At 36.3% G+C, this 72,089-nt stretch overlaps 3 protein-coding genes across 5 annotated transcripts; 1 reads left to right on the forward strand and 2 right to left on the reverse strand.

The window, feature by feature from the left end:
- Window positions 1–8,740: 8,740 nt before the first annotated feature.
- LOC306874410 (receptor-type tyrosine-protein phosphatase delta-like) lies at window positions 8,741–48,183 on the forward strand (the record flags this gene model as incomplete). Its single annotated transcript, XM_079424442.1, has 34 exons — window positions 8,741–8,828; window positions 10,935–11,080; window positions 11,308–11,449; window positions 12,487–12,672; window positions 15,378–15,395; window positions 17,040–17,150; window positions 18,706–18,975; window positions 19,892–20,473; window positions 20,586–20,728; window positions 20,815–20,956; window positions 21,566–21,868; window positions 22,197–22,390; window positions 23,358–23,381; window positions 23,920–24,037; window positions 25,068–25,721; window positions 26,244–26,341; window positions 27,588–27,844; window positions 28,797–28,890; window positions 29,069–29,278; window positions 29,457–29,617; window positions 30,159–30,274; window positions 34,465–34,562; window positions 34,693–34,816; window positions 35,558–35,733; window positions 37,954–37,977; window positions 38,573–38,692; window positions 39,640–39,794; window positions 40,757–41,042; window positions 41,332–41,510; window positions 41,652–41,778; window positions 43,432–43,557; window positions 44,073–44,227; window positions 44,551–44,686; window positions 45,485–48,183. The coding sequence occupies 34 exons, from the start codon at window positions 8,741–8,743 to the stop codon at window positions 45,551–45,553; spliced, it is 5,832 nt and encodes a 1,943-aa protein (XP_079280568.1). The 3' UTR covers window positions 45,554–48,183.
- Window positions 48,184–52,399: 4,216 nt separating this feature from the next.
- On the reverse strand, window positions 52,400–66,664 carry LOC306873382 (tyrosine-protein phosphatase non-receptor type 9-like). Of its 2 annotated transcripts, none has more exons than XM_079422636.1 (13): window positions 66,612–66,664; window positions 64,085–64,228; window positions 63,913–64,002; window positions 62,374–62,498; window positions 62,180–62,285; window positions 58,147–58,257; window positions 57,179–58,032; window positions 56,986–57,082; window positions 54,930–54,999; window positions 54,742–54,820; window positions 53,727–53,877; window positions 53,314–53,521; window positions 52,400–53,229 (listed from the first exon to the last, which is right to left on the reverse strand). In XM_079422636.1, exons 1-13 carry the CDS (start codon window positions 66,642–66,644, stop codon window positions 53,006–53,008), a joined length of 2,292 nt encoding a protein of 763 aa, XP_079278762.1. In that variant the 5' UTR covers window positions 66,645–66,664; the 3' UTR covers window positions 52,400–53,005. The 2 variants fall into 2 exon arrangements, with proteins under 2 accessions (XP_079278762.1, XP_079278763.1); XM_079422637.1 differs by lacking the exon at window positions 66,612–66,664 and adding an exon at window positions 64,926–65,020.
- A 453-nt stretch (window positions 66,665–67,117) lies between these two features.
- On the reverse strand, window positions 67,118–71,534 carry LOC306873391 (exosome complex component RRP45-like). 2 transcript variants are annotated; one of them, XM_079422652.1, is made up of 12 exons: window positions 71,356–71,534; window positions 71,140–71,234; window positions 70,896–71,015; window positions 70,719–70,821; window positions 70,056–70,193; window positions 69,878–69,960; window positions 69,152–69,284; window positions 68,916–69,004; window positions 68,604–68,750; window positions 67,856–67,974; window positions 67,432–67,495; window positions 67,118–67,329 (listed from the first exon to the last, which is right to left on the reverse strand). In XM_079422652.1, the coding sequence occupies exons 1-12, from the start codon at window positions 71,419–71,421 to the stop codon at window positions 67,299–67,301; spliced, it is 1,188 nt and encodes a 395-aa protein (XP_079278778.1). In that variant the 5' UTR covers window positions 71,422–71,534; the 3' UTR covers window positions 67,118–67,298. The 2 variants fall into 2 exon arrangements, with proteins under 2 accessions (XP_079278778.1, XP_079278779.1); XM_079422653.1 differs by lacking the exon at window positions 70,719–70,821 and having other exon boundaries at window positions 67,195–67,329; window positions 70,056–70,095; window positions 71,356–71,517.
- Between the last annotated feature and the right edge of the window lie 555 nt (window positions 71,535–72,089).

Below are 72,089 nucleotides of genomic sequence, written 5' to 3' on the forward strand. Positions count from 1 at the left end.
TTAAAAAGTACAGCGTGGGAGCAGAATCTATTTATATATATATATATATAATACATATGGAAATCTAATGTACAGAAATCTTAATGTTTTATATAAAACATTTTGTTAAAAAAAGTAGCATTGTTTTTTCTTTCTCTCAGGGGCAGAAATATATTGCTTATTGAGAGAAAAATCGGTATTATTATGTACTGCTTTGGCTATCACTGTATGATTGTAGTATTTGCACATGCACAATCAGCTCACAGCAAGATGAGCATGTGACAAGATTGGTGTTGCTTACAGGCAAGTGGAAGTATAAAGCATTGCTCTCTGGAATCTCTATTCTGTATTTTGTTTAATGGCTGCTAAGCTGTACAACTGACAACCAATTTCCTACATAGCTGTGCTAGTTTCACAGCTCTTTCATCTTTTTTCTTTTTCCATAAAATAATTTAGGCTCAAATCAATATTTCATGTCCATTTATTTATTTCCAAGCAGCTGTGTAATAAGTGGGATAATGTACAGTTGGATAATGTATATAGATGGTCATTATTGCAAAGTGAACCTCAACAGGGTGATCAGACTATAAGGTTTATTTTGCAGTAATGACTGGCTGACCTGCCCCAGATTTATGCCATTGGCTGAGCCATTGTTGCTCTGTTGGGCTTGTGGGGAAGTAAACAGACCAATGTTTTAAAAGCACCACATTGTAAATGAATCTACAAATATCTCCTAGTTGTCTCTGTACATTAAGATGAGATAAGAGAAAGTACATTAACAGTGAAAAATTTACACCCTTTACCTTTAAAAAGTCAATAAAGTATGCAAGGTTCTGTGAACTTGTAGAGAACTTGTATGCAAGCATATTCTGCCTTAATTTAATAGGATGGGTCCTATAAGCTAACATCAAAGAGTTGTGATCAAGGAGATTTTCTAGTGATGTACAATTCATGAACTAGAGGTTCAGATCTCTTTTTAAAAGCATTTTTGCCTCTTTATTGTATAGCAGAGTCAAATGTGAGGAGAAGAGGGACCAGTGTGTTAACTAGTGTTACTCACAGTGTGGCTTATAATGTGATAGTCAATATAAGTTATTCTGAAGTTGTTTTAATAAAACAGTGCACCTGATTCAATCACAAATCACAATGGCTCAGTCTAAATCACTCATGTGTTAATGCTAAGTCAATTCAGCAGCTCTCAGTTCTTTCAAACCGGTTGTTTCATGAATCAGTTGGATATAGCGATTTGTTTACATCATCAAAAATGTTCCCTGAAGCTCCTGGGGGCATTTTAACAAGACATAAGTAAAAGCGTATGAGGTAATGAAATATCACTGCTGTATTTTGGATTACGTTAGATCATTACATATCATAATGACAGTAATTTCATGTGCTGCAGCTCAGTCTGTTCAGTTGCACCTAATTGTTACTGTCTTCATACCACATAAAGGAACACAGCATTGCTCCTGTTGAATTGAGATGTTTGATTCAGTACAGGCCCTCACTGTTTGGAACCTATTTAGAACTATTCGGGAGAGTATTGCTAGATTTACTGCCAGTTTTATGAAGATAGAAAGTACTGTTGTGATATGCCGTGCATACCATGTTCCAATTTTTAAATGCAGGGAAAAATACTGATGTATAATGAAAAAAAAGAATGGTCCCCAGTTGCTAGTGATCAGGCACTTTAAAAAGGCTTGTTATAATGATTATGGTTTGTTTTAGCTTGGTGCTGCAAATCCCATTTGTAGGATATAAAATATGAAATTATGGTAATCCATTTATACAAGCTGTTTTTATTTAAGAAGCACCTATTCTCAGAATATGTATTTAGGGGTTATTCAGATCCATTTTTAAAACTCTTGTTTGCTTTTTAAATAATTTATAGCAAGAATACATGGTTATACAATACCAAATAAAATAAGTGCAAACAAATATTTGAAGCCCAGCCACTAAGGAGTGGAACTGATGGGTGTTTTACTCATAAACACCTGAAAAAAAGAGCTACAGTATTATCACTGTATAATATTGCAAAAAAAAAAGTTTATTCCATAAAAACGGAAACTGAAGTTTTAGAATAAGCATGTTTTTTTTGTTTGGTGGAGTGCAACATCTAGAACGTCTTTAAATGCATAGAAGTACCACATTGAAACAGATTGAAGATTGAAATATGCCGAGGACCCATGTGATCGTGTCACGCAGGGCGTTCCATATGTAGAAGCTTCAGGTCACTTTTGGCCAGGATGAGACAGATGTGTGTACCTGTTAACTGTCACAGCTGCTCCATGTCAAAGTAGCTCTAATTGGAGTTCTGCGTTGTCAAGGCAATGAGTGCCTGCCAGCGAGACTGTCCCATATCTACATGTCATTTTGTCCTCATCTGTCTCTTGCCCTGACAGCTGCATCTTTTGTACAGAGACTTAATGAAGGGTTTTGTAGAGTTTGTGTTTGTAACTAGAACTAACATGTTCTTGTGTTGAGTTACAGCGGCCATATGGCCAAAGAATTGTCTTTCCTTGCTGTTATATGTTTGAGTGCACATGTGATGGGATGCATATTAGAGATGAGAAGCTGTTTGAAACTTGAACTCAGTTCCTAGTACCTGGTGGTGATCTCTCTTTTCAGTTAGTGATTATATCCGATTCAGTGTGCGTTTTTGTGTGTTTGTGAACAAACCCTGGGAAACACACACAGCATTTTTCCTCCCCAAAACTGCAAATCACCTTATGTAACCACTGTTATTCCCAAACAGATTTAGTTATAAGATCCGCAGGGGTCTTTAACCTTTTTCAGGCCAAGGACCCCCTGGTGGATAAGAGACCTCCGGTTACATTTGTAGCCTGTACTACAATAACATGTGTATAGTATCAAATTAATGCATTTATATACTTTTCTATGATGGTTACATTGCAAAGCCATTAAAATGACCATTAATGATGTACAGAGTCTTATATATGTTGCATTTTATTTTTAATGCATTTCAATGTGGGAGGAATAATGAAACATTTAGCTGAACTTCAGTTTCTTAACTTTAGCTTTGATTAAAGGGGTCATATGACATTGCTAAAAGAACATTATTTTGTGTATTTGGTGTAATGCAATGTGTTTATGCGGTTTAAGGTTCAAAAAACACATTATTTTCCACATACTGTATTGTTGCTCCTCTATGCTCCGCCTTTCTGAAACACGTCGATTTTTTCAAAGCCCATCATTCTGAGAAGCGAGGCGTGCTCTGATTGGCCAGCAATTCAGTGCGTTGTGATTGGCCAAATACCTCAAGCGTGAGACGGAAATGTTACGCCCCTTGCCGTATTGTGATGCCGTGTCCCGGCGCGACGACACAAAAACAATAAAACCCATTATAAACGAGGCATTTGTTGGATCCAGTGGGCATATAAATACTGATTATAATGAGTATAACTTTCACGTCTTTTAACGCAGCGTGATGCAACGCGACACGTAAAAACACAGAATAAGTCATTCTAATCAGTAATTATGTCCCCACTGGATGCAACAAAAAATGCAGACATGGTAAAAATTACCATGTCTGTATTTATGATCGGAGAAACGACAAACAACAAGAGCTACTCTACACTGCTCAAAACTCGTGTATGAATTGTCAGTGGCAAATTCTTTAAATAAGAAAACATACTTACAGGCTGTGAGTCAGAAGCACCAGACTGTCCTTGCAAAGTTGGAATTGCCCCACTTTATAGAAACAGCCTTTGTGCGTAGCTGGCAGGCTACTCCCAGGTTCAGGAAATAGTCCTCGGTAAAATGTGCTGCACACACACTAATATTTGGGTTGAATATTTGGAAGCCCAAACAAAGTACTACTACTTTCGCTTTCACAAAGAAACACAGCGTCTCCAGGACATGGCGCCGGCAGCAACAACAATACTACAGCGAGAATAATAGTTCCGCCTTCTTTCATTGCGTATACATTTGGGCAGTGTTATGCAAATCTTCCCACACTGTGACGTAGACATGTGGTGTTTGAATTAGCTGTTTTAGGGGGGCGTGGTCGAGTCTTAACTTTTATAAAGAATATCTCTTTGGTTTTGAGACTTTAGTCTTTGCAACTTCAGGGATCTACAAACAGCTTGTAACACTCCAAAGAGAAAGGAAAACTTGAAATCGCATCATATGACCCCTTTAATGTTAAAGTTGAAACCTCCTGTTGAAGACTCCTGCTGTACAGCATTAATAGTACAACAGTTGTATTTATGGCATTGCAGGTCCATCTATAGTTAATAAGCTGCATTATAAATTGCTGCTCATGTCCATGGACTCTTAGAGCACAAATTGATTTAATAGTTAAAAACTGACGTGGTTCAGCAAAATAAGAGTACATCGCTCAGTCAGGGTTTGAGAGGGAGTTTAGTGGCTTGGCTGTTGAGCTTTTATTGTAGTCATTTCAAAGCCTACGCAATTTTGGATCCTCTTTTCACTTGAAATACAGGGGATGTTGTTTAAAATAACTGTTGTGTAGATGTTAAAGGGATAGTTTATCCAAATTCTCACGTCATTCCAAACCTACTGCATATAACTTTCTTTCTTTTATGGAGAGCAGAGGGTGATTTTTTTTCAAGCATATCGTTGTCGCTCATTTCCATATAATAAAAGTTCTCCAAAATGACAAAAAGCACTGTATAAGCATAATTGAATTTGGCCGATTTGTCGGGTTGAAACAGCACATGAAACAGCTTTGCTTCTCACATATCTTGTGACCAAAGGACAGTGAGTGTGTTTACATACACACTTAAAATGCTCCAAAATGACAAAAAACACCATAAAAGCATCATCAAATATGGCAGATGGAGACATTGTGTTGTTTTTAACACATTTATGTGACATCATACCTGTGTGGTCATGTAAATGCGTTAAACTGTATTCTTTTTTTGACGTAAGGTCATAAATGACTTAAGAATAAACTGATCAACACAAATTTTGCCCATTAACCCAGTTTTTCATGTAAACACCTTAACCTGCATTCTTTCATTGTCTTATTGAAGTTTGCATGTGTGATATGTATCAGGAAAGCATTCTTCCTGCAGATTTAAGTGCATCCAACCAGAGTGAGTGCTTCTGGTTTGATATATTGTAAATATATTAACCCACAAAATTATAAAAAATGTGTTCTCTTCTTGTGCAGCTGAAGGATAAGTGCATGGTCATAGAATCTGTAAATATGAGAGGAGAATATGAGTATGTACTAGTTTGCTGCTGACATTTTGGGATAGACTGTGGTTTGTAATGCTTTATTTACCATCAGAACTTGCTGTCACTGACATGAACCTGATTTTTTTTTTAAAGTGTTGTAAAGTTTTTTGTTTTGTTTTTTTGTTGTTGTTTTTTTTTTTTGCTCTGGCAGGTTATTGGTTTGAATGTAAAAATGTATTATTTTAATAAACAGATTCATGGTAGTTATTAGCATATTGGTGTGAAGCCTGGTGTGAGACATCAGAGTGACATATTTGAGAATGGAAGACAATATTTTCAGTGACTAATTATTACATGGCTTCTGAAGACAATATATTGCATAAATCATATGTGGACCACTTTTATGGTGCGTTTGTTATTCTGGAGCTTCACACCAGTACCCATTCACTTTTAGTAAATGTAAAAGAACAGCCATGATATTCTACAAATTATCTCCTTTTATGTTCCATGGAGAAGAAAGTAGGCTACAAGTTTGGAGCGACATGAGGGTGAATGAATTCTAAAAGTGTAATTTTTGAGTGAACTATCCTTTTAACAATGGACTCCAAAAGGTCTAAAAGCTCATCACAGACACGCTGTGTTGTTTTCATTGTTGTATGACATGCTGTTAGCCCCCTCATCATGACTAAATATCACCTAACTGCAGGCTAATTGTGTCTGTGCATGTTAACGTGATTGGTGCCTTAGTAATAAATATCAATTATTTGACTCGTTGCATCTTTGAATAAGTAATTTTGATGCAGATTTGTTTAGTCAGCAGCTATGTCTCGCTGTTCCACAAATACACACTTGCTGTCTGTTTTCTTTCATAGTCTCTTATGTTCCTCTCTCTCTCACTCTGTCTCTCTCATATGCACACTATGCAGACTTAGCCACAAAGCTTAGCTATCGACTTTTGGCACAAATGGAGTTGAAGCAGGAAATATCAGGTTATCATTATGATCTCTGTTCTTTCCAGATTAGGCACGGTAGCGTATGGCTCTAACACAGGGGAGAGGAAAATAATCACACACACACACACACACACACACACACACACAATCCACATTGTCACATTGTCAGTCCAAAACGACAATCAAAGATTCAGATTCTAATTTAAACCTGTAAACAAACAAATAATTGTAGCTTTAAACAAAAAAAATTTATGATGTAAAATTAAGAAGATTTTTTAAAGATTCTGCATTGTTGTGTTGTGCTAAAGGTCAAATTTTCTTGCTTTCACTCAAGCCCTTTCGCTCTTTCAAATCATGCTGGACAGCATGGATCGTAAGACTTGTTAAGTTTATTCCAGCTTGAGTGCATGCCTTCAAAAAATTCAAAATAAATAAAACATAAATAACATAAAATATTCAGATTTTAAGTCAAATGGGCTTTTTTGGTGCTTTATGTATCTATTTGTAATTCTTTTTATTTTATATTTTATTTTATGTGTAATTCATGTAACTTTTTCAAATATAGTTTTACTGAGTTTTAAATTAGAAAATTACAAAATAGGAGCATTTTCCCTATATGTCTTCTTAGACTTTTTAGATGTGATGTATCTTTGGTGGATATACTCAGCATATTTGTGTTGTCTGCGTATGCCTTGCGCACATCTACGTATTTTCCTGATAATAATGTGTATTAGGGATTGTGTTAAGCTGCTGTGGAGTGTTTTCCATGAGGCAGATGGTGTGTGTGTGTGTGTGTGTGTGTGTAGGTTTAGGGGTTTGAAGGGCTTCAGTTTTACATGAGTCAGAGATCAGATTGACCCATTTCCTCCACAGCAGAATCCTGACATACGGAAACACACATGCATTTGGGGTTTGTATGTGTCACCGTTCCACTTCTTCGCTCCCCGTTTCCTACATCGTCATGATTCCTTGCAGGAAGTGACACGTGTGGTCTTTTCTCTCTCAGCTCTGTAAAAGTGAAGGAAGCCTCAGAGTGCAGCGGAGGAATTAAATATGGATAGGAGACTGGGGAACGGGGGAGGCAGCACGGATGAGGGGGTCTGCAACCACTCTCTCTCTTAATGATGTGATGTGATGTGACAAGTGTGGTGCTCATGGGGGCAGAGTTACCATAGCGATTCCCAACACGCCCCCCATCTGTGGCAATCTCCCATGCACAGCATCCATATTTAATGAAACTTTTACTTAGTGCAGTTCAACTGCCCACCCAACTCTTTCTCCCTCTCTCTCTCTCTCTCTCTCCCTCTCTCATTCTTCTCGTTGTATTTTCAGAAGTAAGATACATTATACATTTATGGGCTGAATGTTATAATTATTAAGTTTACAGTAAAGTTTTCTGGCCTGCTGGAGAGAGAGGCCTTTAGGAGCTGTTATGTATTATCATATATTCAATGCTGTTTTTAATTAAAGTTTTAATAAAGTTATAATCTGAACTCTGTATACTGTAACTTTCGAGTTATTTTTCTTCCCACATTTGTTAGAGTCTAGACAGCTGTTATCAGTTTTTGTTCGTGCTACTATCAGCTTTTCCTTTTTTTAACTATGCCAAAAAACTTTTTTGCAAACTCAGCTTACAGCTTTAAAGTTTGTGTGATGGCAGATTGTTGTAATGTTTATCGTTTTGAAATGTTAAGTACTAATCTGAAGGACAATAACCGACAAAATTTTTATAATATATTTATTCACCCTCACGCAATTCCAAACACCATTGATTGTTTGGGGTCGGCAACTTTTTTTAATGTTTGTAAAAGTAGTCTCATGCTCACTAAGGCTGCATTTATTATTTCTTTATTATTAGTAGTAATAAGTAGTAGCAGTTGTAGTAGTAGTAGTGATATTACAATATATTATTTGATATTGTAATACATTTTAAAATGTAATTTATTCATCACATGATCCTTTAGAAATCACTTTTATATGCTGATTTGTGTCTTTAAGAAACCTTTTTTAAATCAGGATTCTGAAGAAAGTTCCAAATAACAGCTTTATTTGAAATGTAGGTTTTCTTTTCTTTCTTTTTTTTAATTGGAACACGAGGAGATGTTTTACATTTCCTGGTGACTGTTTTCTGTTACATGGAAATGAATGGGTAGTCAAGCTTCAAAAAATGACCGAACAATCACTATAAAATGAATCCCTACATAGTTTTGCATTGTATTTAAATGTTCTGTAGCCATATTTTTTAATGCTGGTTTATTGATGTGTTTATTTATTTGTGTTTATTTACAATTTTTTCGTAGCTCAAAAATCCCCTATTCAATTTGGAATATCATTAGAGTTTGTAAATGATGACAGGATTTTCATTTTTGGTGAACTGTTCCTTTAACGCAAGCTAGACTACTCTCTTTCTGTGAAGGCTCTATGTTAAATGATATGTTCACGGATTGATTGACCACTCAGTAATTTGTTATCTGATCCTCAGAGAAAGTCTTACACACAGAGTACTAATTGATTAATGCAATCGACTCGTGTTGTGCTGCGGCCTGCACATGTGACTGACAGATATGTTTGCTTGTTCACATGTTTACTTTAGGTTATGAGTGCACTTACAGCTTGGTGATCCACATAGACAAGCCAATGAGAGGATGGCCAGAGGTCACATGATCTACAGAAGCGCCTACCAGCCGGTACTACTGATTCTACTGAGCGTGCTCCAGCTGGCGCATACACAAAGTGAGTACACAGACATCAAATACATAGAAAACAGAGGCAGAATGATTGCTGGCTGTTTTTGTGAAATATTCTTCTTCCCCACCTTTGCAAAGGATAAAGGCACACTTTAATGCAGCTTACAAAGTAGTATGTAATTAAAAAATAAGGTTTTTGAACATGCTAAGCAATTTCATCATGCTAAACCAGTTGGATGGATTATAATACTATCCTCCATTTGTTTCTTTCACTGCACCAAATGTCCGGATCAGTGTTTACAAGACAACTGTGGCCTTCGCTTACTACGTGAAGAAATGACGTCAACGTTTAATACATGGATTTTTAGTTTTTCATTTGATGACCACGATACAACATTAAAGCAGATAATCAGGCTGGCGTTATATTATTCTCTATTAGAAGAGGAAAGAAAAAACATTTTGGTTTTAGTTGTTAAGAATTTACATGCTGGAAAAAAAAAACTTTAATTATATTTGTATTTAATTTATTATGATTAATTTTTTGAATAAAATTATTTTATATTAATTATTATAAACATTGTTCTCTCTTTGGTCTTTGTAATTGTGTTTTATAAAAATGTAAGAGTAGTTGCACTCAAGGGCTTTCTTTTGTAAACATTATCTGAGCCTTTGCAGATTAAAGCATGTAAAGTGAAGATGAAGAGATTTCATCTCACATCTTCTGGGGTAATGACACAAACTTTCACCCACGCACTCACTTCATTGTTCTGGTTGAACCTAAGCTGAGCCTTTGATTAGTTACACATGTCATTAGTTTAGAGCTGCTGGTCAGTGGGTTACAGAGCAGATTAATGTGACATCATCCTTAGATCGAGTGGATTAGCAAGCACTGCACTGCAGACTGCATCAATCACACAGCTTATCTGCACTTTCCTCAGTTAATTCACTCCGTAATGCACTTTTAATGCACACATGAAGTCACAGCCTGATTTTCAAATAGGTTTTATGGATTTAAAGTAAAAATGTATTGTCATTTTCAACAAGGGATAACAATGTGGTAATTATTTTAAGCCTTGGTTTTACTTTTAAACTTTTCCCACATGATTCGTTCTCTTGCGTGCAGCTGGACAGAGTGGAATGTAATGAAGCGGCATAGAATACAAGGGTTTTTAACTTTACATTGCGGTCAGGGGACGAGATGGTGATGCTAATGTTTTTTGGGGGAATGGCATTTTTGCCTTTATTGTGATAGTACAGTGTAGAGGAGACAGGAAGTGAAGTGGGAAAGAGAAAGGGGGCAGGGCAGGAAAGGTCCTCGAGCTGGGATTTGAACTCGGGACGCCCATAGAGTAACAGCCCTTTATATCAGCACACTCCCCACAAAGCTATCAGTGCTGACCTGATGCTAACATGTTAAGTTACAGACAATAACTTTTTCCATTCCTACCTGTGATTGGTTTATGGAGAAAAATAATCATAAATATCTTTTACCATTTTACTGGTATCATAAAAAATGCAATAAAATGTAGTATTTATTACTGCATTTACTATAGCAGATCCTAAAACATCATGGTTGATTGTCATGAAATTTTTATTAGATTAAATTATTGTGAAAATGTTCTTTTTTTTTTTTTACTTATTTCAAAAGTGAAACTTTTATTTATTCTAGATTCATTACATGTAAAGTAAAACACTTCAAAAGTTTTTGCTTCAAACATTTCAAAAGCTCATGAAAGTCAAAAATCCAGTATCTCAAAATATTAGAATATTTCTTAAGATCAATCAAAAAAAGGATCTGCAAAACAGAAAAGTTCAAGTTCTTTAACGTATGTTCATTCTACAATATAGGAAAGTTTCACTTTTTGAAATCATTTACAGAAACACTTTTTCACAATATTATAATTTTTTGAGATTTTTTTGCACCTGCGTGTATGTATGTATGCTTTATGAGTACATTTTATTATATTATTATATTTAGTGCATCTGGTGCTTGTTAATTTTAAATTCTGCTTGTAAACTACTCTATGTGAGAAGTACAACTTCATGATGCATAGATGCATTTATCAATGTCCTTTCTGGAGATTTTAAATAGTAAAGGTTTCCCTATCCTCAAGACAATTCTGAGTTGACCAATCTCTGTCTTTCTCTGCAGGTCCTCCTCGGTTCACCCGGACACCCGTTGATCAGATAGGGGTTCAGGGGGGTGTGGCCTCCTTCGTATGTCAAGCCACAGGAGATCCACAGCCTAAAATCACATGGAGCAGAAAAGGCAAAAAAGTCACCAACCAGAGATTTGAGGTAAACACGCCTCAACTGAACAAACACAAACCATACAGACAGCTTGCTTACACATTTGCTGCAAGCAGCGATACAAGGTTGTAACACTACTAAAGTGAGATTCCCACAGTACACTTTCCGTAACTTCACACATTTGCCCTGGCTCAAAGGATGCCATACACATGGTCTATAAAGACACACAAGCTATTCAGGGAGTTACTAACGCATTTGCCTCTGTGTCTGTGTAGGTGATAGAGTTTGAGGATGGTTCAGGGTCTGTGTTGCGAGTGCAGCCGCTGCGGACCCCCCGTGATGAGGCTGTGTATGAATGTGTGGCATCTAACGAAGCAGGAGAGATCAGCGCCTCCACTCGTCTTAGTGTACTCCGCGGTAGGCACAGATCTGACTAGAAGCTTCTTCAAGAGTTAGCTCTTACATGGACATCTGAAGTGCATTTCTGTCAAGCTTGCTTAAAACATGGCATCTCTGAGTATTACTGTTATTTTTAGAGATGCACTGACATAGAATGTCTGGGAAATACTAATTAGAAGATAATTGTTTTCATTCAGTGAATAATAACCAATATAATGGAGAATATACAGGTTTAGGCCCATGCTGAATCTCTGAATCAACTGTATGCACCGTGGAGTAAATTTTGTTGAGATTGTATATTAAACCATGTTTTATTTTTTATTTTTGAATGCCAAGGACCCCATAAAGTAATAATTCCCTTACAACTTCCTGAAATATAATGGTAGCTGTATAATTTAAGCATGTTGTAAAAGCACGTTATTTTCTAAATTCGACAACTCTGAGGCTTTTAGGTCATCACTGTAAGCCAAAGCAAATTTTTAAAATATTATATGAAGAATATTTACTTTGTAATATGTTGATAACATATTATAATTTTTTTTCTTATTGTTTAAAACAAAATCTTTCTATAGAACAAAATACTTTAATTGCAATATATTTCATAATTTCTAAAATGATTTTAGAAAGCAAACTGAAACAGTAATAATATTTGTTTAATAACATAATAAAATTGCTGTGTTAATAATTGATTTTATATATTTTAATTAATGTCTTAAATTGAAATAATACATTTAACAAAAATAAAAATATATATTTGCTAATTTTTGGTAAAATTAAAATTGATCTCAGATGCAACGTCACTGTTTGTCATCTTAATACATTTTTATTAATATCTTAAATTGAAATAACAACTTGGACAAAGCTAAACATATATACATGTTTTTTTTTGTGTAAAATTAAAAATGCATCCCTAAGGAATAAGTTCTTAATGAAAAAAAAACAAAATGTGTGCTACTTTGCATAACATCTGCATAAGATCACCTTCACCTTGTGAAGATCGAAGTCCTTCATTGAAGGGTGTGATTGTAATGCTTGTTTGTTTTTGTTTATTTCAGAGGACCAGCTTCCCACTGGTTTCCCCTCTATAGACATGGGCCCTCAGTTGAAGGTGGTGGAGCGTTCTCGCACCGCTACCATGCTGTGTGCAGCTAGCGGAACACCTGACCCTGAGATTACCTGGTTTAAAGATTTCCTCCCCATAGATACACACACTCATGGGCGGATCAAACAGCTACGCTCAGGTTTGTGTGCTCTGAAGGATTCACACAGTCTCTGTGCTCCTATTCTATATGTTTAAAGATGCACTTTGCAAATGTGTCTCGTTAAAATGTTTTACACATAAAAAAGAAATAGTATATTTTATATATATGTTTTAAATGATGTACACCCAAATGAGATGGAGTCATATCTGTATATTTTATATTTTATTCTACATGAAATTACATGACCAGCATTTTTGCTTGTAAAAACAAGTTACAAATATTAATGATATTATTATTAATAATAAGATAATATGTTTACTTCATATACATAATTCATTAATGATGCCCAATATTTATTTATATTTATTCATTAGTGATCCACCAAAATTTATACCGCTATGGTAATAATAATTAATACATAATTAATAAAGTTTGGCCAGTTATCAAATAATAATATAGTCAGTTATCAAATAATACTTTTTTCAGCATTGAATTGATCAAAAGTGACAGTAAAAACTTGTTTTAATGTTTCAAATGTTTTCCTTTTCAAATAAATGAATTTGTAAAAAATGGCTGTTTCTACAAAAATATTACGATTAATTCAACATTTATTATTATATGAAATATTTCTTGAGCATCAAATCAGCATATTAGAATGATTTCTGAAGGATCATGTGGCACTGAAGACTGGAGTAATGACTGCTGAAAATTCAGCTTTGCATCACAGAAATAAATTATATTGTAATATATATAAAAATAGAAAAAATATATATTTTAAATTGTAAAAATATATATTTTAAATTGTAATTATATTTCACAATATTACTGTTTTTACAGTTTTAGTAAGCATGAGAGACATTACAATACATTTTAAAAAACATACCAAAACTTTTAAATGTGTATATAGTTTATATGATGCATTGCTATACACTTTAGAAACTATAATAATAAAAGTACTTCTAAACAGAACAAGTAAACCAGAGAATACAATACACATACACAAGACTAATCATAACAGTAGGAAAAAACAAGTGTCATGTAGTCACTGCCAGACCGATGTAACAATCCATAACAGCCATCAATTCCCATGCTACAAACTTACACACAAAACCTCTTTGAGTGCACCTTTAAAGAAATCATGTAGCCTAATATGCTTCCTCTCTCTCACACACACACACACACAGTCTCAAACACACTGTTTTTGCTGTGTGAGGACCTTAAGTGATAAATGTGCTGTCTCTCTTTCTGTGTTTTAATCTACAGAGTCCTTTGGTAAGTGTGCTATTCTGAGGCACAACACACACTCACATGTTCAAGCACAAATCAAACAAACATATAGTTATTGGTAAAGCGCATGATATATCTATATTTTGTATCCCCCCTAACAGTATAGTCACCCTCTCTCCACGCACATAGTCTCACAGCAGTCACGTACAGTAGATACAGCCCCCCTTACCCGAGCGCTGCCCCTCTAACGTGTGATACCGAGACTCTGGCTTCCACTCTCACTTACTTTTTCTGGCTCCCTCCTTCACTGGCTCACTCGTTCACTTCTCCAAACGCTCACTGCCCTCGGCATTGGATTTCCTGCATCACTACCCCCTCACTCTTTAAGATCTCTCTCTTTCTCTCTCTCTTTTTTTCACTTTGTTGCCTAGATAGGTTTGAATGTCCTAATGCTGAATGTTACAGTGGCTTTTCACCCAAAACCGTGGCCTTTTTTGGCTTTCTCCTCTCTCTGGGCTCGAGTCTGCCTGTCTTAAGTCTCTGTGTTCTTTTCGATTATTATTCCTAAGGATATGTTCTCTATTGCACTGGTTTTATGATCTGCTTTCTTAGAAAACGGAGGTGTCATTCAGAGGTTGTGCTACAAATAATCGTTGTACTGACGGACTTGGTTGTAAATTTTCCGTCATGTTCTGTCAAGTTTTTTTTTTTCTCTTAGTAAACATGTAACACTTGGTATTTATAGTGTGACATTGATATCATAACAGTAGCATCACAACAAAGTAGCGGATTCTTGGCTTTTTATTACACTCTTTGGTCTTGTAATCTGGGCATCTAATTTAATACAAACAATATTTCATGAATTATTAAACTGGACTGCATTTGTAATGGGTTGTTTTCCTTTCAAAACATTAATTACATTTCACAGGGGTGCTTTAAAACTTTTACTTTGTTTCTAATCCTTCTTTCCCTCTTTTGGTATGAGAATGCTTTAAAAGGGTTTCTGAAACAGGGATACATAATAGACTAGATGCCTTATGTTTGTGAAAAATGAAATTAATTTAAAGCATTTTTTCATTTTTTTTTTATTATTTTTTATTTTAAATATATATATATAAAAAATGCTTTAAATTAATTTCATTTATATATATATTTGTAAAGATTCATATCCAAATCTGAATATTTATAATCGTAGCTATTTTAAAAACGTGCCAAATGACGGAAAATTTTCTTTTCTGTTCAGTTAAGACAACCTCTTTTGTCATCTCATAAAAACCCAACATACACTTTGCACTTAAGACATGAAGAGTCTCCCTCCTCCCCCTTTTCTCTTTTTCTTGCACAATTTTTTTTGCTGTTTCTACTATATCCCTCTATCTTTCTGTTTTCTTTCTCTGTATCTTTTTTGATCTCTCTCTCTCTCTCTCTCTGTCACTCTGTCTTTTTCTCATTCTCCCTCGCTGCACTAACTCCTCTTCTCTTTAATCTCCCATCTGCTTTCATTCTCACACATCCAGGGGGTACACCTATCCGAGGTAAGAGACTAAAGCAACCCACCAGATCTACCCTCGCCTTACCGCTCTCTTTCTTTCTTCCCCTTCCCTTCCTCTCTTTTCATCTCTCTCTCTCTCTTTCTCTCTGTTTGACTAACCGTGTCATTTTCAGAGACTGTGTTTATCATGATTAATGTTCTGTCGCCATTATAAAACTTCCTCCCCTTTACACAGATCTTATCTCAATGTGTTATTTTCATGGTGAATTAAAATCAAATAGACATTAATTTTGTGAGCTGATAAAAAAAATATTTAAAGAGGATTTACTTTAGTGGTTTTCTTTCTTGTGGTGGTATTACTTTTTGAAACAAGAAGCTTGGGCAGGACTTATTGAAAGGCTCATCCCTAAAACCTACATAGGTTATATTAGGAGGAGGGACATTCGCATTCTAGAGCATATTATTGGATAAAAAAATTGATAGATGAGTCATCTATAGCTTTTGGTCTGTTGTCCCCATTAAGGCTATACATTTTAAATGTGTATATTACACAAAAGTGCACTATAGTGTTTAGTTGTCTTCAAAGCTAAGAGCTAGGACTAAAAGCCATGGAAATCAGCTTTTATTCCCCCTCCAGTCTAGAATGGTTGCACCATTGTGTGAAAGGAAAAAATATGATATATATGCTATAATTTGTTGTTGAGGAACAGAAATGAGAGATGGCTTGTGTTTTCCAGCTAAATAGAGATTGGCTAAATCATCTTATATTATCTCTTATTGTGAAATGAAGATCATTAAGCAATTTCAGTGACATGTTTTGCTGTCACTAACATTACAGAAAATACTGACGTTTTAGTGAAATACTGTTGCTTTGCACAAATTAAAGCATTTTTTTCCTACTTTCTCTGTTTTTATCACGCTCTTCTGATCCCTCTGTGGATTTGTTCACTTCTTTCTCCCTCTAATTAAATGCCATTTCATTTTTCAGCTAGAAATTTCTACTTGGATCATAAATCAGGCTATTTTTTATTTATATCTTGTCTTTTTAATGAAGCCTTTTTAGAATCTGCTCTACAGGCAGTGCAACAGTCTGTGTCTCTTGGAGTCATTTCTGTCTGTTTGCATCTCTATCTAACTATTAATATTTAAATAACATTGTTGAAAGAGGCTGACTGCTTCTTTTTCTCTTCGGCAAGGTCACTAGTTTGATTGTTTTGAGATATTAAGACAATATTTGGTTTATTTTATTCTTGAAAATTTGTTCTTGGAAAGTATTTAATACTGCAGTGATTGTTATACTCTTTAACTCTGTCATTTTGTGCTGATATTTACATGCAAACAAGTTTGTGTGGTGTTGGCATGTCTGAGTTACAGTTAGCAAAATGTTACAGGTTCAGTACAAATTAAGCTCTGTGTAAAGCATCTGTGACATGCTGTTCCACAGAAAAGAGGGAATGTATTGTGCCAGGATAAACTGTAAAATGCACACATACAGTAGAAACTGTTGTATACACTAGCATGATAGAATTGCTTACTAACTTTATAAAATTGTATATGAAAAAATATATGCTTGTCAATAGAGCATAACTTGTACACAACCTAGAACATTTCTTCCAAAGTACTGGGCTGGTGACAAAGTGTATCGTCATGTAAATGTAAATGCTTTTATATGTGCATATGTATACAGGTGCACTTCAGATTGATCAGAGTGAAGAAACCGATCAGGGTAAATACGAGTGTGTCGCGACCAACAGCGAAGGAACGCGCTACTCAACACCAGCTAACCTTTATGTCAGAGGTACAGCTTTGTGTTACTTATTTGAGTGCTGTAGAATTAGAAAATAAAACCTGTAAATAACACATTTTTATGAATAGTGTAGTCTGATCTGTCTGATTCTTCTTAGATCATCTCCTCTTACCTTAGATATGTTGTCATTATTTGTTTTTTTTTTCTATGCTCATTTCTCACTGCCGGACTCTTCTATAGAGTTAAGAGATGGTAAGTGTTCTTCCTCTCCAACCAACACTGTTTCTTACTCTAACCTAAGTCTCAGACCCTCACATCCACATAATCCTTCCCCTCCACTGGGATTCCCTCCCTCCGGACAGTCTAACTCACTTTCCAGATCCTAATACTGCATATGTCATTTGACACTAATCTGCCATATTTCACCTGATCTTACTTAACTGCGTTCCTAATAGCAAATGATATCATAGTAAAGCCGTGTACTCATTTGAACTTGTGTCCATCTGAACAAATAATTACAATTTAATTCATACATTCATCTTAGGTTATATGGGTCTTCATGTTATAGAATACTGTGACATTACAGCACCATCATTTTCTGTATTTTCACAATTTATAAGCAGGGGAGAGAATGGTTTGTTTGTTTGCAAGAAAACAATTAGATACAGTAGAAGGAAAATGATTAATATATAATATATTCCATGGTGTTCTAGACAAATTACAAGAAAGCATGCATAACATAAGACTATAAAAAAATTAATATTACTAAAGAAATATTACCCAAAAGGGTAACACTTTACAATAAGGTTCCATTTGTTAATATCAGTTAAATACATTAATTAACATGGACTAACAATGAAATATACTTCTAAAGCATTTATGTGTTAGTTAATATTATTTAATGGTCCTTGAACTAACAATGCATTTTTTTAATATGAATATGATTTAGGATACAATTTACTAATGCATAACAGTTTTATTTTGCTGCATATTATTAGCATTTTCATAAACCAGCCAGTAAAAGTCAGTGTTTTTTCATTTTATTTTCAATTCAGCTTTTTTCATTCTTTCTTTTTTTCTTTTTTTAATATTTAATTACATTTAAAGGACTTATTCAGCATCACTGTCTGGTACATTTAAGTCCACGACTACCATTTTGGGAAAATTCTTTTAATTCTTCATGGCTAATTTTTTAACAAATTTGACCTTGTTTTGCACTCTATCAATTCACCAACTTGTATGAAATATATTTTTAAGCCTGGATAAATTTGCTTTACAATGTCTAATGTACAATGTGTACTTTGACATGCCAAAATCAGTATTTAGCTTAAATAAAATGTGTAGGACTTTTCTCATGTGTTCACAGGCAGCTGCGTTTGATGTGTCCTTTCTAATTATATGGCCAGTCACAAAAATTATGCATAGTCTGGGACATTAAAGAGGAGGCACAGTCACATCTTATCCCACTCTTCACTACCTCACAGATTGATAACCTGCAGCGTACAAGATCTTGAGGGTGTATCATATTAGGCGCAGTGCTCTCTGTAGCATTAATAATGTCTTTAGCATGAGTTAATAAATGGCTCACTGTCTTTCACACCCTCAGTACGTCGCATCCCTCCTCGCTTCTCAGTGCCACCGATGGATTATGAGATCATGCCGGGAGGAAGTGTGAATATCTCCTGTCAGGCAGTGGGCGTTCCCATGCCATATGTCAAATGGATGCTGGGAGCAGAGGATTTGACTCCAGAAGATGACATGCCTATTGGGCGGAATGTTTTAGAGCTCACAGATGTACGCCAGTCTGCCAACTACACGTGTGTGGCCATGTCGACTCTCGGAGTTATTGAAACTGTTGCCCAGATCACAGTTAAAGGTACGCAGGAGTGACATTTAAAAGGCTCTTTGAAGATGTTTAATGTTATCAAAGAAAGAAAAAGCTTTTAGTTAAACAATATGTTCCATGGTCAGAGCCAGTATTTAGGAAGCAGGGTGGCTGATGGTTGTTCCAAAGCCTAGTGAGCTGGCTTGCTGTCTAATTCCTGGCCAACTGAAATATGACCTCATAAGTCAACGACTTGGAACATTCTTCATAGGCAGCAACTCACTCCGGGTGCACTTCCTTCTCCGTCTTAAAATTTGTTTGACTGAGCTGGTTTCAATGCATAGCCTTCCCTGTAAGAAAAAACGCATTTCTGCTTTTGAATTTGGCCAAAAATAGCTTTTTAGGAGGTGTAATTACTACATTCCGGAACAACCTTCACATTAGGTCTGTGAAGCCTTAAATGCTATACCATATGTAATGATGATACTCAATGAAAAAAAGTCTCATATGTTCACCATAACTGCTGATAAAGCTGAATTTTTATCAGCCATTACCCCAATCTTCTGTCACATGATCCTTTAGAAATCATTATATGTTGATTTGATGCTCAGCTAACATTCTTATTATATGATATTGTATTTTAAGTTAAAAACAGTTGTGCTTAATATTTTTGTGGAGACAGTGATACATTTTTTTATGATTCTTTGATGAATAGTAAGTTCAAAAGAACATCATTTACTGTCTTTGAAACTAAATATTTTTGTATGTAATGTACAAATGTAAATATTTAGTCTTACGTTTGATCAGTTAATGCATCCTTGCTTAATAAAAGTATAAATGTACTGAAAAGTGTAAAGTTAAACTTTTTAACAATTTTCACTTAAATATTACACAGCACACAATATTAAACATAGTTATTTATTATTTTAAATAAATGTCCCTAAGTTATCCATTTCCTCCTCCTTAGCCCTTCCCAATCCTTCAGGAGCTCCGGTTATCATGGAGCGATCTGCCACCAGCATTACTCTAATGTGGGACAGTGGAAATCCACTTCCTGTATCTTACTACATCATTCAGTATCGTCCCGCCTCCTCCACCGACTCCTTTAAAGAAATTGATGCCATAGCAACAACTCGTTACAGCGTGGGTGGACTCAGCCCCTACTCACATTACCATTTCCGGGTCTTGGCAGTGAATTCGATTGGCCGTGGCCCACCGAGTCAGACAGTGGAAGCTCGCACGGCCGAACAGGCACCTAGTTCCCCTCCTCGTCGTGTCAGAGGTCGTATGCTGAGTGGATCCACAGCGATGGTGCAGTGGGAGGAGCCAGAGGAAGCCAACGGTCAGGTGGTTGGTTACAGGGTGTATTACACCTCGGATTCATCACTGTCTGTGAGCCAATGGGAGAAGGAAATGGTTCGAGGGGCTAACTTTTTGAACATACGAGATCTGACACCGAACAAAACCTACTATATTAGAGTTCTCGCCTTCACTGCAGTGGGAGATGGACCTCTTTCCAGCGATCTACATATCATTGCCAAGACAGGAGGTGTGCAGAATGTGAAGTTGGGATTATTTTATAGATTCTAATATTGCAGACTATTTTTTTTTCAGTTGCATCATTCTCTAAGCATCGTCTTTCTGCCTCTTCTCATTTCTAGTCCCGTCCCAGCCCACAGAACTGAAGGCAGAAGTGAAATCGGAGACCAGCATTCTTCTGTCGTGGATCCCTCCTGCTCACAGTGGTACAGATGCCATCACTGGTTATGAGCTCATTTACAGGCTTGGAGACCAGCCAGAGCAGGTACACACACAGACACACACATACGAAACGTTTTCATTTTGTAGTGTCTGGTTTAATACTAATTACTTTAAACCTCTGTCTTTCAGAAAATATCATTCGATCCCAGCTCCAGTTATCTGTTGAAGAATCTGAAGCCGTTTTCCACCTACATATTTCAACTAGCAGCACGCAGCAAACACGGCCTGGGGGCATTCACCAGTGAAATCACCATTCAGACTCCACAAACACGTATGTACTGTGCAGAGCTTTTATAGAAAACAAACACAAACACACTTCTGCTTGCTGAAAAGACAAAGCTACATGTTTTGGATGCTGGCAGGCTTCTTAACTAATTTAATCAGCAAGATGTCCTTGCTCAGCTTGGTCTTTTCATTTAATTTCATAGTATATAATAATGTTTTCTAATTTGAGTGGTACGGGTATGTTTTCGCGGGAAAATCCTGTAGGTGGCGGATCGTTTAGCCTTTTTTCACAGCAGATTTTGGTAGTGTCATCATTCCTATTTAAGTGGGTTAAGTGTAAAGAGCAGGTAAGAGCTTGAGACACTCAATGAAAGGAACTGGAAAGAGGGAGTCAAACAAGTAAGTTTTATGTTAAACGTATTTGTTTTTCATTTCAGTTCACCATGTTGACAATTATTTGCAGTTTGATGTCTTATTTTATTTGACAACACAACAGCATTTTACGTGTCTATTTTGTCCTTTTATGTGTCTTTCTTTTTATTTTCTTCTGATTTCATTTCATTTCCACACATTTACATTCACAACAACACTAAAACTAACCATTGCTGCATCAACACACGATTAAACCCGCCCACTTCTCTAACCACCCAATCAGAGTCTATACCCCCTCCCCAGGAAGTCACATGCATAAGCCCCTCCTCCACAAGTCTATTGCTCAGCTGGGCTCCACCCCTGATAGATGAAAACGCAGGCATTACAGGATACTCCATCCGATATGTGGCGGTGGAACGGGAGAAAGACCCCGTACAGAGGATCTCGGACATCCCATCTAACTGTTTCCGGTATCGGATAGAGGGGCTGAAGAAAGGGACCCTGTACTCTGTGTCAGTTGCTGTCCACACTGACACAGGTCAAGGGCCTGAGAGCCTACCGATATTGATCCGTACAGAAGAAGACGGTATGTCTATATGACGGTGCCTTAATTTGACCCATGACCTGAAGCTAAGCTAGCCTCCCTTTCCTTCATCTACCAAAGACACACTTGTCCTCTCAACATTTGCCTTATCCTGAAACAAGTGCTTGCATTTTTCCTGACTTCCCCCAAGCTCCTCTTTCTTGAAGGATTTTTCCATCTGTGTCGACAATTGTATTTTTGTCACCCTGGTGAAAAGGCAAAAGTCAACAAATTGCCACACCTCTTTTCCTCACCTTTTCCATCCTCCTCCTGTGAGCAGGAAGGAATGTTCAGCTGTGATTACATGTCCTTTACTGAAATGCCCCTTTAGTGCCCAGCGCACCGCCACGGGGTGTGGATGTTGTGGTCTTAAACACCACCTCTGCCAGAGTGTCATGGAAACCTCCAGTTGCTGAGCGACAGCATGGAAAGATTCGTGGTTACCAGGTGACATACGCCAGACGAACAGCAGGGGAGAGAACAGTCTCTCCCAGAATTAGGGAACTCCTACTGAGAGACCCGCAGGTAGGAGACTTCACCTCACTGACACATACACACACACACACACACACACACACATAAATACACTTCTCAGTCAGTATGTGCTTCACCCCTTCTTTAGAAATGGGGTGTTTATTTTTGCTGAGTAGTTCTCACTTTGATAAACAGAATAATTGAATCTCAAATATCAAGGACTCTCAATATTCACTCAATATGTCTAATTTAGAGCTACAGGCAAAAGAAGTGAAAAATGTCAGTTTTGGTCGAATTTGAGGTTTTCACAAAAATTAGTTCTTTAAGCTGTCTTCTAGCGATACCATTGCTCCAAATAGTAATTAAACATCTAAAATTCTCTTTATTTGTATGTTTTCTGAGAGGAGTACCTTTTTTTCTGCTCACTTCTGGATGACTGCTGCTTCTTCTCACCAAAAGTTGTTGGTAAATGTTTTGCAAAGCGAAGAATTCCTGCTTTGTGAATATTCAATATTCAAAAAATGTCTCTACCGTCATATAACAAAATCCACACTATCACACTTATCAAAATTAACTTGATCAAGTGCATGTGATAATGTGATAGTTGAAACAGTTTGAAGATGTTTTGCTTTTTCAAGGTTTCAAGTAGTGCTGCTAATTGAAGAATCACATATATTAGAAATATGATGCAGATCCCAGCTATCACTTGATCTGATCGAGTTGTTTGTTTGTCAGTAATTAGGCTTCTTAGCTCAGCTAATGCTTTCTAAATGGACTTTAATTTAGCCTAAATCATCAGATAACATCAGTATCTGCTTATTATCTGCATGCTGAGACAGAACCTCTGATAACTATCTCAAAAACTAAGAGCCTTAAAACCACCATGTAATTGTCCCAGTGAACCTTTCACACTATTTATTCTCAATAGACCTTTATTCATTGTGTTGTTGCGAATAATCCTATTACATCTTGGCATTCACATCAATTTTAACTATTTATGTCTTGTTTTTGTAAACAGCCACAGAATGACTCGAAACAATATGTGAGTATATCTACTTTTAATATGACCCAGAATTTGAATGCATATATTTACATGAATCAAAGTCCCTTTGAGGCTAATCAGTTCACTTTGCGGCTATCTTGGTTATGCCTTCAGGCAGCTTTTGTTTTATCTAGCCAGCAGGCATGAATAGAAATATACCTGAGTGGATAAAAAATGCAGTCTGTTAGTCAAGAGTCAAATCAAATCATTAAGATATCAATGATATAAAAAAAGTTGCTTCTTTAGCTCAAATCATAGTAAAAAAAAAAAAAACATCCCAGTCCAGCTAATGTGTTTGCACATACTGTACTAAAGTAAAACGGACAGTGTCTCAATCAAAATGTTAATGACATCCATTCGCCGCCATATTGAGCATTGCGATTTCTCCCATTAATTTTGCAACAATTCCTTGCATTCCTCCTTACTCAGTCTCTGATATGAATACAGATTATGTGGTGCAGTATTACATTTGGTTTCCTTGATTTTTTTTTCTTTTTGTTGAATTAGTGTTATGGTAAAATGTATATTTGTTTATTAGGACCTAATTTTGACTGATTTATGGCCAAACACTGAATACTCTGTGACTGTGGCTGCATTCAACTCAAAAGGCGATGGAGCTCGCAGCAAACCTACAGTCATCAGAACTAAACCATCATGTGTGTACACACTCCAACATACATACACGCTAATGCATAAGTATATACACTTGTTTTTATGTTTATCTCAGTCTTAAAGAGAAAGGTCACCCAAAAATGAAAATAATATTATTACAAACCTGCATGACATTTTTTTTTTCCATAGAACACTAAGGGAATTATTTGAGAATTGCTCTTCTGCACTTCTGCACAATCGCTGCAACTGGATATTGAGTTAATTTGAGTGTTAATAAGCTGTGAGTTCAACTTTTCGATTCATAAATAAATCATTCATTGAACTGAATCAAATGATTCACTGAAAGACTCAAAAGAAACTTTTTCCAACAAATCAGACTACTTCTATTAACATAAAAAAATGTGCCAAGGAAAGAAATGGTGAATGTCAAGACTGAATATCGCAGAATGAGTTCAGCTTTTTGAATTATAAGGTTTTGGATGTATAAACGAATCATTCAGGCCAATTTTGTGAGCCAGATCTGACAAATCAGAGTATTTCAACTTTTGGATCATTAAATGAAACATTCAGACCGATATCGTGAACCAGATCAAATAATTCACTGATAAGATTTGAATTTTAAAAAATGTGTTAACAAATCACTCTACTTATATTCACTTAAAAAAGCTGTGGTGGATGTCAAGATTTTTAGTGAATATCACTAGATATTGAGTCTGTGACATTTCGATTCAGCCAATTAGTGACCGGATCAAACAATTCACTCAAAAGAGTACTTCTCTTATTAACGCTATGGTGAATGTCAAGATTTCCAGTGAATTCATTCTTCTGGGGATTTCAGTGAGTCATTTTTAAAGGTTGAAATCTTTAGTCCTTGCTCATTGTAATTCCATGGAAAAGAACATTGAAACTTTGTTGTTTTGTGTATTGCACAAGAAAGTCTTTTCAGTTTCATTTTTGGGTGAACTAATCATTGAAGTAACCACAAAATCAATTATATCACTTAACCCTACACATATCTTAGCTACAGTGCAACATATGTAGTGTTGATCTACAGTATTATTTTCTACTCCACAGTGCCAGGTATGCCCCTGCTTACAGTTGCGCCATCGGAAGATGGCACTGCCCTGCTGAAATGGCAGCCTCCCCCTGCTGGTCTGTCTCCTGTGCTGGGCTACAGGCTCTCATATGGCCAGGCTGACCCAACCTCAGACTCTTTCATGGTGCAAGAGCTAAACGCTGAGGAGCGCACCTACACTGTCCCATCTTTGAGCGCAGGGGTGCTGTACGTGTTCCGTCTCGCAGCCCGTACCATCTGGGGTTATGGTTCAAGCGCTCAGTTCACACTTTTAACACCAAACGTGGTGCAAACAACCACAGACGACATGGTAACAGCCCCAGGGACAACAGATGCTTTAAATGTGAACGTACAGGAAACCGTTCCGCTTTTGGCTAACTTAACAGCTGAAGACATTAACTCCTCTTCTGTGATCCTGAGATGGGAGCGACCAAAAAACTATGACCGGATCCAAGGTTACCGTGTGTGGTTCGCTGTCACCTATAGTAATGGGACGGACATTGCAATGGAATCAGACGTTTCGGAGGCCACAGTGGTTCTTAACGGCCTAAGGCCAAATACTGAGTATGTGGCGAGAGTATGCGTGCTTAGCAAACACGGCCCTGGGCCCTATAGTCTCCCTATATCCATCAAAACACAACCAGCACAGGAAGGTAGGACTCATATGTATCCTCCTCACACACAAACATTTACTGTCAGGCAAGCCTTCCTAAACAAAACCACGACATTTTCATTAGTCTGGAAGGATATTTTCTGTTTATGTCTGGTCATTTTTTTGTCTGTCTTTGTTGGTCTGAGCTTCTTGTTCGGTGACGTCCATTAAGTGTAGATAAAAGGTGAGAATCTCTCTGTAAATGGATCTAGGTGAATGTGGAGTGCTCCATTATCTCATAAGACAACTATGGTAAAGGTGAGCCTTTAGAAAAGAGTGATGAATTCTTGTCAGCACTATGAGAAAAAGCAACTTACTAGCTCTTTTTTCTCCTGGCAGCTCTGTGCACCCTAACAGCCTGATGTGGTAAATGTTTTTAGTAGAAACAGTTGAAAAGATTCTTTGATGTTCTTCATAAATACTTTAGCAATGCTGGAGGCCAGAGGTTCTGCTCAGGTGTGCTGAAGTATTGATGTGTGATGTGTTGATCTCTTGTTTTTTTTTTGTTCTCTCTCTTCAATAGTGTTTGCTGTGAACTTCAGAGTGAAAACTGCTATGAAGAGTTCAGTGCTGCTGACCTGGGAGTCACGAACCACCAGTAATAAAGCACCATCTCTTATTGTAAGTACTGCGAAATTCAGTACTTTGCTGCGTTTGTGTGAGAGCATGAGTCTGGGTTTGATGAAAATCTACGTGTGAAAAGGTTCGAGACTCCAAAAGCCACCATGACATTAAAACCTGGACGACTAATGGGTTTATAAGTATGGGTTTATATAATAGAAGTTTTTCAGTTGTCTGTGGGAAATATAAATTGACGATACTTTGCTCTACGTCATAAATTATACACTAATACGTTTTGAAGTTGTCTTTATTTTTAAAAATGTATTGTAAAGCACTGTATCTTTACACAAGCTGCTTGTTTTCAGATGTTTTTATTTACACAAACTAGGAGTGGCAATATATTAGCATAAAATAATTAATTAAAACAACTTCAGTAATTCTAGATGTTTCAAGAACTGAATGTTTTTCAGGGTTCACACTTTTAGAAACTATAGAAATTTACATTACTTTTCAAGATAAAAAAAAAAAAAGATTTTTACTCAAAAATTGCAGTTTCTCAGATGTTTCTACATGCTAAAATATTTTAGAACTTAATGTAACTAGAAAAAGTTTGATTTAGTTTACAAGTGGACAGCTTCATGGCATCTATTTGTACATAGTTAATTGGAACCGTAATATGTCTCTGATGTGAAACTAAATCTGAATACAAATTTTGATCATCTCACACACACACACACACACACAAATAGATTTAGTGTATATTCATGACTTTTCCAGGTCTAGAAATCACACTTCAAAATTTCCCTCATATATTTTTCAAGACCGTTGGAATTCTTTATCTAAAAGTCAGTTGTTGAGAGAATGAATTAAAATAAGAAATCTGATGTCAGTTTTTTGCTGTTTTTTTATTTTAAAGCTGGTTTTGTCTTTTTTAAATAATTTTAAGCCATTTTGTGGCCCCCTTTTAAGTGTGCTGAGGCCCCCTGGTGAGCCCCAGACCCCTGGTTGAGAATCACTGGCTTAGATGACAGAAGATATCATTAACTCAGCATAAAAACAAACGTGTGTGTGTGTGTGTGTTGTTCCTCCATCACCACCCTTCATGCAACATATTGAGATGGGATTGTGTATGACATTGTTTGTATAAATGTGTGAGTGTGTGCATGTTAGCAAGTGTCTGAGGTGTCAGTCTTAATCTCTCTCTGCCCTCCTCGAATGTGTGTGTGCCACAAGATGTGCATAGTCTTGTTCAGTTAAGTGTGCAGTTTACATTTATTTGCTTTTCTATTTTCTGCTTCTCTCTCAGATCTCATATGGTGATGGTGCTAGTGTGGAGGTGGATGGGCGGCTCGGGCAGAAGTTGGTGACTAAGCTGAAGCCCCAGTCTCTTTACACCTTCATGTTAACTAGTAAAGCTGATGGCACTGGAGGCCTGCAGCACCGTGCAGATGCCATGACGGCTCCAAACCTGCTGACTAGGAAACCCCTACTGCTGGACAAGACCAGCTCTCAGAGCATCGCTACCCTGCAGCTGCCCACTATCCAGGGACAGGCTAATGTCAGGTCAGGAATACACCAATGAAAATAGAGGGTGGGATTTATTAAAAGCTTCAAATTTGACTTACTTTGAGCTGTTTATGTTCAGGTCTAAATTAGATTTCCAGATTTCCATTGTGGTAAAATTCTAAAGTCAAAAATTCACAGAGGCTACATTTATTTGATCAAAATTTCAGTCAAAATAATATTGTGAAAGATTACCCTAATAAAAAGTAATACATTTAAAATACATTTATTTCATACTAAGTGTGGTTAAAATATATGAACATATTTACTGACATATCGCTCAAGACTTACGGATATAAAAATTATGATAAAACTTTATTTGGAGTACTACTAGTGCACAATGCACATTTTTTTAATATTAAGCATAAAATGTGTTTTAATGTCACTATTGATGAGGATTGTATGATCTTTGAATAATAAGTCTTTAAATGCAAGATATTTAAAGAGTACCTAAAATATACTTGCAATAGTTCCACTTGAACACAATCAAATATACTTCAGTAAATCTTTAGTTGGACTTCAACACTACTTCCGCACAATTAAAGTGCATCAAGTAGAAAATCAGTTGTTGCAATTTAGCAGACTTCAAGTATACCAGTTTAGTATACTAAGTACAATTGCAGGGTATTTTTATTAAGTGCATAAATATGTAAATGTATTTGTAGTATATTTAGCATGAAATAAATGTATTTCAATTACATTTTAGTATATTTCTTTTTCAATAGGGTAATAAAATTTAAAATAACTGTTTCCTGTTTTAATATTATTTTAATAATATATATTTTATGTAATTTATTCCTGTGATGGTAAAAAATCTGAATTTTTAGCATTCAGTTTTACAGTGCAAAAATTTTTCTTTATGATTTGTTTTTTCATTTGGAGCAAAGAGCAACCCCAGACTTCACTTTATGAGATTCACCCATAATAATTAATATCATATTTTTATTGGAAGGGGTTTCTACATTGTGGTTGTCCCCCTGAAGAGGCAGAGAGGAGGAAACTTCCAGAATTTATGGAGTGATCCAGATGAGATTAACATTGATGAGGTAATACATTTTTGTAATTGAGTTGCAGTTTGCAATTTTCATCAAGTTGTTCGCTGTCGTTGTTGAAAAAGCTGTTCAAAGTTTAAAACACATGTTTGTGCAACACAGGGGAGTTGCCGTGTCTGTTGTGATTAACTTAGCTTGTGTCATGTGCTTGTCTGTTTTCTGGTTTCTCCAGCTGCTGAGGGAGATTAATGGTACCGGTCGCTCTGTGCGTCTACGGAGGCAGGCGGAGGCAAAAGCGTACATCAGCGCTCATTTCCAGAATCTTCCAGCTGAATTCAAACTAGGAGACGGACGTGTGTATGGAGCATTTATAAACCGGCCGCTTGTAAACGGACAGGAGTATGTGTGCTTTGTGCTGGCTATTCTTGAACTGGGTCAGAATGTAAGTCCTTAATTTCTCTCTCATGTTAGAGTATCTAGGGGTCCACTATGAAAATTTAGTGATTAGATATACGGTGTTAAATACTTATTGTGTGAGCGAATCATTTTTGAGAAGAACATAGCTCGGTTTGAAACATTTAGTAAAGGAAATAATGATGTTTTTGATTTTTGATTGACAGACCGTGTACTCCACGAGTCCATTCTCTGATGTAGTGCTGTTCTCCGATGTTGAGCCACAGCCAATCGTTGACGAGGAGGAGGGGCTTCTGTGGGTGGTGGGGCCAGTGCTGGCGGTCATTTTCATTATCAGCATTGTCATCCTCATCCTACTCTTTAAAAGGTGAGAGAGAAAGACATTTGAGCAGAGAAATGATTGAGAATTTGATGATTTGAATGCAGATTAAATGACATCAAAGAAATTAAGTGAATTAAGTGACTCATTCATGAAAAACCAGGAAATTGATACATTTAAATCATAGATCTATGGTGAAAATACATTTTTCTAAGCTCTGCTCTAACTTTTTCTGAAATTTAAACTTGTATCTTCTAGATATTGCTTGTGTAGAGTTAAACTTAAAACCACTTAAAACCATCATTCATTAGAGTTATTCCTTCGTTTGAATGAAAATTTAAAAGAATGAGAGGGTAATAAGCAAAGGAATAAAAATGATAGATCCTTTATATTTTACTTTTGTAGAAGCTGATTTTATTTATCCCTAATTCTTTTTTTCTTTCCTCGCTTTATCTGTGCACAAACCAGCAAACCAGACAGGTCTGTGTATTAGGTTTCTCTCTAAATCTAATTATGACCGAAATGCAATATAAACTATTTCCTACTAAGTGAGTGTTGCTTTAATGCTCCTGCGCGTGTGATGTTACAGGAAGCGGGCAGAGCTGGAGGGCAGGAAGTGCAGCTTTCCCAGCAGCAGTAAAGCCATGAGTTCCCAGCATCCATCTGACCCAGTGGAGCTGCGTAGAATCAACTTCCCAACGGCTGGTAATATACTGATGAAAAGACATGTCACAAACACACTCACGCACAGGTACAGAGAGCTCAAGAATCAACTTTCAGTGCCACTTTGATGCACACACACTGTCGGTATCAACACAATGCTGTCTCTTTTCTAGGTTTACGTGCATCTATCATCGGTTATCGACGGTTATCAAGTTAGTTGTGGTTTTTGAAGTCTATATTGACTGCTTAACCCCATTCATATGCAGTAACCGGTTTGGCTTCTTCATCCTCTTAACTCATTTGGCTCATAACAGGGGTGTATGTGAACACCTGCTGCAGCGTGTGAAGCTTTTCTCTCTCTGCTCTGATTGACGTCACAACCAGCTCACACACACCAGCAAACACTCATACACACACACTTTCAATCATGTTGAGCTTTCCATTGTCTTCCCTGTTTTATATTTAGCAAATAATATTTTCTATTTCCTAACCTCTAAACCCTCGCACAAACTTTCTGCATTTTTAGATTTTCAATAAGACATTGTTTAGTGTTTATTAAGATGTTTCCTTACCCTCCTTGTGGGGAGATTTAGTCCCCACGATAATGGTGAAAACTGTTACAGCTAGCTCTCTAAATGGGGACATACCAGAGATGGTTTTAAATAAAACATAATATATTAGAGATTACAGTAATTCAGTGTTGAATCAATGTTGATCTTGAATTTGTTGAACAGGCAGCTATTGCAGACATGAAATGAACTCTTCTCAGTGATATTCTAAATGCAGCAATATTGATTTCTGCTTTAAGTTTAATTTGATCTGATTCAGCTGTTTCATTGTTTATTTCATCTTGCTTAATACTTCTGTCTTGTAATCTATACCCTCTCCTGTACATTCAGTATAGTTCAGATTTTATTTATAGAGATTTTAGAGTGGGATATGAATATCTGTCTCGGTGGAGATCAGTCCCCTCCCACAATCTAAAGAAAGTTATATATCATGAAATAATTGTAATAAAGTTTTCTGTGAGGCTGTTTACTTCACTAGATATAACATTTGTGTATGTAGGTAAAAACTTATTTTCAATAACCTACAGACTACAATAAACATTCTAAACAATTCTATTTAAATAATATGATACTTTTTATTTTAATTTATAGATGCCTAGTGTATCATATAGTGTAAACATGACAATATAACATTTTGTGAGCTTTTAATTATTGATCAGTTATTTTTATATTGACATAAAATGTATAAAACACTAAATATATATAAATGTCCAACAAAAAGTACCACCATTCACAACTGGCCATTCCGTTAAAATTGGTCTAAACCATCAGTATTATGACATTTAGAAAATGATTGAAGGAGTCAAATTTTGTATTTGCCTCTTGTGAATCAGTGATTTTGCTATATGGGTACAAACAACTACAACACAAACTACCCTCCATAAAATATTTGAAGAATAAAATAACATTATGCCTTTTTCTGAGCATTTTTCACGTTTTGAAAAAACCCTAAAATGAGGTTTCGTTAGATTTAACCCTATAAAGTCTAGTGTATCATTTTTGATACAGTACACACATTTCTAAGGCCTCTAAATGATCAACGTTCTTAAAACAATCAAAACTGAAAAAACTCCCTTCAGGTCATGGTATTTTTTTCTTTTAGCTGTGAAATCTTTGCTGATTTTTATTAGGTAAGTGTGAGAAGAACTTTTATATGGGAATATTTCAAGATGAACACTTACTGGACTAAAGCAGCTTTATCCATGCAACATATTTTTAGAAATATCATGTTAAGATGTGAGTGCCAAATATATGTTCTATTATTATGTCCACAACTATAACCCCAAAAACTATAGAGCTTTGATCATAAAATTAATACTGAAAAAATAAACTGTGTTTATTTATATATCCATATAAATATACACAGTGCACACATATGTAAACACAAACTTTTATTTTGGTTGTGATTAATAACCGATTAATTGTTGTCTTGAATATGTTTTGCATTATAAGTCCTCTTTCTTTTTGGAATTATTGCTTGAGTAGACGCATTTGCCTTTTCAGGTCCCTTAATTATAACATCTCTAGTGCTATTTTTAAATGTTTAGTCAAGCAACAATATGTTAATTATTTAATGTAAGTCTAAAATCAGGGATTAAAAATGAATTGGTTCTAAGTAAAAACAGTAGGCTACTTTTCCCGAGGTTAGAATGAAATAAAACATTTGACACAAAACTATTATATATAATTAATATATATAATATATATCTAATTATATAATTTTAATGATTTTTTTTATGAAAACTTCGTTTTGAAGAATAGAAGAAATAGGCTATTCATTGTTAATATATTGGTTATGAAGAAAATGTGTTAGCCTAGCATATTTGTTATTAAGTTGATTTAAAAATCTTCATAACAAAATTAAAAAAGTTCAAAGTTAAGAAAAAAACTTTTATTTACTGCAGATCGAAATAAAATAATTCTTGATATTCTTTCAAATGAGAAATGACCATTTAATTTGCAGTGTTAACTTATGAATTGAAAGAAAGACAAGAAATAAATCACAACAAGAAGAAAAAAAAATTCTTGTAATCAAGATTTTTTTTTTTTTACAAAATTACAAAATGAATGCTGAATGATGTTTGACAGTGAACACATCTCCACTGCATAACCACATACAATCGCAAATATTAAGCATGTTTAAAAAAATCTTTGTGAAAACGACTGGTTCTTGAATTCTAAGATTATAATCTTTAGACACGACACACTATGTGATTTTTCTGCCGACTGCAAACAGCGACTGAGCTCAACTGGAACAGACCCGGTCCGACTGGGCACGATCAGCTGCAAGTAATAGATTCCATTCATAATCGGCCTCACAATCGTGTAGTGTGTTCTTGGCTTTAATCAGAATCCAAAAGAGCTTTTATTGCCAAGTATGTTTGCACATACAAGGAATTTGTTTTAGTGTCATAAGCTTCCAGTTCATAGAGACAACAACGACACACAGACAATAAAAATAAGATGAGAATAAAAAATACACATATGTAAATTTAAATAAACAAAAAATTGAAAAAAGAAAAATAAATAATTGTATGTACATTTGTGCTATAGATGATAGAATGGAATAGAATAGAAGGAGATGCAGGGATGTACTAGGATTGAGGTAGTAGCAAATAAATATAAGGTTATTGGGGGAGGGGGGTCCTGGGAGATGATGGATCCCAGGAACTTGAATGTCTCCACTGCTGCCATAGTGCTGTTCATAATGGTGAGTGGGGGGAGTGCAAGGGGGTTTCTCCTGAAGTCCACGATCATCTCCACAGTTTTGAGCATGTTGAGCTCCAGGTTGTTAAGACTACACCAGACAGCCAGCTCTTTAACCTCCTGTTTGTAAGCAGACTCGTCACCGTCCTGGATGAGGCCGATGAGTGTGGTGTCATCTGCAAACTTTAGGAGCTTGACAGAGGGGTCCTTAGATGTTCAGTTGTTGGTATACAGAGAGAAGAGCAGTGGAGAGAGAACGCAACCTTGAGGGGCACCAGTGCTGATGATGCGGCTGCCTGACATGAATTTCCCCAGTCTCACTAGCTGTTGCCTATCTGTCAGAAAGCTGGTGATCCATTGTAGATAGAGCTAGGGACAGAGAGCTGGGTTAGTTTGGTCTGGAGGAGTGTCTTATTATTAAAGTCTTAATAATAAGACATTATTGTGAAATATAGAGTGACAACTGGTATTTATATGCATTTTATATAGGTAGCCTGCAATACTGTTATAAAGATCTCTTTGTTTTACATTACAAGCAGAATTTCATCTTAGTTTTTGGCCATATAAATATCAGCAATTGCACCAAATTGCGTATTTTGGGCCTCTGAATAAAACTGAGGTGTTTTTCCCTCCTCGGTATGAGCTCCAAATTCTCTTCATTTCACACTTTATAAGCCATAAAAGCCTGATATGCAAAAACACATTAATTAATTGTCTAAAGGTTCAATAAACTGTTGCATTTAAAAAAGAGAGATCTAATTATATATCAGGCTTTACAGGGTTAACTTCTGGTGATATTCTTTTAGCCGTTTTCTCCTCAAAACACATAAACTCAAGAACCCTAGTGCTAAAACATAGTTGAGATCACTAAGATTCTCTCACACTGCTCAGAGCACTCCAGCAGCGTGCCGTGTTCTCAGGGTCTGAACTGATGTGTTTGTGTGATGTGATTGACAGGCATGACCAGCCATCCTCCAGTGTCCGTCTCAGAACTGCCAGCTCACATAGAGAGGATGAAAGCCAATGACAACCTGAGGTTCTCTCAAGAGTATGAGGTCAGATCTCACACTCAAATGCACTTACATTCACACCCCACGGGTGTACATTAAAAACATATTGGCTAATGGGACAGTATGGGGCTTGTCCAGTGTGATGTGTAATTCATGGCGTGCTTCTCTCTTGTAGTCTATTGATCCAGGGCAGCAGTTCTCATGGGAACATTCTAACCTTGATATTAACAAGCCAAAGAACAGATATGCCAACGTCATCGCCTACGACCACACCAGAGTAGCACTTTCCAACAATGATGGTGAGATTGTGTGTGCTCAGAATGCCAATATTGCTTTTTCTCTGTCTGTATTCATGAGAAATAACACATTTTTAAATTTTTAAAGGGGTATTATCATGGGAAATCAACAAAGAAAAAGTTATTACCCATTCACATTTATTGCATCGTGCACCATTGTTGTTTGTGATCTCTAAATGTACACATAACTGTGCCACTGATATTATTGTAAAATAAAAAAATCTAATTTTGTTTTTGTACAAGAAATAAAGCTGAAATAAAATATAATATTAGATTAACATAAACTTAATTGGATCCTGCCAACTTAATTACCTTGCAACTAACTGAAATAAGTTTGTTGTAAAATTACTAAAGCAAAAACATAAATATTAAAAATAAATATAACTAAAATCATAAAAATAAACACTTCAAAAAGCTAAAATTCTAAATAATACTAAAATAACACTGACATATACTAATTTGAAGGTGATTCAGATCACCTCTGATACGTTTGCATAATTTGCGATTTTATGAAATGTTTTGCCATTTTTGCCTTTATTGTGATAGGACAGTATAGATAGACAGGACTCAAACATTTAGACTCTGATGCTGCTTCGTCATTTTGAAATATTAGATCTGACACACTACTAATGGAACTGAATTCAATCTTTTATTATTATCATTAAAATTTATGAAGAGCATTTATTTTTTTCTCTTGTCAGTTTGAAAGTGATGAAGTTTTTGTCATTCCCTCTTGTTATGCAGGTGTTCCTGGCGGCGACTACATCAATGCCAACTTCATAGACGGGTACCGCCGACAAGGTGCATACATCGCCACCCAGGGCCCCATGCCAGACACGTTTTGTGAGTTCTGGAGAATGGTGTGGGAACAACACACAGCAAATATCATCATGATCACCAAACTTGAGGAGAAATCCAGGGTGAGAGCACTAAATCATACAAATACAGACCACACTCAAGTCATGTGCAGTCATACATTTCCAGACAGAAACACTCACAGTCTCTGTTCCAAAATCTAGTAAGCATACTTGCTTTCTACTGTAGGCAGTGGCATGATCGGTCACTTATGTACAATGCATGCACGCTCTTGGTCATACTAATTGTGAATTCTTACCTTCACCAAGAATGAAAACAGAAAGAAAGAAAAGTCAAAACCCAAATATTTTAGGCAATTTTTAAGACATTTTGAAAACATGTCCAGGAAAAAGAGCATGTATGGTTACCCTAGTCAACTACCAGTGTGAGTAAAGTCAGTGGAGCTCACATGATCTGTCTTCTGTGAAGTACAATAGTTGAGTGTAGATTTTTCAGCCCGGACCCGATGGGGCCCGACTTTTTTACGCCCCTAGGGCCGGGGCTTGGGTCTGTTTTAGGCTTCTCATTTTTATATTTTAAACATCCGTTAGTGATGAAAAAAAAAATAGCCGCGCTGGTGGAAACAACGTGAGACCATGCTACCGCGACTGTCAAGAGCGGCTCAACGGTGTATAGTGTCCAGCAGCAGCAGCATGCTTGCCGTCAGCAAAGCTGAAGAGTTCTGCATTCAAATGCACACAATAGGCTAAAGCTTGCCGCAAAGCCCTAGCAAAAGTAATTACTATGAATGTGTCAGGGGGAAATAGTAATGAGATATTTAAATTATTTACTAATAAACTAGTGTTTTCTGAGTCCGTGCTGCAAGGATGAAGTTGCCGATCCTGACTCTCCATCTCCTCATTAAACACGCCTTTAGAGAGAAGTGCATGATTATAATGAAAGAGTTTTTGTTTTCGATTTATTTTATTTCGTTAAGTAGTAATTTAAAGCTTTCTATAGATATATTTGTCATGTCTGTGAGGCATGTATTCGCTGAATTTCGGTTCATTTTTTTGAAGTGCTCTTGTTCAAGACAGAGGCGGCAGAAAGCGCATCATGTTTGTTTTCTTTATTTTATAAAAGCACAACATTTTGTTGATATTGTGAGTGCACACAAATAAAAGTAGACCCTTTACAGTTCCAAATGATGTATTACTCTTACCTTTATGAGCAAAAATGACGGCATAATTAAAGTTGTTTACACTGAAAAAAATTCATGCGAATTCATGTCCTTCAAAGCACGCTTTAGCTCCTCTCCGCACAAACTATTGGATATGCGTCTAACAGCGCACATTTATCTAGGTTTAATGTTTAAACATTGTTATATGCCTGAACTGTTTTATATCGATAGATTTTATTTTAGGCAAGTCGTGATATTTGAGAAGGCTAAATTGATCAAACATAGGCTATGATCAGCTCACTGTCTGCCGCTGGCCGCTTAGTCGTTAGGCTACTTTAAAAAACGAAATATAATCACTTTGCCATTACATACAAAACTGAACTATTTTAATAGCTGAAACAGTAGTATAAGCTGTTTTGGGAGAAGGGGGAAAAAAGGATGGGCTTGGGCTGGTAATTCTGATAAGCTGTCGGACACGGGCCGGGCTAGGGCCTGAGTGTCTTGGGCCAGGGCTGGGCTAAGGCCTAAATATGAGGCCTGTGCAGGGCTGAGTGATTTCACTGTTCCTGACCACACACAGGATATAAAAAAACAAATTCAAAACCATGTCAGAAATTGTTGGCATTCTGAGCATTTTTAAATTGTACTTTTCTAATTGTCTGTATATATATATATATATATATATATATATATACATATATATATATATATATATATATATATGTCTATACAATTATATGCACTACTAAAATGTAACTACAAAGGTTTTGCAAGAACAGCATGAACAACTGATTCCTTGTCAAAATCTTATTTTTGTCTGCAATATATCTTTTTTGTTATCAGATTTTCAAAAGCTATGGGCATTTATGCAGCCCACCAAAAATGTTAGATAAACTAAAATTTGTTACATTAAAATTTCAAACAGTGTTTCCAACAGGATGCTTAAAATGCTGTTTAGGTAGGCAACTGACTGGATTTTGAAACAGAACTACTGAGATCCTACAACACTTAATCAAACTCATAAAAACACACACACACACACATACTAACCATACTAACTTTTCGATGAAACACAGCATAGATATTTTCCATATTTCTCAGTGAGTCTATTGTGTGGTGTTACGGAGCAGAGTAAGTCTTATGCTGTTTGTCTGTTACTCTCCAGATGCCTTCGTATTTCTTCTCAAAGGCAAGACGTCTCACTTGGCTAATTAGACCACTGTCACTTTTCACTTGAATGGTTGATATTCCGTGTCTCACCTTTTTCCTCCTTGTTAACTCTGCCTCATCCCTTTTTTACACCCACTCTTTCTTTTTCTGATCTGTCTCTTCTCGCTTCCTCTTTCCCTCACTGACTTCTGAGACACATTTCGCCAAAGTGTAACATGAATTTTTGGCTGGTTATCACACTCTCACTGCATGCTGAAATGTACTCTCTAAGGGTGTGTCTCAGTCTATTACTTAGTTCTCTTTGGTGGGAATTAGCAAAAATAGGTTAAAAGGCATTCTGCTGATTTCTAGGGAGTGAACTGTTCAGTGCACTGGAATGATTTTGACAATGAGGCAACCCACTCCCTTGGTAGTGTAAATACTAGTGAACTAGGGAGCGGACTGACACATAGCCATGTGAGTACTATTGTTGATGGAAAGCAGCCAGGCTGAAGAGCAGCTGACTGTCAGTGTTGATCTCAGCTGGTTCTTAAGCTCTCCTCTAATGTCTCCTTTGACATTGAGACATATGCAGCGGTGAGAGGTTTACTAAGTGTCTGCTGAACTGTGTGCAGAATAAATGCGATCAGTACTGGCCCAGCAGAGGCACAGAGACGTACGGATTGATGCAAGTCAATTTACTGGACACGGTGGAGCTCGCGACCTACTGCGTCAGGACTTTTGCTCTTTTTAAGGTAATGAAGCAGCAGTGATCAGCACATAAACACACTTTGTACAAACACTTTTTTACACTCCAAAACATAACCTAACGGCAGGGTCGACCCATAGGTTTTTTTAGAACCTTGACAATTTCATGAAATAGGCCTCACTGGTGTGAACATTGTCATGATGACATAAAACACAACATTTTTAACATTTGTGAGAAAGTGAATGAGAAAATTTGGTATTATAACTTTATTTCCATAAATTATTCACCCTTTTAACTCTTTTTATTTATTTTTAATTCAGTAAAAAAGTCCTGCTGTGTGACAGATGATCAAAAGTACATTCTATTAACTATAAGTAACATTGGAATTACATGTTCACTAACCCTTATTAAAATATTAGTATACTTAAGACTAATAAGTTTATGGTTTGTAGAATAAGTTGACATGTACTTGCGAAGTTACTTATATAAATGTATAAATTACTAAAATACAACATATACAGTATATAATCACAACATATATTGAAAATAAATATAAATATAATAACTATATACATATTTCTCGTAAAGAGCAGATATTTGCAGAATATTTTGCAGATGAAATGTTCACTCTGACATCATCATCTTCTTGGCAATGTCTGATTTTCTTGAGAAAATTATGCAACAGAGTTTTAAAAAAATTACGCATTTTTTATTTTGATATTTGCTGCTTTTATTTATGGTGTTGTTGCTGTAGTTGTCAACAGTTTAAATTTTTTGTCATGTGTACTTTTTTTTATTTTAGTTTGTCACTATTATTGCGCTCTGTGTGTTAAATATTGAGTACACATTGAATACACATTTGATGGGAAATATGTTGAATAAAATAACATTTCTGCTTGGATAAGAAGCATTCTCTGACATCTTCTATTCTAGTCTAGTCTATTTTAGTATATGGTACTGTACTGTGCTGAATTGTGTTGTTTCTATGTGCAGAGTGGAAGTGGTGAGAAAAGGGAGGTTCGTCAGTTCCAGTTTACAGCATGGCCAGATCAGGGGGTACCTGAACACCCCACTCCCTTCCTGGCCTTCCTCAGACGGGTCAAAGCCTGCAACCCCCCAGATGCTGGACCCATTGTGATCCACTGCAGGTAACTAGTACAGAATTGAGCAAACACATTTATATCCAGTCACACATGACAAGGAAAGATTCTGAGAAACTTGTTAAGGTTCTTTCTATACCAATGAAATGTGTATAGAATATCGAATCATTGGCCTAAAGTGTGTTGATTATATAAAATTGGTGTTATATCACACAAAATTGAGTTGCAGCTCAATTGTTTGTCTCTGTCGATGCGCTCAGTGCTTTTTGTGGAGTCTGAGTGTTTTTGTCTGTGTTTTATTTTGCTTAGACACAACAAAGCAACATTACTACAGTATATACACGTAAGGTTTTTACAGATTAACTGACACAGGGAAAATAAATCACATAAAACTACCTATGAGAAATTAAAGAATATAAAAAAAAACATGAAATGTCTTAAAACTATGAGAAAGCTCCCCCAAACTCTTTCTTATGGTTCTCATCTACTGCTTAACTTCCTCACAAACACTTGCTTGCAACATAACTAAAAATGTGAAGAATGTTCTCTTTTTCAAATTTGAGCTGATTTTAGTATAGATTTCAGCATAGGTAATTTGAGTTTTTTTCTATTAAATAAGTGTAATGTTTTTACTATTTCATCTTTTTCATTAATATTTGAACCACTTATAAACAAAACCTATAAAAGCCCAGCATTTATAACAGTAGAGGTAAAATGCATGCAGCAAAGAAGAGGAGAAAATAATCAAATAATGATTTTAAAATATAATATATAATTAATAATTCAATTAAATAAAAATGTGTATATATATATATATATATATATATATATATATATATATATATATAATTGTCTATATCTGTTCAGTGATTTTATTCTATGAAACTATTCAGTGAGAGAAAATCGCAAAATAATTTTCACACGTTAGTAATTTTTATACAACCATTATGCTGGAATATACGCTAATTTGAGTGCTTGTGACAAGCATTTTCTCTCTCTCTCTCTCTCAGTGCTGGTGTGGGCCGAACGGGCTGCTTCATTGTGATTGATGCCATGTTGGAGCGTGTGAAGCAGGAGAAGACGATAGATATTTATGGTCACGTGACTCTGATGCGATCTCAGCGAAACTACATGGTGCAGACAGAGGAGCAGTACGTCTTTATTTATGATACACTGCTGGAGGCTGTTTCCTGCGGCAACACAGAGGTTCCGGCACGGAATCTATATGCCTACATCCAGAGACTGTCACAGACGGAACCGCCGGAGCACATCAGCGGAATGGAGCAGGAATTTAAAGTCAGTACTTCCCATGAATATAACATATATTTGTTACTTTTTTAGCAACAAATTAACTGAAACTGTAACAGTTAAAACAATAAAAAATTCAAAACAACTGAATTTTTATTTTTTTAAAGGAATAGACCACAACACTGTTACAGCTTTTTCATTAGTTCCATTTGTCTTATAAATAATATATAAAATATTGTATTGTTTCCTGTTGCTGGCAGTTGTATGTTGCTATGTAATGTACCTGTTCATAAAATGTAAATGTTGTTTACTTCTTTTTTCTGTTTCCCTTTTTCAGCGGTTAGCTAACGCCAAAGCGCATAACTCTCGATTCGTCAGTGCCAGCCTTCCGTGCAATAAATTCAAAAACCGATTAGTCAATATCATGCCATATGAGACCACACGTGTGTGTCTGCAGCCAATCAGAGGAGTGGAGGGCTCAGACTATGTCAATGGCAGTTTTATAGATGGCTACAGGTACATTGCAATCTAAAAAATGTGTATATATTTATTAGTAAAAATGAAACAACACATCTACAAAACAAGCACACAACATTTGCGAGAAAGCTGGTGAAATTCTCAGTTCTTGAAGTTTTCATTTCCTTCTTGTCACTCTAGGCAACAGAGGGCGTATATTGCGACTCAGGGGCCGCTGGCTGAAACAGTTGAAGATTACTGGCGAATACTTTGGGAACATAATTCTACTATAGTAGTTATGCTTACTAAACTCAGAGAAATGGGAAGGGTTAGTTCACATACACACATACACGTCAGTGGTGTTTATTGTGAAATGATTAATTGCCAATCCGTGTTATTTTAGTATTTACACACTATTTTAAAAAATATTAATTAGCTTTTATGTTTTTATTTTCAGTTTTCATTTTAGTTTAATTTATAGTCATTTTGTTATCTGCTTTTGTCCTTTTTAAATATGACTGTTTGGGTTTAATTTGTTTTTATTTCTATTTATGTTTTAGTATTACTTTTAACTGAGATCCAGTTAGTACGGTGCCCGGGAGGGGTCGACTTCGGTTCACTAAGTCGTGGGAATGTGATAATATGTCATGGCCACGAGATATTAATTCATGGGAACATCATATTAACTCGTGGGAACGTCATATTAAGTGGTGGGAACGTGATAATATGTCGTGGCCATAAGCTCGTTTTGTCGAGGTAACGACATCCTTATGTCTGGGTCTCGAGATGCTATGTTGAGGGAACGACATATTTTTCTCGTGGCCACGAGTTTAATGTGTAAACAAACCTACGTGACCATAGCAACCCGGGATTATCGGGGATTCACTAATATTTTATTTTGAATTAAGAAATTGTTATTTTAATTATTATAGAAATTATTATATTGACCATATACCGGACAATTGCACTTGTAGGCAATTGCACTCGATGTACACAGCAAGTTTATCATGAATAGGCTAAATGTTACATAAAGTACATCAAATAAAATAGACCTACAAGAAAACATTTTTATGCATCCCACAGTCTAGCTGTGTGTGTCCATTAACTGATCGTCTTTTTCCATAATATTTGTATATTTTATTATTTTTATATTATTACATTATTATTATTAGCCTATATTTTTATATGTATTTTTTCCCTTCATTTCGATCTCTTTACATAACGTTCTGACCAGTTTTGTAAATAAGCCTACTGTAAATGCTCGACATAAAGCTTTGATTATGCTGACTGGAATTTATAGCCTATTGGAAATGCAGTTTAAAGGTTGAATTTAACATACATTTCTTTTTTTTCTGCGAATTACTAATTATTAATATTATAGCCTACTGCCTAATGTTTCATTGAGGAATTAATCATTCACGGAGTTTCGTTTGTAAATGAAAACACAAACACACTCATTTATCATCACGCACGGGCATAAATAGCCTACAATCATAAAGTATTGGCGTTTACAGTATTTGCAAAATATATGGTAGCAAATAGCATAATTATACAGAACGTTAATTAGGTAAAGCCATACACGAATTAAAAGGGGAAATAATAAAATATTATATATGAAATTAATATAAAATTATAGCCCTAACAATTTAATATAACTAATAATAATAATATACAAATATTAAATGAAATGTTTAATGTTAATAAAAATGTTTTATCCATCTCGGTTAATACCGGGTTGCTATGGTCACTGTTTGTTTACACATTAAACTCATGGCCACGACAGAACTAAGTGAACCGAAGACGACCCCTCCTGGCCACCGTAAGTTAGTATGTTTAGTGCTTCAACTTGGTTAAGTTTGCAAGGCAACATTTTCATTTAGTTTAACTTTTTCGTCTGATATTTATATTTAATTTCAGCTGCACTTTACTTTTGAATAACGATAGTAACACTGATGAATGTGTGAACTTTTTTGTAATGCAGGAGAAATGTCATCAGTACTGGCCATCTGACAGGTCAGCACGCTATCAGTACTTTGTGGTGGATCCCATGGCGGAGTACAACATGCCTCAGTATATACTCCGAGAGTTTAAAGTCACAGATGCAAGGGTATGCCAAGCACTCATTAAAACCGTTAAGATTTCCATGCTCATGAAAACCTGCTATATATATATATATTTTTTTTTTTTTTTTTTTTATGGAAACTTATATTATATTGTGAGTAAACATTTTCCTACTGTAATGTTATATCCACATATTCCACAAATCCATTAAAATATATAAATATTTTTTTTTCTTTAAGTAATTTTATGTATAACTTGCATTGGTTCTATTAAATGCTTTGAGTCGGTTCTTGTGAATGAATCAGTCAAAACGATTGGTACAGGGATTTTTACAGACCACAGACCCTCAGCATAAAAAAAGCTACACTTTATAAAGCTTTCATTCAGAACATTAGCTAATGTTACTACATTATATAAGGCTTGAAACTCATTAGCTGGCAAATTAGAAATTATTTATTAGATAGAACTATCGTGAAAATTTAATACAATTCCATGGTTTATATAACCTCTGGTTGAAATGCTGTCACTCTCTGTCTCTCATGACATGTCTCTTGCTCCTAGGACGGTCAATCCAGAACAGTCCGGCAGTTTCAGTTCACAGACTGGCCAGAGCAGGGCGTGCCAAAATCTGGTGAAGGCTTCATTGATTTTATTGGTCAAGTGCACAAAACAAAAGAGCAGTTTGGTCAGGATGGGCCGATCACAGTACATTGCAGGTGAGGAGAAATTTAGGATGGATTTTAGCCTTTTTTTCCTTTTATGTGTTTAGTGACACAAAATAAAGTCAGGGTTTATTTTGCAATAATGACTGGTTTACTGTAAGTTTTCTTTTATTGCAAGGTTACCTACCAAATAAAATAATATTGGTTTGAGTCAAAATTACTCTATTATATGCTTACAGTTCAGGTCATCATTGGACAAAAATGTCATAATTCAAATTACCAATCAGAGTCAAGTCTTACAAAGAGCTGTGAAATAAAATGAATGAATTCACATTATTGTATTTAATGTATTACTCAATGTCACATTTTCTGTGCAGTGCTGGTGTTGGGAGGACAGGTGTATTTATCACTCTAAGTATAGTATTGGAGAGAATGCGTTATGAAGGAGTGGTTGACATCTTCCAGACCGTCAAAATGTTGCGCACTCAAAGACCAGCCATGGTGCAGACAGAGGTAAGCTTGCACACTGCAACCCACATGATGCAGTATTCATGTCTTTCTATCCATACTACTCATCATTCCTTTAGACTAGTAGAACTTAACCATTTTCAAACGACCACACATAATTGTGTTGAATGTTAAAATAGTTTTTCATTTCGTAACTAAACATGCGAAGCCATTTGTAGGTTGATTCGCGTATAAAAAGCGTCTATATTGCTTTCCGCATTGCTGTATTTTGTAACAATGGCATGCCATGTGTTTCTCGTTTCTCGTCACAGCATTCTGACTTTATATCTCAATTAATTTCTTACAATTGTGGCTTTATTACAAATTATTGTGAGTTTCACATAGTTTTCTTTATTACATTATATCTCATAATTATTATTTTATTTCGTACAGTTGACTTTCTAATTATTTCTCCCACTTTTTTGCTCATAATTGCATCTGATCCCTACAATTCTGACTTTATCTCGTCATTACAACTTTGTTTTTCATGTTAATTTAAATCACACAATTGCAACTATTTCTCATAATTGTGACTTTACATCTCCTCGTTGACTTTTTTCTTAAAATCGTGACTTTATTACTCATTATTCTGACTTTTATTTCTTAGAATTGTGTGTTATTACTTGTTATTGCTCATTTATATCGCACAACTGCAACTTTGTCACAATTGTGGCTTTATATTCATAACTGACTTTATTTCTAACAGTTTTCAATAGTATACTAATCAGCAGTTTGAGATTCGGCTAAAATTATGTTTTTATGTGTGTGTGTGTGTGTGTGTGTGTGTGTGTGTGCCCTCCACAGGAGCAGTACCAGTTCTGCTATCGAGCAGCGCTGGAATATCTGGGCAGTTTTGATCACTATGCAACATAAAAACTTCCCCTGGACCAAGGGCCACATCATTACACACCGAGACCTGCGTCTGATCAATCTGACAGCCTCTTTCTGTTGCCCACAGCTCAAGAGTCTGTTTGATCTCCCCCGACAGCACACAATTTAATAGCCAGACAGGGAGGGCAGCTGCGATACAGAATTGTCACAACAAATTATAGCTCCAATCATATAGTTGAAAGTTGTCAAGTCATATTTGAGGTGGAGTAAAACTCTGGCAACCGGCCAGCAGATCCAATCAAATCGCAGGAATCCAACAATGTGCTGTCTGGACCGATTCAACAGACCAAAAACGAGAGAGGAAACAACAATCAAGCAGTTTGATGGTATTTTTTACTTATCATAATTTGTTTCAACACCAGACCCCCCCCCAAAAATGCAGTTTATTAAGGGATGCAGTCCGGGTTTAGAGTTTCCTCTGTTTTTGTCACCAGTTGTATAGTGGATCCACCAACTCACTAAAGTGAAAATACTAAATTAGATTCAAAGTATTGGTGCTTATGCCAGTATCCTGTTCGTTTATCTGTAGCACACAGACATAGGTATATACGTACATATCTATCACAGATTTAAGACAAGGAAAATAACAAGCTAAAAATGGAGATTTGTCTCAAAAACTGTGCAATATTGAACGTGAACCACTCAAGTATTAGAGATATTCTCACTGTAATTATATTGTCTCATTAATCCTATATGATATAAAGTATAAAACAAAATGTTATTATGAATATTAGCACAAAATTGTCAATGTATTGAGTGATATTTATACTATGTGAGTGAGGTACTTGTCAGTGCACATAAGTTACGAAAAGAAACTTACCAAAACAACTATTTACATGCTTTCAATCAGGATTGGAAGATCAAATGTTGAACTCTAAACATGAGGTGACGCGTTTAATTCAGTAACACAATGAATTATCTGAGACTGGTAGTGCCTTATCATAGTCACATGTTTCAAATGGTTTGCTATTAAAGTTAAATGGATATGAACCTGCTTTTATGTTAAACAAATATATAATGCTTATAAAACCTGAAGTAAATACAGTTACATCCTCCAGAGTGAATTTTAATATATATTTCACACCAAGACCAATTTTTAGTACCAGGGTGGTTTATTCATTCAAGTGAAGTACTGCCAAGATGAGCAGACAATTATATTACTGAAAGCCAATAAGTGTCTATTTTTGAGAGGACACACATTTATTGTATCTATATTGGGCCAAGAGAACTGCATATTCCATTACATATATAATAGCGATTATATTATAAATGATTTGTATTTGAAATTATAATGGAGTAAAGAACAGGAAATCGTTTTCTCCCTTTCAGTCCATACCGCTGCAGGAAACATGCGTTTAATGTCTGCATTCTTGTTTATCAGCGTTGTGGTATATCAATGATGTTAGTGTGTTAACATCAACAAAAAGACCATTTTTCATGCTGGTGAGGATGCATTCGAAAGGGAGATTTAAAAAGCCAGAGCTAGTTGAGCTAAATTACATTTTAAAAGACTTTTCACTAGAAGTTTGATGTCCAGATTTTGATTCATAAAACATTGCATGATAAATTAGATCTACAACTTTGGGAACAAACTCGCACATAGAAATGGCCCTATTGTGTCTGCATCAATATGACTGTAACAGTCGTATGGTTATGGTTTTGGATATGACTGCACTCTTGTTCTATGCACTAACCCTTACTATTTCTTCAACACAGAATGTTATTTGTATTGAATGAGATGAATTTCACCGTGTTGCTCACAGTGTGTGCATGTTAAGAGAAACACAAGTTTTGGTTCCAAAGCTTAAGACAATATGTGCATATTGTAATTGTTGAAAACTTTAGATGACAGGGTGGTTTAATATGAGTGGTTTTCCTTCAAGTCCAGTGGTAATAGTCATCATTCTGTAATTCCAAGAAAGTCTGGTCACTGCGAACTTCAGCTCATTTTACGTTCGGTGTAAGGAAATATTTGACTTTCTTTGCATCATCTTTGTCTTTGTGTACTTTTTTTTTTTAACCAGAGTTGAGTCAGTTTTGTATTTGAAATCTAACATGCAAATCTTCCATTATCTACTTTCTCCATATTGTTACACTTTACAACCAAGTTTCAGGGTTTTTCAAATTTCAACTTTCGTTGAAACTAGCTATGCTTAGGCTATATTTTCAAGAGGATATCAATTAGCCTTTGTTTGATGGGAAATTCTATGCTAATCTGTCAGTGTTTTGAGGGAAAAAAAAATTAAAAATCATCTATTTTCCAGTGCATGACAGTCCCCATTTGTACAGATGCAAAGGCACCATCAAATTTTGATGAATCATGACATTGTTTCATGTGAAAAATAAACTAGCACAATCTATATCATGTAATCTGACCAAATATGCATTGTATCACCATTTTCATATTGCCGAACGTTGTGAGTGGATTTACAATTTCACCCATCAATTAATGTGAAACACAAAAGGGAAATCTTTTACCTCTGATTTTGTAGTAAATGTAAATATTTCAGAGGATGTTTTCTTTTTTTAATTTTCCTACTTTATGTTGTAAGGACAGATGTGTGAGAATACAATTGTATTGGAAAAGTTTTATTTGTTACAAATAAAATGGTAAGAATAGTCCGAGTCATTATTTATCCTTTCTTCATGATCAGTGATTGGCTTATTTGATTAAAAATATTTGTATCATCTTTGATACACAAATCAAGGCTTTAAATGAACAATATTATCAAAATTTGCTGAGAGAGAAAAAAACTAATACAGGCCTTCTGATTGATAGCTTATACTTTTTATGTTTGCTTTATCGTTGTAATTATTTTTTTTTTTGTCAAATCTTTACTGATTTTTATAAAGTAAATTTGACATTATTAGTAATATTTCAAGATGAACACTTACTGGACTGAAGCAACTTAGATTTACTTGAACCCATAAATCATTTTTAGAAAAAAATCATGTTAAAATGTATCAAATATGATGCACAAGACTTTTAAGTAATTACTATTTGTATATCTCTCATTCATTATTGCATTACATATTTTGCCCCACAATAATAATTAAAAAAAACTAGAGCTTTGAGTTTAAAATATCATCCAAGACATATTATTGGGAAATATAGCATAACTGATATTTCTATGCATTTTATGCAAGTAGTCTGCTATACTGTTATATAATCCCATTGATTTACTCTCAGAATTTAACCTTTATTTTTGGTCATCAGCCAATAAGCTTTTCCGAAAAAACTGTTGTTAGCGCCCCCTAGCGCCCAGTCTAACGATGAGTGTACTTGACAATATAACAGTTGTTAGCGTCCCCTAGCGCCCAGTCTAACGATGAGTGTACTTGACAATATAACAGTTGTTAGCGTCCCCTAGCGCCCAGTCTAACGATGAGTGTACTTGACAATATAACAGTTGTTAGCGTCCCCTAGCGCCCAGTCTAACGATGAGTGTACTTGACAATATAACAGTTGTTAGCGTCCCCTAGCGCCCAGTCTAACGATGAGTGTACTTGACAATATAACAGTTGTTAGCGTCCCCTAGCGCCCAGTCTAACGATGAGTGTACTTGACAATATAACAGTTGTTAGCGCCCCCTAGCGCCCAGTCTAACGATGAGTGTACTTGACAATATAACAGTTGTTAGCGTCCCCTAGCGCCCAGTCTAACGATGAGTGTACTTGACAATATAACAGTTGTTAGCGCCCCCTAGCGCCCAGTCTAACGATGAGTGTACTTGACAATATAACAGTTGTTAGCGCCCCCTAGCGCCCAGTCTAACGATGAGTGTACTTGACAATATAACAGTTGTTAGCGCCCCCTAGCGCCCAGTCTAACGATGAGTGTACTTGACAATATAACAGCTGTTAGCGCCCCCTAGCGCCCAGTCTAACGATGAGTGTACTTGACAATATAACAGCTGTTAGCGCCCCCTAGCGCCCAGTCTAACGATGAGTGTACTTGACAATATAACAGTTGTTAGCGCCCCCTAGCGCCCAGTCTAACGATGAGTGTACTTGACAATATAACAGTTGTTAGCGCCCCCTAGCGCCCAGTCTAACGATGAGTGTACTTGACAATATAACAGTTGTTAGCGCCCCCTAGCGCCCAGTCTAACGATGAGTGTACTTGACAATATAACAGCTGTTAGCGCCCCCTAGCGCCCAGTCTAACGATGAGTGTACTTGACAATATAACAGTTGTTAGCGCCCCCTAGCGCCCAGTCTAACGATGAGTGTACTTGACAATATAACAGTTGTTAGCGCCCCCTAGCGCCCAGTCTAACGATGAGTGTACTTGACAATATAACAGTTGTTAGCGCCCCCTAGCGCCCAGTCTAACGATGAGTGTACTTGACAATATAACAGTTATTAGCGCCCCCTAGCGCCCAGTCTAACGATGAGTGTACTTGACAATATAACAGTTGTTAGCGCCCCCTAGCGCCCAGTCTAACGATGAGTGTACTTGACAATATAACAGTTGTTAGCGCCCCCTAGCGCCCAGTCTAACGATGAGTGTACTTGACAATATAACAGTTGTTAGCGTCCCCTAGCGCCCAGTCTAACGATGAGTGTACTTGACAATATAACAGTTGTTAGCGCCCCCTAGCGCCCAGTCTAACGATGAGTGTACTTGACAATATAACAGTTGTTAGCGCCCCCTAGCGCCCAGTCTAACGATGAGTGTACTTGACAATATAATAATGACAGTATAAACCAATGTCATTAAAAAAATCTTGACAATGGAGTTACATTTTTTAGTTTTAATAAATTTAGATTAAATATTGTGTAAAATTAATTTCATGCAAAGAATTTGCTATTAAACTATATTAGATGCATCTCAGCATTATGGCCATTGGTTCCATTATTTATTTATTTAGTTTTTATATATTAGATAAACGGGGTATATTTTAGTTTAATAATCCATATACTAATTCCAGGCACTTTTATTGGGCCGTACAGAAGCTGAGAAACACATTCACCTAATGCACAAAAAACACACACTCTTCTGCTAGAATTGCACCCAAACAAATCTCTCTGGTTCCGAGCCTCCATTTGATTGTTTTGCCAATCAAAACCATTTACTACTTTTTGTGTGTGAAGCTTTCAAATCAGCAGTCAGGTCCAAAGTGAGACCAGTCAAAGCAACGCTGTTTGGCTCAAACAAACACCAAATTGCAGCCAATCCAGAAAAAAATCACTCCTTTGACAAGGGTTATATATTTCAATACAATCATTGTTTCACGTTTCAATTCTCGTCAACTCATTTTAACACACAAACACATGCTCAGTTTCAGAATAATATTCATGTTTACTACGACAGTACTGCAGATGTCGGGTAAAAAGGCTATTACTCAATCACAAGAACTTTGGGCACCAAAATAAGGAAAAATAAAAACACTCCCGACTGCTTTAATAAATCAGAGCCAAGTGTGTCTCTTCCACTTAGTCTCATTCAAGCAGGAATCAGCTGTATAAAACAGTCAAGCACATTCTGCACACCTGCATTGGAGGAGTCGATCAACAAGTAAACATTAGATGAGTGGGACGTTCACACATTCACTGCCATCTGTCATCATACAAGCAGATATTCAAGGAGAAAGCATTCCAAAGTTCTCCTAAAGATGACGTGATTTGATTTAATCATAACATTCAAGTTCATATCTTTTTTTTTTTCTTTTTGGTTTTCTTACATGTAAAACCTCTGTCTTTTGATTGGCAAATAGTTCAAAACTGTTAGTAGCAGCCATGCTGATCGGTAACATTTGTTTCAGTCTTGGCCCTTTAACAGTTCACAGAGTATGAAAAAATTCTGCTACAGACATCTGGAAAAAATAACAGATTTTATCTCCCAAAACACAACGAGTAACATAATTCCACCCCGAACTGAATGGAAAAAGAAAAAGAAAAAAACTGATCAAACTTTTTTGTTACACTGTTTGATTTCTTTAGCTTATCCGTTTAAAATAGTATGTCTGTTCATTTTTTCGTACCAACATTCAAATTTCAATACTGCTGGAGTTCTACAAAGGCATAAATAAAAACAGAATATAATACAGGATGCTGTATAAAATTTGTATACTTAGTTTTTTGTCTTTCACTTTTTTTTTTTTAGGTTTTTTTGTTTGTTTTTTTTGGAAATGATAATTACCAGAGAGGCAAATGACGTTTTTGAGAGCAGGAAAACACCAAGTATACCCCTGAGATTAAAATAAATTCCCTATATGCATGTGAGACCAGTTGTTCTACTCGTTGCCTGAAACTACACATTGCGCTACGGAAAACTTCAAGGCACAAAAACTGGGGCTTTTTGACCCCAAGACTCCACACACACACACACACACCATACAGCTGAAGACCCCAGTTCACTCGTAAAACACTTCACATCGGTACGGAACACTTAAGATAATCACGGTAACAGAATCAGTGTCCGTGTGGGTCAAGATACTACAACTTGGGGCCCGCAGTGGAAGGAGATTTTTCTTAAAAAACTAAACAAAACAAGTAGAAAAAAATAAAATAAAAATACCAGCCAAAGTCAAAGTTCATACTTTAGAGGGAGCAAGGCAGTGATTGAAGGTTAAGGGTCAGAATTCAGAGAGAATCTTCACAGTTGAGATGCTCTGCGAATGATAGACGGCCTGCATTAAGGCTGGATAATCATGGATTACGGTTAGATGAAAATCAAAACTGCAGGACCAGAACAGTCACCAAGATATACCTTATATATAGCATAGATGTGTTCCTCCTCCTCTTTCATATTTTTTTTTACCCAACATATACATATATTCTTTATATATATATATATATTTATATATAGATACACATAATTCTGAAGTTAAGAGTATTATATTAAAACAAGGCTTTTCAAAGGTCGTTATGCACATTATATAAATGTATGTTACAAGATATACAAGGGTTTAAGTCAACACCGATCATTACGGATACATCCAAGCATTCGACAACATACCTTTGGCTTGAAGATTAGTTTAACCATGAAGTACACAACTGAAAGAAACCTGTTCAGACAAAAAGAAGTTGCTATTTGAATGTGATGGAGAGAAAAAAAAAAAAGAAAAAAGAATATTCAAGTTTTATGTTTTACCCCCAAGTTGAGCGATATTGAATTTCGACAACACTTTGGAGCATAAAAAAAGAGCAGGTAATACGATAAACTGGATTTTTCAAGTTTGACATTCCAAATGTGCAAGTCAGTATTTATAAAAAAAAAAAAAAAAATGCTACAACTCGTACATCAAGCCACAATCTGATTTCGTCTGGATCAGAGTGAAAAGAAGGGCTTGAAAAGTGGCAGGACAAAAGCATCCTCCGCTCCTTCCTCGGCGGTGGAGTCTACCTGTAGCCAAGAGAGGGGAAAAGACAGCTTCTTTTGCTTCCGTGCCCTTTGCACCCTCTCGTGAGAAGTCTGTTTTTCCTGATTCACTCGCTGTCAGTCTCCAGCTCGGTGTCGGACCACTCCACGGGCTGCAGCAGGCCGCTCTGTTGGGCGTACTCGATCACTGCTTTGTAGCAGAAGTAGTACTGGTCCCACGTTTGGATGCTGAAGGCACGCTGCGTCCGCATGCGACGCACCGTCTGCTTAATGTCCACTGTCCCAATGTCCTCCAGACGAGAGAGACAAATGTCTAAAGTACAAAACGTGCCTGAGGGTGAAGGAAAAAAGAAAACTTGTAAGAATGCTGTAGTGCGGTTAAGAAATGAGCTCAAACATGAAGGCAGAAAGTCACCTGTTCGGCCGATGCCTGCGCTGCAGTGCACCACCACTGGGGGGCCTCCTGGGGGTCCTGTCCAATCAGGATACAGTATTCGTAATGAGGACTCTTGTCTCTGTTTCACCTGTGCCCGGAAATCCAACATGGCCGACGCTGACTTCGGAACACCAAAATCTGGCCAGCTCATGTAGAGATAATGAGACACTTCCCTACATTCCCCTGTCTGAAAGAGAAGCTCCAGGATCAACGTATGCCTTTGACAACACAATCGGTTTGTGATGTAACTGTGTTGTTCTTGGCAAGAATAAGCCAAAAGGTTGACCAGACCTCGATAGTCATAATAAGAACTTCTGTGTCAAACTTCTATTGCTCATGGAAATGAAATCAAATAAAAATAAATGGGCAAGAACAGATAAAAAGTGACTGACCTGAGTGTTGAAGAGCTCCAGGTGTGAAAGCTTAAAGTCCTGAAACATCTCAATATGGACATTTCTCACCAAAAAGTACCCATAATCCTCAGTGCGGCCAGCCTCTAATGGCCAGTACTGTCCGCATTTCACTCGGCCTCGCTCTACAACTCTGAGACAGAGATAGAAAGAAGATCAACAATCGTTATACTGGTCTTCTTTGTCAGATATTAATCTTTATTTTGAATATAATGATGAAAAATATCTATAAATTCAATGAAATGATCCCTGAATAAAGGACAGACATTATATTAACTAAATTATGCATTTGCATTAAATGAAAAGCGCAGGGCTGCAATTACAAACAATTGCAATTACATGTCCATTATGATGCAATTTGAAATTGGACATTATGGATACCCCTTTAGATTTATTTTTTTGCTAATTTAACATGTGTTCAATTAAATACAAAAACAACAAGGCTTTTTTTAATTGAAGACGTATTTGACAGATACCATTCAAATATTTAGGGTCGCTAAGAAATACTGTAAACAGTAACATTGTAAAACATACTTTAAAAGAACTTTAAAGAATATATAAATACAAGAAAATGATTTATTCTTGAGATGCAAAGCTGAATTTTCAGCAGCCATTAGTCCAGGTCTTCAGTGTCACACGATCCTTCAGAAATCATTTTAATATCCTGATTTGATGTTATCAATGTTGTATTCTCAGCTGTATTATCAATGCATGGTTTTCATGAATTTCTGTATTCTTCGAGGAGCAGAGAGAATAGCATTTACTTATATTAGAAGTCTTTTATACAATGTAAATGTCAAAAAAAAAAAACTGTCAGTTTTAATCAATTTGCTGAATAAAAGCATTAATTTGTTTTAAAAAAATCTTACTGACCCCAAACTTTAGAATGGTATTGTAGTTAGTTGCAGCCCTATATTATCCTGTCCAATATCCTGTTCAAATCATTAAAACATTCCTTAAAGGAAAAGCAACTCAACTTTTACAGAAGGAAACTAACCTTGTAGTCATAACAATTATTAAAACCATTTGCTCCCACACCATTCGCCAAAAGTCTCCAAATGTTTTTGGCAAAGGCCCTGAAACAACCCAGACATTTACATTTACACACATACACTGACATCTGTACCATGCATGTATGTGTACTTCACAACACAATGTTTAGTTCTAAAAAACACAAAGTCTCACCCTGAGTAGCGATGTAAGCATTGCTCCTCTTGTAACCATCCATGAAACTTGCATTTATGTAGTCAGACGTCTGATAACAAACAATCAAATTGATGAAGAAAACAGTCAATAAACCAGTGTTAAACCAAAACACACACACAAAAAAATTAGTAAATGGAAATAAAATTATTAGATAAAAAAAAAAAAAAACACATTTAATTTGAATTGAAGTACTACAACTACTAAACCAACCCTCCACGCACACCTTGCTCATAGAATTGCCGTTGGTTAGTAGCATTTTACTCACCAGACTTTTTTTTTTTTTTTTTTTTGAATGATTCCACCAAATCACCTTATCTTCATTAAAATACATTCATGTACGATATGATCTGAAAGTACACTTTCCAACATCAGTCAATCGCACTATACACACTAGAGTTCACGGTGCGATTTAAAGAAGTTCAAGATGAGTGAAGGCAAGTGCAATATCTGTGTTGAACTTATACTTGACCTTTAACTCAAACTCTGGCGAGTGAAATCTAACAATTTATTAGCCAATGGCAAGCAATTGAAATTATTTGGTTGCCTAGTAGGGCTGCAACGATAAATCAATGCAGAATTGATTTGTGGATCGATTCGGAGATCTTCCGAATGCGTCGCTATTCTCTCTGGAATCGATTCTGAGCTTAGATTTTCTAATCTAAAAAGTGGTTAAAATTAGGTGCTCTAATCTAGTTTGTATCTGCACACTCAAATGCTCATGAAGAAGAGCTGTCATGTAATTTCACCTTGGCTCAGAATGCTTTTATGACATGAGATTAATGTAAACACAGCCCACTGTGAACACCCTTGTAAATCGCTTCAACCTTTTCGAATTTTAAGAATGATTATTTTAGGTTCAAGTGTGTGTAAGGATTTGAGAAGGGTCTGGAAAATATCAAATTCAATATACAGTTTATTAATATAATGAATATGTATATAGTATTTTCCTCCCTTACCGCAAAACGTGGGATAATGTGGCGTGTGGCACAATGGACTAAGATGATAAAGAGCAAACTCAATATGCTCCTCATCAATATTAAAATGTACAGGCAGGTGAGCCCAGAATAAACGCAACATGTAAAGTTTCATGTTAAGCGTTTTGCCAAATAGAATAAACTGTCTACAGCTCTTTACATCATTGTCTTTGTTCATTAAGCTATATTACTTGTTTTATTTAAAATGATTTTCTACGGAAGGAAAACGTTTAACGAGAAACTTTGCGCATTGCGTTCATATTCTGCAGTTCTGTAGCCACGGATTTGCGGGTCTTGTCATTTTCTCCTACAGATGACTTGCAGGACCCTGTTCGTTATTGTACTAAATTAGTTTTAATCGTTTAACCACCACAGCGTCTTGTCTGCGTTGGCAACACACACGATTCGTGTCGAATGCAAGTAACGTCCCAGGTAACAGAAAGTGCAAGCGGCGATTGCAAGTGACATTGTAATTTAGTTTCTTTTTTCTTGTCTTCACCACCTGGCTACTGTTGTAAAATGTTGAGAGATTCAAACAAAAAAAATTAAATCAATAAATAGAACAAAATAAAAAATAAAAAAAAGACTGCAAGTGACGTCACCCGCGGAAGCGCAAGTGTCTGAGAGTGCAAGTACTGAGCATGCAAGTGCAAATCTGCAGCCAGACCCTATTGATGGATTTGGAAACAAGCAGATTACGGCTGTTTCTAAAGCATGCAGTGCCATCTGCTGTTCAAAACTAAGCTCAGAATCGACTCTAGAAAGAATCGCATTGCATTCAGAAAATCTCATCGATTTATTTTCCCAACCCTATTGCCTAGCATGGAAATTTAGTCGCATATGTGAGTGATTTACTTGCATTGTAGTGGGTTATAAACCTAAACTGAAATACAAATCAATTAAAAGCTACATAGAAATATTTTACATAGAATAACTAATAAAAATTACACATTAAGCACATTAAAAAAATGAAAATGAAAACTGAAAAACTAAACTAACACTGCACTGAACAATGAAAATCATAAAGGAAGATCATAAAGGAAAAAGTGCATTACTCTGACCTCATCATCCTCATTGTTGAGCAGACAGAGTCGAACACGTGATTGGTCAAGGCAAAGGACATCACTGTAGCGATTCTTTATCTGGTTAGAGGTTTTCCTGTCAGAATAAGCATAGCATTTATATAAGCAAACACTTCTTTGTCTGTAAATATATTATCTTTAAACTCATTCCTTGAAAGCAAATGTCACTTACTTAGAGTAGTCAAAGGTTCCAGCAGGAGGCTCTTTGCGGATCTCCTCGTACTCCTGATAAATGCCCTTCTTCTTTTTACGTTTCACATGCTGCACCAGATCCTGCATGCTCATTCCGCCTGGCTCAGCCACATGCACTGACAATGCAGCTGTTTCCGTTCCCGGTAACCAGCTCATATCCGAGGCAGAGCTGTGATGGAGAGGCGGCGGCCTTGATTTCAGCGGGAGGGGTGGAACGCCATCTCCCCCGTCCACTTCCTCTTCCAGAAACTCCACATCCTGCTGGCTGTCCTCAGCGCCATTGCCATCCTGCCTACTGTTGTCCAAACATGCACCTTCCATACCCACAGTCCCGCCACCTCCTGGTACTATGGCACCAGCTGTATGTTTTTGATGCAGGGGCGTGTCTGGGGGCGTGTCTGACTGTGGTGGCGGCTGCCGGCCACGGCCATTGACGAAATTGGCGTTGGCCCCCGAGATTCCCCCTAAACCTGGCAGTACAGAGCCGTTCCAATGCGCATGTCCCGCTGTCCTGTGGTTCTGCAGGTTGGCATTTCCGTCATCCAGTATGGGGCAGTTTGAGTTCAGTCCGTCCCCCAGGAGAGTGGCCCCTGAAGTATTGGCAGTTAAGGGGTCTGCTGAAGTGTTCTGGCCATGCTCCATGGAGTAGGAGCGGAGCAGACTGCCCAAGCAGTCCGCAGTGGCGTAGGGCGAGTTATTAGGGTGGTTGGGGCTGGAGTTGACGCAGGACTGGATCCAAGCAATGTGACTATACTGTGACGAGCCACCCAAATGTTCTGGAAGAGAGCTGACCGGTATGTGATTGACCAGTTCGTGGGCTTTTACAGTGCACACCTGCAGAGTAATTACATGAATACAAACGAGCAATCACATTCAAAGTATTCCACCCTTGAAAATAATAAATGTAGCACTGTCCACTTTAAAAAGTTTAATGAGCTCTAGACATACCCTCTCTCTCAGTTTCTCTCTCACAAACAGACGGAGTACTGCAAACGGTGCTCTGAACCACAGCGGAGACGACACAATAAAGACACATTTCAGACGAGCAGGAAAAGCCCCCTAAATCACAAAACAGACAGTAAGCACAACATACAAAGGACTGCGCTAATCCCATCCACAGCCCCACCCATTAAACAAACCCTCGCAAAAAATCAAGAACATACACAACCATTTGTAAGTTTGAGGCTGGCATGTTTTTTTATTTTTTTGAAAGCAGTCTCTTATGCTCATCTAGGTTAAATTTATGTGATAAAAAAAATACTGTAAAATAAGTAATATTGTGAAATATTATAATTTTCTTAATTTTAACTTATTTCCTGTGATGGCAAATCAAAATTTTCAGCTGGCATTTATAAATATATTAGTGTCCACACCAATGCATGATAACTTTCTATTTATTAGTCAGGTGGATTTTGATTGGTCAAAAGTTTTTATTGTTCATCAGCTGGAAAAAAAATCATTCTGAAAATGATATTGTTCCTCTGTGTTGTTATCGTTATAGTTGTGGTGTGGACATCTCTATTCTCAAATAATTAGAACGATTATTAAAACTTTATATTTATCATTATAGTTATTGTCCTCAGTGTCAACTGGTCTATTTTTGTGGAAACCATTATTATTTTCAGGATTCTTTGATGAATAGAAAGTTCAGCATTTAAATAGCACTTATTTAAAATAGATGTAAAAATAGATTTGTAACCATGCAGAAGTATTTACTGTCACTACGGACAGTCACTATCATCAATTTAATGTGTCCTTGTTAGTGTAGTGTATCTATAAATACACTATGCCTAAAAGTGTGTGGACGGCCAAGCACTGTACTCATATATGTTTGATGAAAGTTATATTTCAGGACCATGTGCATTAATAACAGGTTCATCCTCCTTTTGCTGCTCTAAGGGCTTCTAGAAAGACACTAGATGCTGAGGATTTGCTCACATTCAGACCTGACAGCATCTGTGAGGTCAGGCAGTGAAGATGAATGATGGGTCCTGGCTCACAGTCTGCAGTACAATTCATCCCAAAGGTGATCAGTAGGGTTTATGTCTGGGCTTTGTGCAGTTCTTTCACACGAAACTCCGTAAATAATCTCTCTGGATCTAGCTTTGTGCACAGGGGCATTGTAATGCTGGAACAAAAAGAGTTTGTCCCTGTTTACTAAAAATTTTTATCTAAGGAGGATTGTGGATATGTGATTGATTTTATGCACCTGTAATGGGTGGAGTTAAAATAGCAAAATCTGTTAATTAAAAGGGGATGTCAGCATACTTCTCGTCAATTCTGGACAAAACAAAGAAACTTGGTCTTATGCACTTTCATAATTATCCGGTCAATGGTCATAGCAGGACTTATTGACTTAAAAAACAACATTTTTCAAGATATTTCAAGAACTGGTCATTATTTCCTTTGCTCAACTATAACCGTTTTTCCAATCAGATAATTTTTTTAACCACACAGACAGTTTCTAAAGTACAAGATTTAAAATGCATAAACATAAACACTGAAAATCTAGCTATAATAATCTTTGCCCAATACCATTCAAAGATATGGGGTCAGCAAAAAAAAAAAAAAAAAAGTATTTTGAATTTGAAAATTTAAACATTTATTCAGCAAGGACGCGTTAATCAAAAGGGACAGTAAAGACCTTTACGTCTGTGTCAAAAGCTGTTCTTTTGAACTTTCTATTCATCAAAGAATCCTGAAAACAATGTATCACAGTTTCCACAAAAATATAAAGTAACATAACTGTTGTCAACATCAATAATAATAATAACCTTGAGCATCAAATCAGCATTCTAGAATGATTTCTAAGGATCACGTGACACTGAAAATTGGAATAATGCCTGCTCAAAAGCTCATAAGAGAGTTCTTTTAAAAACATTGCAATACCTTTGCAAACCCAAACTTGAATGGTAGGGAATATGAACAAATGTAACATGGTAATTTTTTTTCTAATATATAAACTTTTGCTACTGAACTTAAAGACACTATTAAAAACACCTTAACTTTTTTGACAGCTGCAAGACAAGCAAGGAGTGTGAGATGAATCGAAGGACAAAATCTTTAAGAAATCTATATTTTAGACAAATAAAAAGTAAATAAATAAAGATTATAGCGATATGTACAATTCTGGCATAATATGTTGACAAATTATCCTAGATGTATATTGTGAATATTCAATATATCAGCAAACCCTAATTGTATGTGACTAAATATTAATAAACCTCCAGTTTTCCACATATTACAAGGATAATAGCAAATACAGATGACAGATGAAAAGCTTCCTATATATCAAAAGAGTAAATCCAAGCTCCACTGAGTTATTGCCATATGAAACGCACTGAGCAGCTGAGCAGCTGGCCCCCATCTTCACACAGATCTTCAATAGATCACTGGAGCTGTGTGAAGTCCCCTCATGCTTCAAACGCTCCACCATCATCCCCGTCCCAAAGAAACACAAAATTACTGGACTTAATGACTACAGACCTGTGGCACTAACGTCTGTAGCCATGAAATCATTCGAAAGACTGGTTCTGGCTCATCTGAAGGACATCACTGGACCCTTACTGGACCCCCTGCAGTTTGCCTACAGAGCAAACAGGTCTGTGGATGATGCAGTCAACATGGGACTGCACTTCATCCTGCAGCATCTGGACAGACCAGGGACTTATGTGAGGATCCTGTTTGTGGACTTCAGCTCTGCTTTTAACACCATTATCCCGGAAACCCTTCAAAATAAACTAACTCAGCTCTCCGTCCCCACCTCCGTCTGCCAGTGGATCAACAGCTTCCTGACAGACAGACAGCAGTTAGTAAAGCTTGGCAAATTCTCATCCAGCACTCGAACCATCAGCACTGGAGCTCCTCAGGGCTGCGTACTCTCCCCACTGCTCTTCTCCCTCTACACCAACGACTGCACATCTAAAGACCCCTCTGTCAAGCTCCTGAAGTTTGCAGACGACACCACACTGATCGGCCTCATCCAGGACGGTGACGAGTCTGCTTACAGACAGGAGGTTAAGGAGCTGGCTGTCTGGTGCAGTCTCAACAACCTGGAGCTTAACACGCTCAAAACTGTGGAGATGATCGTGGACTTCAGGAGAAACCCCCCTGCTCTCCCCCCACTTACCATCATGAACAGCACCGTGACTGCAGTGGAGTCATTCAGATTCCTGGGCACCACCATCTCTCAGGACCTAAAGTGGGATATTCACATTGACTCCATTGTCAGGAAGGCCCAGCAGAGGCTGTACTTTCTTCGCCAGCTGAGGAAGTTCAACCTGCCACAGGACTTACTGAAACAGTTCTACTCTGCCATCATTGAATCCATCCTCTGCACCTCAATAACTGTCTGGTTCAGCTCAGCTACCAAATCTGACCTCAGAAGACTACGGAGGGTAGTCCGGACTGCTGAGCGAATCATTGGTACAACCCTCCCCACTCTCCAAGAACTGTACTTATCCAGAGTGAGCAAAAGGGCTGGTAAAATCACTCTGGACCCCTCACATCCAGCACACAACCTCTTTGAACTGTTACCATCTGGTCGACGCTACAGAGCTCTGAGCACCAGAACGACCAGACACAGGAACAGTTTCTTCCCTCAGTCAATACATCTCATGAACACTCAATAAATAAACGTAGAACACACAACTAATACATTATCCATTCACCACACTCACTTATTTTATTTTCTCATTTCTAATTTGCACATACTTCACCTGTACATACATAGTCGCCTATATTATATATTGTGTATTTTTTTTGCTGCTTTGTACATTGGTTATTGGCTATTTCCTGTTATTTTGTTTCATTACCTGTGTCCTGTCCTGTTACAGTCTTTCTGTTGCACTGTGGAGCTTCTGTCACTACAACAAATTCCTTGTATGTGTAAACATACTTGGCCAATAAAGCTCATTCTGATTCTGATTCTGATTCTCATTCTGAAACAGACAGATGATCCTAATAGCATAAAAACACTTACTTTAAGCAGATTCAAAATCTTGACGCATAGCTCATAGTCAAAATTGGCATATGTCGAGTTAGTCATATCATAGATGAAAATGAGCCCATCTCTCTGTGTCTGAACGCTGGGGGAGAGAAAGATGATTTAGATGAAAATGCAGAGCTGTTAACCATATTAAATTTGATCAAATTTATGGGTGTGGTCTATTTTACCTCTCAATGGCCTTGTCCAGCTGATATATAATGGCCTGAAGAACAGCCTTATGGGTAGTGAGGTCTGGCCGATGGAGACGTGCTGTAAAAAGTGCCAAAGCTGCACCTTTCGCGTCACGACCGGGCTATACACACAGAAGCCAAATAACTTGTAAAAACATGCACAACTAATATGCAGACACACAAGTACAAGCAAAAACATCAGTTTAGCCAACCAGTTTAAACCAGTCAACTGTAATTCAAAAGTTTAATTAAACTTTATATCACTGGATGAATTCTCTCACATGTTTAGTGCTCTAAAAACTAAGATGTGATGAATACATCGGAACTGCCTACATAAACACTTGAGCAAACTCTGTATATAGCATGGCCCTGAATGAAAAATGGCTGAAACAAACAGCAAAGCCCAGACTAAACAAAGAAAATGGAACTGCTCTGCATGTGATGGTGTGAGATCAGAGATTAAATTTCCTTAGCCGTCACTAGCAATGATGGTGGCCTTTATTTTTTGCTTTATTTACTGGAATTGTAAATATGAATGATTTTGCTGATGCACTGTTTTTGGTTTGCATAATCTAAAGTGATTAAAAATTCTTGTAGCTGCGGTTCGCCAAAATCTGGGTTTCTTACTCAGAGTTTTTAGTTTTACCATGTTTACAAAAGCATATATATACACTACAGTTCAACACTACAGGTTGGTAATATTTTGAAATGTTCTTGAAAGTAGTCTCTTATGCTTACCAAGGCTGCATTTACTTGATCAAAACAGTAATATTGTGAAATATTATAATTAAAAAATGTTCTATTTCAATATATTATAATTAAAAAATGTTCTATTTGAATATATTACAAAATGTAATTTATTCCTGTGATGGTAATTTCAGCAATCTTCAATGCCATGATCCTCCAGAAATCATTCTAATATGCTGATCTGCAGCTCAAAAAACATTTTTTATTGTTATCAGTGTTGAAAACAGCTGTGTTGCTAAACCTATTACATTTTCAGGATCCTTTGACGAATAAATACAAATGAAAATAATTTATTTGAAATAGAAATCTTTTGTAACAATATACACATTGTTACTGTCACTTTTGATCAATTGAATACGTCCCTATGAAATAAAAGTATTAATTTCTTTAAACAAATTCCCAAAATGACCCCAAATGTTTGAACGGTAGTGTTCCAACAGCATTTGTTACACAGTGAGCCAATTCAAAAGTGATTTTCTATGTTAAAAAAGCCAAAAAGTCATCACACTCGTGCAAATATAAATAATGCACTGATAAAATTTCAAATGATTTTTAATATCTGACTGAGAAAGCTAGTCTGACTATACAAACAGTCTGCAAATCATGCCATCTCCAATCTGTGCGACTAAATTGTTCCTGCAGCAGAGAAGCAACCGCAAACCGGTATCAGCATCCAAAAGGCTGATTGTATCGTAAAAAGCGCTATACAAATAAACTTGAACTTGAGCTGACCTGGACATCAGTAATGTTCACACACACATTATTATGTTCATCTGAAACTGTACTCACCAGAACTGTGAATTTCCCACTGAGTAACTCGCTTCTTAAAGGCTCCTCATTTGGGTTAATATTGTAGATGCCTTCCTTTATTCTGGTGTTCTGCAGACAAACAATAATTAAAATGTACACAGACTCTCTCATACAGTGAATTTCACCATCTGAGCTGTCCTGTATACTGTACCTTGTAAGCCTGAAAGAGGTCTATGGCTCTGGAGACATCAAACTTTCTTGCCATGAGGAACTTCACTGCTGTCATCTGACTGATAAGATCTGCATTCTGAGACTGTTCCCGACACCTCAGCTCAGCCAGGAACTCCTCCACCGCCTGGCGCACACACAAACATAAATTTCCTCAGGAGGTATACTCTATCCAATACTGAAAAAGCATGTTCAGTGTCAGCTAAACATCCCACTCTCACCATCTATTTTTTATTTTTGTATATTTATTGTAATGCATGCTGTACTTTATAGTGTTGATTGGCTCTGGCTGCCATCACTAGTGATAAACCAATGTATCAACCTTACAGATAAATCAGTTGAAATTTGGCATTTTGAGATCATCAGCATTGCCAATAAACATGCTCGCTTGACCAAAGTATGGCTGATTAGCATGACACCATCTGGCAGCAAATAACATCCTTTTCTATTGACAGACATTCCAAAGTCAATGTTTATTCTGGAAAAGCAAGTGGAGATGAATGGGAACGCAGAACGGATTGCTTTCTTCAGGTATTATAATAGAAATGTTAGCTCTCCCTTGTGTAAAATCCAAAATGTATCAATGGCTTTGTCATTGCTGCATGTTAATGGTAAAAAAAAATAATAATAAATTGCAATCGCAAATTCTGTCATTAAAAAATACATTGTCATAATTCTCACCCCCACGTCGGAACGTCAACTCGGAAGATGTGCTCGCAAATTTATTTGCAGCAAACAACACAAACGATCTTGCGAAAGGAAACAATCTGGCTTTATTACACTTTTATTTAAGCAGAATATCTCAAGAGATTGCTCCAACTTACATGTTTGCCAATGTTTTCAGCTCATCAGTGCTTTTTCTGTAATGCAGAGAAAGCCTGTTCGCATGGTTGCCTGGTTGGGTAGATTAAGTAAACCACTGAGCAGAAAATGCATCAATTTAAGAGAAAGGCTTGTTTCAGTATAAATAATGAGTAGGAAAATAGCGCAGGGGATTACGCTTAGCAAAAAGAGCAAAGCAAAAATCATGATCACGATTAAAAAATGTAATCACTTGATTGTACACTATTGTTAAAAAATTTGGGATCAGTATGTTTTTTTTTTTAAAGAAATTAACACATTCAACATGGACACAATAAATTGATCAACAGCTAAAACATTAAAGACATTTATGTTATGAAATACTTTTATTTCAAATAATGTTCTTTTGAACTTTCTATTCTTCAAAGAATCCTGAAACAAAATGCAATCACAGTTTCCAGAACAATCAACAAAATCGTTTTCAACATTGAAGATGATTTTCTTGTGAAGCAAATCAGTATATTAGAATGATTTCTAAAGGGCCATGTGACCGTGAAGACTGGTGTAATGACTGCAGATTCAGCTTCGCCATCACAGCAACAAATTACCTTTTAAAATATATTAAATAGAAAACGTTCGTTTTAAATAACATTTAACTGCATTTGTCATCAAATGAATGCAGCCTTGGGTCAGCATAAAAGCCTTCTTTAGAGATAATACATAAATTTACATCTCAGTTTTAATATTCAAAATCTTTTTGATTGTGTCACATATAGGCTATAACATTAGCTAGCAATCCCACTCTCTAACCCATATTTCCAGCCAATGAATCCCTATATCGGTTGACCTGCATGCACTAATGCACTAATAATCTACCAGTCGATCTAAAGTAACGTTAAGTTTCTCTGATACCCCTGATTTTCCAAAGGGTGTCCAAAAGCAAAACTGAACCACTTTTGCAGTGCCTTAAGATGACACCACTCAATCAAATGCATAAGCAGGATGATCAGACAGCTGTAAAGAGAGACTAATCATGCTGACAGACGTCCTGCTACACTCATATTACACCGTTTCCTCGACGAGTGGCACCTCCAGCACTAGATGCGAGTTCTCACGGTAAGACAGACTGAACGGGGAGCTGTCTCACATCTTCCAACACAGGAGCACATTAGACACCCGGTTAACAACAAGCGACATGGAGATCCATACATTCCTACGCATGACAGGCCAGCGATGCAGATTTGTTATAATAGCTATTATTTAATGAAGTCATGCTGTAATAATATTAATGTGAACAGACTAGATAAACCGCGAACCACATTCACGTTGTATGTCAATGTTACTTAACTTACTGCTAGACAGCTTGTGTTCAATCCAACACACGTAAGAGTCATTTTACAATAATATAGACCAGTTTACTAAAATTCTACAATCATACCAGCCAATACATATTTATTAAACAGTTATGCGTGTGTATTACCCTGTAGAGCGTCGCTAGTTCGCTAACACGGCTAACCTAAAGGTTAGCATTTACCTCAGCTAGCTCAAAAACAGCCACTGGGCCGCGATTCTCATTAACATCTCTGTTAATAAAAAAATATTAACTGTATTATATGGCATATTATCTTAATGCTTGCTACAAAGGAGCTGGCGGCGTGAAACACCAAGGAATTTACGAGGGGCTTAGTGGAAATATTTAGGTATCTTACCACTTCCTCTTGAGTTGTCAGGGCTTCCTCCATCTTGAAGCCTGAGCAGCAACGTCTACGGGCGCGTCTACTGACGGGAACGCGCCGCCGATGCCTGTCAAGCGGCGCGCGTCAGGATGGCGCGCATGCGTAGTACTGTGGCAAAACCCATGCTTGGAAGTTAGCACATAAGATATTACATAAGATATTTATGAATTTGAGTAAGTAGGCATAAAAGGAATAGGCTGGGGTAGTATAATTTCAAGACGAATGTTCCAAATCTGTGGTATTCCATTCATATAACAATTATTAACGGGGCTAACTTGAGTTTGTGAGTTCATTTGCATATTGTTGTATGAAGATGGCCGGTTAGCTCAGTTGGTTAGAGCGTGGTGCTAATAACGCCAAGGTCGCGGGTTCGATCCCCGTACTGGCCACAAGTTCATTTATGAACTTGTTTGCAATATAGTTATGATTTCACACGTGAAAGGTCTTACAAATCTTATGTCTACACATGCAATTCTGTTAAACAACATGACTAATGCTTTAATTACCTGTTTCACATCCATTACAACTTTTCTTTAGTAATGAAAAAACAAAGAATTCCATATTTTCACATTTTATTTTATAATACAAAAAGGAACAAATAATGTCCTGTGGTATGGGAGTCGGATATATGATCATCTCTTTCCTCTGCAGTGCCGAAGTTCATTTTTGTTTAGAAGGCTTCGTTGGTTTCCTTAAAAAAGGATTATATTTGGTTATATCACACTGTATAAGTTGCAATATGTTGGATTGTTTTACTTTAAGATAAGAGGACAGATTTAATGACTTTACTCACTGGGCTTCTTCTTTAAGAATGACAACTTCCTCCTCTTCACTGTCTGAGATTACCATCACTTCATCTATGTACGTACACACACACACACACACACAGATTGGATTTTTATGTTTCATCAGGACTCCCCATAGACATGTTTTTTATACTGTACAAACTATATTAATATTCTATCCCCCAAGACTAAACCTTCCAAAAAACACACACAATTTAGTATTGTTTACAAGCTGTTTTCCTCATAGGGACAAAATCTGTTCACCAATATCAACAATTTCAACTTTACTATTCTTGTGGTGACATTTAGCCCCTACAACATACAAAATATTTGGAGCATACACACAGACAGACTCTTTTTTTTCAGAACAGATATATAAAGTGTGTTTACAATCACTCTGTAGCACAAAAACACACAAGTCTCATACACTACCTGTTTTTGTGTCCTCTGTCTGAGGTTCATCCTCTTCGTCCTCATCGAGTCCCCATGAGTTCACGATGCCCTCACCTATCTGTGCAGTTCCCATTGCAACAAGAACAGGAGAGGAAACACTGGCTCTGGGGTCAAGGAGTAATATTTGGGTAAAATAATTTACCTGGCACAGCAATACAATATATGTGACCATGGACCACAAAACCAGACATAAGGGGAATTTTTTTTCGAAATTGAGATTTATAAATCATATGAAAGCTGAACAAATAAGCTTTCCATTGATGTATGGTTTGTTAGGATATGACGATATTTGGCCGAGATACAACGATTTGAAAATCCGGAATCTGAGGGTGCAACAAAATACTGAGAAAATTGCCTTTAAAGTTGTCCAAATGAAGTTCTTAGCAATGCATATTACTAATCAAAAATTAAGTTTTAATATATTTACGGTAGTACATTTACAAAATATCTTCATGGAACATGATCTTTACTTAATATCCTAATGATTTTTGGCATAAAAGAAAAATCGATCTTTTTAATCCATGAAATGTATTTTTGGCTATTGCTATAAATATACCCCAGCAAATAAAGAGTGTTTTTGTGGTCCAGGCTCACATATAAGACAATATTGTCTTTAAATTTCAGGCATCTCCTCTGAGACATCACATCACAAGATATTAAAACACTCTCAATTAACGCAAGTTCTTCTAAAACTATCTTTAAATGTGCTGTATGGGCCAATAGATACGCTTCTGTGGGAGATTCTTTTCTGTTCACAATCTCATTGGCAGTCTCTTTGACATCTGTCATCTCCACCGGGGCTTCATCTCTCTTAAGGGTTGTGATTCGCTCTTTGGGCATGGACTCAGCAAAGCCAAACTTTCCACCCTCTTTTCTAAAAATAATAAAACAGTAAATTGATTTCTTATAAATGTATAATATAAATGTAAATTATTCCATTGCTTTATATTTGCTGTAATAAAACAGAAAGAATGTTAAAAGACTTTAAATTTAAATTAAAAGAATTTACATTTCAAATAATTTTAAACTACAAACATACCTGATTTTTCTGTCATTCTCTAAGGCTTTGTAGATGAGCTCTGTAATTTCAGAAACTTTCACACTTGCTATTTTGCTGCATCTTAAAACCTGCATGAAAACAAAAATGTTTGTGACTGTACTACACTGCATAAAAATGCAAGATTAAAAGCCCATCCTAGTGTCATGTGGTAAATCAATAACTGAAAAATCAGTAAAATTAGACTAAAAATATATTATTAACACACACACTCTTACCTGGTCTTTCAGAAGCATGATCCCTCCACTAGACTGAATGGAGCAGATCTCTCTATGTTTGTTCATGGCTATCACCAATAATCCATCCTTCACTCGCTCTTCTCGTTCACAAGGGTCCACAAGTAAATAAGAGCTTAGGAAGGAACAACAAGTAAACAAAGAATGTAGAAAAACATTTTTCTTATGTCAACTGAAAACTTAGCAACTACTGTAAACAACAGCATGAATAGAACAAAAAGGCAAGACAAGTTCAAAATACAACTCAATACATAATAGTATTTACAAGTCACCTTTTTTATATACACTTCATACAACATAAATTGTTTCAAAGCAGCTTCAGTATTAAATAGGGAAGTAAGAAAATCAAAGATGCAAAGTTAATCAAATATAAGGCAAATGCAAATTCTGCAGTAAAGCAGCTCTAAAAAGACAATAGTCTCTTTATTCAGCTCCAGTCAGTTCAGTGTTGATTCAGTTCAGTTCAATAATACAAGTTAACTTCAGCAGTAAGCAGCTCAACTGAAGACAGCGTGTCGTTATTCAGCTCAAGTCAGTTTAATGTTGATTCCATCTATTTCAATTACAGTGTCAATGTTGCGAAATTTGTCAGTTATAAACAAGCAAAATTAACTAAACAAATTCCTGTGCAATTGTTTTTCTAATTGCCTGCAGAATAAAATCAGTAAAAGTTGTTGTTGTAGATTTTGTGCATGTGATGTTTCTTACCCCTGCAGGAAGAACGCAAAGCTGACACATATAGGCATGTGATATATGCTCAGTGGAATAGGATCTCTCTCTTCTGGACTGAACTGTTAAAAAAAATGTATAGTATAAATAACTAATACAGAATAATAACACCTGGCAAACACAGCCTAAGCAGCTTTTCTGCGATTTTAAGACTCACCACAGTGATGTCTCGTCCCTGAATAGCAACCTCCGGCCGCCTAAAATGTGAGAGAGCAGATATGGCAGCAATGCTTGCTGCATCCATCAAGTTTCCGTCATGATTTAACACATGGACATCAACCCGTATTTGCCAAACCTATCAAAAATAGAGGTACAGCGAGTGCCATTGCATGTGGGACATGGGATAAATTATCTGCTATGGTTTTTTTAGTATGAGAAGAAATTATACTACTGTTCAAAATGCTCACTAAGGCTGCATTTATTTGATCAAAAATAAAAGTAAAAACAGTAATATGTATAAAGTGAAATATTATTGCAATTTAAAATAACTTTTGTATGTTAATATATTTTAAAATGTCATTTATTCCAGTTAAAAGCTGAATTTTACACTACTCTAGACTTCATTGTCACATGATCCTTCAGAAATCATTCTAATATGCTTATTTAGTGCATAAGAAACACTTATAATTATGAATGCTGAAAACCGTTTTGCTGCTTAAATATATTTGTTGAAACCCATCATAATATATTTTTAAGAATATATTAAAACAATTCTTTTCAAGATTCTTTATTGAAAAGAAAGTTCTGTATTTCTATTAAATGAATTTTGCTGTAACAATCTAAAAGTCTATATATGTTACATGACAGGTGTGCAGACTACCTTTTCTCCTGAAACTACACAGAGAGACTCTGTGTCTATGCATTTAGAATTCCTTAGACACCTCTCAAGCTGTCTGTTTAGCATCACCAACAACTCTGACTGCCTACAAAACACACACAGAAACACATTGAGAAACTCACAGGCATTATGATATAAAAAACAGAGAGTATGAATAACCTGTTTGGCTCAAAGGCTGGTGATGCCATGGGAGACAATTCCAAATTAAAAAACATGATGCCTTCTGTGGGACGTGAATCTTTTGGAGGGACCAACTCACAAGACACCTGACACAACACCCTGAAAGGAAAAACACGTGTTCAAAGTGGGTTTTCTGAGGAAGTACCCCTTAAATCGGTGGTGTAGGGAAGCACGTCGTTTGTAAACACTGTAAATGTTAAAGCAACTTTGACTGATAACTTACCTTGTTCTCCCAAGTTCCACGATGCAGAAGCCATAATCAGTTCCAAAAGTGATTTTAATATTCCGGTAATCATATGTTTGTCTCCCATCTAAGCGCTATAGAATACAGAAATATGGTTTAGCTGGTAAAATAGTGGATGTTGTAGAATGGCAATAATCAAAGCCTTTTATTAATAATGATATCACATCCAAATTATATTCACATGGTGTAACTTACTTTTTTCTCTTCTATAGCTTTAAGAAGAAAACGCCTCTCGCAGTTTGACAGCGGAGTATCCCTCATTTTGACAGCCAGGAAATATCAAATAAACAACTGGAACTATCACTGCACCCTAACACACGCTTTATTCAGCGCACAACCTGCGCACTGTTATGACGTAAGTGTGACAGTGGCGCACGGTTTTTGCGTATGCACTGAAATATGATAAATCATTTAGATATTTTCTTTGACAAACGAATGCTTAAACGTATTAGAACCTCCTATTTAAAATGTCCACTTCACTCAAAAGTTAAAGAAACTCACTTTAAAATTGTATCACCCCCTTTTTTATATTATTTAATTATTATTTGAGACAATACTTAAAAATTTGTCAAAAATAAAACAGCTGGAATCTTGTTAGATCTATCTGATAGATATAATTTATTATAATTTCTTACTTATCTCCGGTTTAATTTGTATTTATTAAAATGGATGGTTTAATGATCGATTATGCTTCTCTTTTTTTGTTCTTCTGGTTGTATTTTTTTTTTATTTACTTTTTGTTTTCTGTGTATGCTTTTTGAGTGTAAGTTGTATGCCAATTTGTTTTGTAAATTTGAAATATTTTTGTTACACTATAGTAATAAAAAAAGAAAGGTCCCGTAGTTTGAAATTTCATATTCCACCAAAAGCACACACAAAAAAAAAAATGAATGAAAAACATCATATATAAATATATAATTCCGAATAGA

This window comes from Barbus barbus (genome assembly GCF_936440315.1).
Source record: "Barbus barbus genome assembly, chromosome: 8".
NCBI classification, from domain to species: domain Eukaryota; kingdom Metazoa; phylum Chordata; class Actinopteri; order Cypriniformes; family Cyprinidae; genus Barbus; species Barbus barbus.

Bases quoted from the DNA above. Each gene is read 5' to 3' on its own strand.
- LOC306873382 (XM_079422636.1), bottom strand. From the start codon at position 66,644: ATGGAGGAAGCCCTGACAACTCAAGAGGAAGTG. The intron at 58,033-58,146 runs GTATGTCTAGAG...ATTACTCTGCAG, and splicing joins GAGAGAAACTGAGAGAGAGG to GTGTGCACTGTAAAAGCCCA. The intron at 53,878-54,741 runs GTTAGTTTCCTT...TCTCTGTCTCAG, and splicing joins ATAATTGTTATGACTACAAG to AGTTGTAGAGCGAGGCCGAG.
- LOC306873391 (XM_079422652.1), bottom strand. From the start codon at position 71,421: ATGAGGGATACTCCGCTGTCAAACTGCGAGAGGCGTTTTCTTCTTAAA. The intron at 69,961-70,055 runs GTGAGTCTTAAA...TTTTTTTAACAG, and splicing joins AGGGACGAGACATCACTGTG to TTCAGTCCAGAAGAGAGAGA. The intron at 68,751-68,915 runs GTATGTTTGTAG...TATTATTTTTAG, and splicing joins GAGAATGACAGAAAAATCAG to AAAAGAGGGTGGAAAGTTTG.